The sequence below is a fragment of the Triticum dicoccoides genome, chromosome 2A (genome assembly GCF_002162155.2).
Source record: "Triticum dicoccoides isolate Atlit2015 ecotype Zavitan chromosome 2A, WEW_v2.0, whole genome shotgun sequence".
NCBI lineage: Eukaryota > Viridiplantae > Streptophyta > Magnoliopsida > Poales > Poaceae > Triticum > Triticum dicoccoides.
Genome location: NC_041382.1, coordinates 73,547,836 through 73,603,386, shown reverse-complemented (window position 1 = coordinate 73,603,386; position 55,551 = coordinate 73,547,836). Strand labels below are relative to the sequence as shown.

General features: G+C 46.7%; 2 protein-coding genes across 7 annotated transcripts; both read left to right on the top strand.

Annotated features, from left to right (window-relative positions):
* The first annotated feature begins 9,086 nt into the window (after positions 1 to 9,086).
* Positions 9,087 to 20,523, top strand: LOC119353369. Of its 6 annotated transcripts, XM_037619980.1 has the most exons (5): positions 9,087 to 9,252; positions 9,813 to 9,870; positions 9,992 to 10,036; positions 10,133 to 10,245; positions 20,118 to 20,523. In XM_037619980.1, exons 1-4 carry the CDS (start codon positions 9,178 to 9,180, stop codon positions 10,222 to 10,224), a joined length of 270 nt encoding a protein of 89 aa, XP_037475877.1. In that variant the 5' UTR covers positions 9,087 to 9,177; the 3' UTR covers positions 10,225 to 10,245; positions 20,118 to 20,523. The 6 variants fall into 6 exon arrangements, with proteins under 6 accessions (XP_037475877.1, XP_037475875.1, XP_037475873.1 ...); XM_037619978.1 differs by lacking the exon at positions 10,133 to 10,245 and having other exon boundaries at positions 9,992 to 10,080; positions 20,126 to 20,523; XM_037619976.1 differs by having other exon boundaries at positions 9,992 to 10,245.
* Positions 17,515 to 19,270, top strand: LOC119353368 (probable aspartic protease At2g35615). The gene has a single exon (XM_037619974.1). The coding sequence runs from the start codon at positions 17,843 to 17,845 to the stop codon at positions 19,169 to 19,171; it is 1,329 nt and encodes a 442-aa protein (XP_037475871.1). The 5' UTR covers positions 17,515 to 17,842; the 3' UTR covers positions 19,172 to 19,270.
* Positions 20,524 to 55,551: the final 35,028 nt, after the last annotated feature.

The window sequence follows — 55,551 nt, the reverse complement described above, 5'->3', positions numbered from 1 at the left end:
CAACGCTCACTGTTCATCCAGAGGCAGCATCAACCGGCTTCAGTTAGCAGCAGTAGCGAAGGAATCGCTCGATCGGGTTCAGTTAACAGCCATTGATAGATCGCTCGGGTTCAGTAACGCGTAGCCTGAAGTGAATCGCTCGGGTTCAATTAGAGCCCAACGCCTCGCTCAGGTTCAGTTAGAGCCAACGCCTCGCACACACGCGCGTACGTGTATGAGAGAAACGCGCATCGCTCGGCCCCCGACCTCCCACCGTAACCGGGAACTCCCCGAAATTTTCCTCGCCCTCGCTTCTACCACGGTTTTTTCCGTCATGGACGGCCCAAAGAATGTCATGCAGCTGCGTCTCCGGCCCGCCCAGGACGAAAAGCCCATTTTCTATCATGATTTTTTGTCATAGAAGTAGGAGCCCACCACATCTATGATGATACCGGATTTTGTCACAATTATCGTCATAGAAGTGTCATATGTATGACAGAATTTTTTTTCGTTCGGCCCAAAATGTTATGGATGTGTCTTTTTTTGTAGTGTAACCTATTGACATAGTGCCCAGTGTCAGTTCCTGTTTTTCTCATGTTTTTTACATCGCACGAAATCAATATCAAATGGAGTCCGAATGGCACGAAACTTTACGATGATTTTTTATGGGCCATAAGAAAGGCAATGGGCCCTGGTTGCACCGGGGGGTGCCCCGAGGGGGGCACAACCCACCAGGGCGCGCCAAGAGGCTCTGGCACGCCCAGGTGGGTTGTGCCCACCTCAGGTGCCCCCCGGACCGCCTCTTTGCTCTATAAATACCCAAATATTCCCAAAACCCTAGGGGAGTCGACGAAATATTCATCCAGCTGCCGCAGAGTCCAGAAACACCAGATCCAATCTAAACACCATCATGGAGGGGTTCACCACTTCCATTGGTGCCTCTCCGATAATGCATGAGTAGTTCTTTGTAGACCTTCGGGTCCATAGTTAGTAGCTAGATGGCTTCATCTCTCTCTTGATCCTCGATACAATGGTCTCTAGGAGGTCTATATGATGTAACTGTTGGGAAACGCAATAATTTCAAAAAAATCCTACGCACATGCATGATCCATCTAGGTGATGCATAGGAACGAGAGGGAATAGTGTTGTCCACGTACCCTCGTAGACCGTAAGCGGAAGCGTTATGACAACGTGGTTGATGTAGTCGTACGTCTTCACGATCCGACCGATCCTAACACCGAAGGTACGACACCTCCACGATCTGCACACATTCAGCTCGGTTACGTCCCACGAACTCTACATCCAGCTGAGTGTCGGGGAAGAGCTTTGTCAGCACGACGGCGTGATGACGGTGATGATGAAGTTACCGACGCAGGGCTTCGCCTAAGCACTACAAAAATATGACCGAGGTGGAAATCTGTGGAGGGGGGCACCGCACATGGCTAAGAGATCAACTTGTGTGTCTATGGGGTGCCCCCTCCCCCATATATAAAGGAGTGGAGGAGGGGTGGGCCGGCCCTCTCTATGGCGCACCCTAGGGGGAGTTATACTCCCACCGGGAGTAGGATTCCCCATTTTCCCTAGTTGGAGTTTTAGTCCCTTGCATATTGTAGTTCATCACGAAGCTCTTGTAGCTTGGTGGCGGTGATTGAAGAACTCTAACAATGACACTATCATCAGGAAGATTAACTCCCAGTTGAGTCAAGTGGTTGTGGTACCCAGACATTCTGAGTATATGTTCACTGACAGAACTATTCTCCTCCATTTTGCAGCTGTAGAACTTATTGGAGACTTCATATCTCTCAATCCGGGCATTTGCTTGAAATATTAACTTCAACTCCTGGAACATCTCATATGCTCCATGATGTTTCAAAACGTCGTTGAAGTCCCGGTTCTAAGCCGTAAAGCATGGCACACTGAACTATCGAGTAGTCATCAGCTTTGCTCTGCCAGGTGTTCACAACATCTAGCGTTGCTCCTGCAATGGGTTTGTCACCTAGCGGTGCTTCCAGGATGTAATTCTTCTGTGCAGCAATGAGGATAATCCTAAAGTTACGGACCCAGTCCGTGTAATTTCTACCATCATCTTTCAACTTAGCTTTCTCTAGGAACACATTAAAATTCAACGGAACAACAGCACGGGCCATCTATCTACAACAACATAGACATGCAAAATACTATCAGGTACTAAGTTCATAATTAAATTAAAGTTCAATTAATCAAATTACTTAAGAACTCCCACTTAGATAGACATCCCTCTAATCATCTAAGTGATCACGTGATCCATATAAACTAAACCTTATCCAATCATCACGTGAGATGGAGTAGTTTTCAATGGTGAACATCACTATGTTGATCATATCTACTATATGATTCACACTCGACCTTTGTGTTCCGAGGCCATATCTGCATATGATAGGCTCGTCAAGTTTAACCCGAGTATTCCGCCTGTGCAAAACTGCCTTGCATTCGTTGTATGTGAACATAGAGCTTATCACACCCGATCATCACGTGGTGTCTCGGCACGATGAACTGTAGCAATGATGCATACTCAGGGAGAACACTTATACCTTGAAACTTAGTAAGATATCATCTTATAATGCTACCGTCGAACTAAGCAAAATAAGATGCATAAAGGATAAACATCACATGCAATCAGTATAAGTGATATGATATGGCCGTCATCATCTTGTGCCTTTGATCTCCATCTCCAAAGCATCGTCATGATCACCATCGTCACCGGCTTGACACCTTGATCTTCATCGAAGCATAGTTGTCATCTCGCCAACTATTGCTCTACGACTATCGCTACCGCTTAGTGATAAAGTAAAGCAATTACATGGCGATTGCATTTCATACAATAAAGCAACAACCATATGGCTCCTGCCAGTTGCCGATAACTCTGTTACAAAACATGATCATCTCATACAATAAAATTTAGCATCATGTCTTAACCATATCACATCACAACATGCCCTACAAAAAAAAGTTAGATGTCCTCTACTTTGTTGTTGCAAGTTTTACGTGGTTGCTAGGGGCTGAGCAAGAACCGTTCTTACCTGCGCATCAAAAACCACAACGCGGTATAGTGATTGATTTTTGATCTTTAGAAAGAACCCTGTTCAATGAATCCGATTCAACTAAAGTTGGAGAAACTGACACCCACCATCCACATGTGTGCGAAGCACGTCGGTAGAACGAGTCTCACATAAGCGTACTCGTAATGTCGGTCTGAGCCGCTTCATCCAACAATACCGCTGAATCAAGAATCAACTAGTGACGGTAAGCAATATGTATATACCCACGCCCACAACTCATTTGTGTTCTACTCGTGCATATATATAACATCTACGCATAGACCTGGCTCTGATGCCACTATTGGGAAATGTAGTAATTTCAAAAAAAATCCTACGCACACGCAATATCCATCTAGGTGATGCATAGCAACAAGAGGGGAGAGTGTTGTCCACGTACCCTCGTAGACCGTAAGCGGAAGCGTTATGACAACGCGGTTGATGTAGTCGTACGTCTTCACGATCCGACCAATCCTAGCACCGAAGGTACGGCACCTCCGCGATCTACACACGCTCAGCTCGGTGACGTCCCACGAACTCTAGATCCAGCTGAGTGTCGGGGGAGAGCTTCGTCAGCACGATGGCGTGATGACGGTGATGATGAAGTTACCGACGCAGGGCTTCCCCTAAGCACTACAATGATATGACCGAGGTGGAGGGGGCACCGCACACGGCTAAGAGATCAACTTGTGTGTCTATGGGGTGCCCCTCCCCCGTATATAAAGGGGTGGGGGAGGGGAGGGCCGTCCCTCTCTATGGCGCGCCCTAGGGGGAGTCATACTCCCACGGGGAGTAGGATTCCCCCTTTTCCCTAGTTGTAGTAGGAGAGAAGGAAGGGGGAGAGAGATGGAAGGAAGGGGGGGCGGACCCCCACCCAATTCAGATTGGGCTATGGGGCGCGCCCTCCACCTTTCCATTCCTCTCCTCTATTCCACTAAGGCCCAATAAGGCCCATCTACTCCCCGGGGGGTTCCGGTAACCTCCCGGTACTCTGGTAAATGCCCAAAATCACCTGGAACCATTTCCGATGTCCAAACATAGGCTTCCAATATATTGATCTTTATGTCTCGACCATTCCGAGACTCCTCGTCATGTCTGTGATCATATTCGGGACTCCGAACTACCTTCGGTACATCAAAACACATAAACTCATAATACCGATCGTCACCGAACGTTAAGCGTGCGGACCCTATGGGTTTGAGAACTATGTAGACATGAACGAGACTCATCTCCGGTCAATAACCAATAGCGGAACCTGGATGCTCATATTGGTTCCTACATATTCTACGAAGATCTTTATCGGTCAAACCGCATAACAACATACATTGTTCCCTTTGTCATCGATATGTTACTTGCCCGAGATTCGATCGTCGGTATCTCAATACCTAGTTCAATCTCGTTACCGGCAAGTCTGTTTACTCGTTTCGTAATGCAACATCGAGTAACTAACTCATTAGTCACATTGCTTGCAAGGCTTATAGTGATGTGCATTACCGAGAGGGCCTAGAGATACCTCTCCGATACACGGAGTGACAAATCCTAATCTCGATCTATGCCAACTCAACAAACACCATCGGAGACACCTGTAGAGCATCTTTATAGTCACCCAGTTACGTTGTGCATTTGATAGCACACTAAGTGTTCCTCCGATATTCGGGAGTTGCATAATCTCATAGTCATAGGAACATGTATAAGTTATGGAGAAAGCAATAGCAATAAACTAAACGATCATAGTGCTAAGCTAATGGATGGGTCAAGTCAATCACATCATTATCTAATGATGTGATCCCATTTATCAAATGACAACTCTTTGTCCATGGCTAGGAAACTTAACCATCTTTGATTAATGAGCTAGTTAAGTAGAGGCATACTAGTGACACTCAGTTTGTCTATGTATTCACACATGTACTAAGTTTCTGGTTAATACAATTCTAGCATGAATAATAAACATTTATCATGATATAAGGAAATATAAATAACAACTTTATTATTGCCTCTAGGGCATATTTCCTTCAGTAACTCTTTTGTGGTGTGTTTGTTGGGATCGATGAACTTCGAGTTTATGATCAGATCTATGTTTTTATATCCATGAAAGTATTTGAGTTTTTTTGATATCTTTTATGCATGATCTCTTATAGCCTCGCATTTCTTCTCCGATATTTGGGTTTTGTCTGGCCAACTCGATCTATTTATCTTGCAATGGGAAGAGGTGCCTGGTAGTGGGTTCGATCTTACGGTGCTTGATCCCAGTGACAGAAAGGGAACCGACACGTATGTATCGTTGCTACTAAGGATAAAAATACGAGATCTATATCTACCGCCATATAGATAAACATATCTTGTCTATATCATGTCATCGTTCTTATTTCATTACTCCATTTTTCCATGAACTTAATACACTAGATGCATGCTGGATAGCGGTCGATGTGTGGAGTAATATTAGTAGATGCAGGCAGGAGTCGGTCTACTAATCTTGGATGTGATGCCTATGTAATGATCATTGCCTGGATATCGTCATAATTAGATGTTCTATCAGTTACCCAACAGTAATTTGTTTACCCACCATTTGCTATTTTCCTCGAGAGAAGCCACTAGTGAAACCTAAGGCCCCCGGGTCTTATTCCTCATATATTTGCCTTTGTGATCTACCTTTTATTTTCAGATCTATTAAACAAAAAAAATCCAAAAATACCTTGACGCAATTTATTTTATTTGGCGTTCGATCTATCAATATTTACAACTTTCTCCCGTCACACGCCAATTTCTGGCGCCGTTACCCGAAAGGGATTGACAACCCCTTTAACTCGTCGGGTTGCGAGGTGTTGTTATTTGTGTGCAGGGGCTGTTTATGTTGTGTTGCTTGGTTCTCCTACTGGTTCGATACCTTGGTTTCATAACTGAGGGAAATACTCTACCGTCGCTATGCTACATCATCCCTCCTCTCCGGGGAAATACCGACGTAGTTCCAGCTGCCATCAGCGCTTCACTCCCCGGCAACGGCGCCAGAAAATAGCCTTGACGACCCACAAGTATAGGGGATCAATTGTAGCTCTTTTCGATAAGTAAGAATGTCGAACCCAACGAGGAGCAGAAGGAAATGACAAGTAGTTTTCAGTAAGGTAGTGTCTGCAAGTGCTGAAATTGTAAGTAGCGGAGTAGTTTGATAGCAAGATAATTTGTATTGAGCAAGTAACAATAGTAGTAACAAAAGTGCAGCAAGGTAGCCCAATCCTTTTGAGGCAAAGGACAGGCCAAAACGGTCTCTTATGATAAGCAAAGCGTTCTTGAGGGTACACATGATTTTCATCTAGTCACTTTCATCATGCTGGTTTGATTTGTGTTCGCTACTTTGATAATTTGATATGTGGGTGGACCGGTGCTTAGGTGTTGTTCTTACTTGAACAAACCTCCCACTTATGATTAACCCTCCTGCAAGCATCCGCAACTATGAGAAAAGTATTAAGAATAAATTCTAACCATAGCATTAAACTCTTGGATCCAATCGGTCCCTTAAGGTATAACGCATAAATTGGGATTTAAGCTTCTGTCACTCTCGCAACCCATCATCTAATTGCTACTCCACAATGCATTCCCTTAGGCCCAAAATACGGTGAAGTGTCATGTAGTCGACGTTCACATGACACCACTAAGGGAATCACAACATACATACTATCAAAATATCGAACACATATCAAGTTCACATGATTACTTGCAACATGATTTCTCCCGTGACCTTAAGAACAAAAGTAATTACTCACAAATGATAAACATGCTCATGAACAAAGGAGTATTAAATAGCATATTGGATCTGAACATATAATCTTTCAACAAATAAACCATATAGTAATCAACTACAAGATGTAATCAACAGTACTAGTCACCCGCAAGCACCAATCTATAGTTTTGGTAACAAGATTAAACACAAGAGATGAACTACGGTTTGAGATGAGATGGTGCCGTTGAAGATGTTGATGGAGATTGCCCTCCCCAAGATGGGAGAGTTGTTGGTGATGATGAGGACGATGATTTCCCCCTACGGGAGGGAAGTTCCCCCGTCGGAATCGCTCCGCCGGAGGGAAAAAGTGTTGCTGCCCAAGTTCCGCCTCGAGATGACGGCGCTTCGTCCCGAAATTCCTCTCCTTATTTTTCTAGGTCAAAATGACGTATATACCAGAAGATGTGCACCAGAGGTGGCCCTGGGTGAGCACAACCCACCAGGGCGCGCCTGAGCTCCCTGGTGCGCCCAGGTGGGTTGTGCCTATCTGGTGGGCCCCCTTTGATAGTTATTTGCTCCAATAATTCTTAAATATTCCATAAAAAATCTTCGTGAAGTTTTAGTTTGTTTGGAGTTGTGCAGAATAGGTAGCCTGACGTAGCTTTTTCAGGTCCAGATTTTCAGTTGTCGGAATTCTCCCTCTTGGTGTGTACCTTGCAAATTATTAGAGAAAATACATTAGGATTACTCCAAAAAGCATTATTATGGATAAAAACATCATAAATAACATTAAGAAAATATGATGCAAAATGACCGTATCACGTCTTGACGAGCTAGAACCGCGACCATGGGGATGTTGCGACGTGCGGGCCATGAGATGGAACCATGCCCACGCGGTTTGCCGCAACGGCTACATCGACGAGTTGGAACCATGCCCACGCGGTTTGCCGCAACGGCTACATCGACGAGCTGGAACTGGCGTGGCATGCTGCAATCGACCATGGGTGAGCTGTAACTGTCTGTGCGGCATGCTGCAACCTACGATGAGAAGAGCTACGATGGGCGTGCAACCGATGATATTTTTTTGCTGGAACCATCTTCTTCAAGAGCTGCGATGACTGACTAATTTTTTTTTGCTGGGACAACGAGAAGTGTGTTGCGACAGGCGATCCATTTTGCTAGAACCAGATTTTTTTGCTAGAACCGCGATTGGCAATTGTTGCAACCCGCGGATACGAGGGAAAACTTCCTCGGTGACCATGACGACAGTTCCGCTACAACAGGATGATGCCTGAGCTGGAACCACCAGCTGGTTTGCTGCAACCGACTTTAGTAGCTTTCTATGGCGACGATGGGGCAGAGTCCTGATTGTTGCTACCGGCGCCCCTATTTTTGCTAGAATGGACGCCCTATTTTGTTGGGACCGGTGCCCTGGCTTGCTACGACTTCCGCCTTGGGAGCTGCAAACATGGCGAGTTGGAATCATCATCTCGGTGGCTGCTGGGACCAGTGTCTCTGTCATGCTGGGAATGGGCGTTGCGACATGCTGACTGGGGCGCCGCACCGTGCTAGAATCGGCCAACTTCCACACTGCAACCGTTGGCGAGCACTCATGTTGGGGACGGGGCGATGGACCGGTTCAATGAGGGCGGCGACGACGCGGCAAGCAATGGTGAACCAGCAGTGCTTCGAGAGTCGGTCGGCATGCATCCATGGCAGGGTCAATGGTGCTCGTTGTTGATCTCTTTTTCATGCGGTTGTGCGTGTCGACATGATTTTTTTAGCAAAGCAAAATGATACGAGGGAGGACAAAGCTGGGGCTTATCCAACGGCTAGGGAACGACGCATCGGCTTTCAGTCGTCGATCGCCGCCATAAAAGAGTACTGTTACTTCAGGATAAAAGAGTTATGACACTAACTTACCGAGGCTAGTCGGTCCATGCAGAGTGTCGCTCTAGAAAATTAATACTCACTTCGTCCAAAATTACTTGTTGTAGAAATGGATGCATCTAGATATATTTTAGTTGTAGATATATTTATTTTTTAATTTCTACCACAAGTAATTCGTACCGAGAAGTATTACTTCAGGATAAAAGAGTTGCGACACTAACTTATGCTTCTACACCGAAAATTCTAAACCAACGGACTATTACAGGCCTATTACGGGGGTTTGTTCGTAAACTAATCTTCACCCCCTGATTTTCAAAGGATGTGGGCCCCTCATCATTCTTTCTTCCAATCACAAGGTCCCAGCTAAGCTTCCCCCGTAAAACTCCGTTGTCATCTGTCCGTGTAGCAAAGCTCCTTCTACACCCCGCAAAAAGAAAAACTTTTTCTTCCGCTCTGTCCTGCGTGTTTTCCCGTCCCCCGGCGCTCTTGGCGCAAACCCTTGGGAGGCAGAGTCCAACCATGGCGTGTGCGCTGCTGCCTGCAGGTGTGGCCGCGGCCCTACCGTCTCCTCGCCGGAGCGCCGCCGCCCCCAAGGTAATTCGCCAACTACACCTTCTTCTACCCCCGTTTCATGGAGCAGGCATTCAGTCGAACAAGTTGTGGGCTCCGCCCTAGATGGTTGACATAAACTGATTTGATGCTTGCGAAATTGCAATAGAGTTGGGTAATTGCAGTATTTCAGAGCGTGTTGGTCAGAATTTTGTTTATTGGATTGTATCCATGACTGCCCCAAGCCCCCAAGATTTTCTTAATTTTTTTTTAAACCCCAAGCCCCCAAGATGTTTACCCCTTTCTGTTGTTGAAACCGAAGGTTATAATAATCGTCATTAGTTGCTAGTACATTCTACTTCCCGTTCCCCAAATATTCTCCTTTTGCCAGCTGCAGTGGCTACCTTAAAAACAAGAAGCTGAATGATACATGTGTTCATTTTTCATTACTCTGCATAAGAACTTGATAGATCATTCTTGGCATCTAGTTCAACCAGGTGCTTGAATAATTCACATTATGGTTAACCAATTAAAACTCAATGGGTTGCCGCTACTGCTTTTCTCAACCACCTGAATCTGAACTTCTGAAACATATTTGCTCACAGGGACAGCCGAACCAAGTCGCGTGCACGAACCAGCTTCACTGTAAGCTGCCTTTAAGTGGTGAGTGCTGCATTCATTACAACTTGCAAGAATTCAATGGCAACAGAGAAGTTATAATCCTACATCTGATTTCATTTGGTCTCAGATTTTTGTACTAATAAATATCTGATTGCAACTGCAGAGCCCCACAGATCCTGGAGCCTTGTTGGCTGCTGCACATGTTCAGGTTCGTCGACAGGAGCAGCTATGTCAAGGAGATCTGCAGATGCTGTAAGTTTTCATACCGATGTATCTCTGAGAAACTCTGTGGATGCTGTTCTAGGTGCGCAGATAGTTATCTCTGGCTACTGGATTGGCCCCGATGTGGAAGATGGTAGTGGTCATGTTCAGGCCATTCTGCAAAGAATTCACTGATGATGCGTCATTGTTAACAAGGTGATTTCCCTGGTATTTGAACATAATCTAGGCTGTACCACCCATAGAAATCCGGATTGTAATGTTTCTTTTGGTATGGATTTATCTCTGGCGGTCAAATCTTCCATTTTGTTTGTTCGCGATGCCCCTGAAATAACATGGGGAGGGAAATTAGACTGAATTTTGTCCGCGACTTCTTTTTTCCGAGAGTGAAGTACTCCCTCCGTTCCAAAATAGATGACTCAATTTTGTACAATTTTAGTACAAAGCTAATACAAAGTTGGGTCATCTATTTTGGAACGGAGGGAGTAGGCCTTTGTGATTTTGCTTTTGTAGCAAGCACATAAATTCTCAAAAGATTAGCGGCATCCAAGAATGCATTCACCCATCTGGTGCATGTTCACCCGTGTTCGAAACACATATTTATTTTCTACTCTGCTGGAACTAGAAAATATCTGGATGATGTTTGCATTATTGTAGGAAACACTATAAGTGAACGGAATATGCACCAACAGTTAGCTGACAAGCGACGATGTTGTTGGTACAGCACCAACTTATGTGAGCTCAAAATCTTACCTAGAAATTGTAGGCACTTGTTATGACCGGCCGGACCTATGGTCGTAGGAGGCCCACCGGGCAAGCTTAGCCCACAAGTTATCTTAGTTTTATTTCACATCATGGTTATATAAACAAGTTGTAAGACTATTTTCAGATTTAAGCAATAAGACTATTCTATTGCCCGGCTCCCAGAGAAGCCGGAAACCCTAAACCCTAGCCGCCTCCTGCCTTCGCCGCCACCGCACCTAGCGCAAGGACGGTGCCACGCCGCCGGCCGCCGCGCTCCAGCCCTCGCCCTCCTCCCTCGTTCCCCTACAACCTACGCCCAAGACCGGGGAGAACCCTAGCTCCTATCACCTTGGTATCAGCTAGCTTGGTTTCGACCATGTCATCACCACCACCAAGCCCGTCGCTGCCCCTCGCCACCACCTTCGCCATGCCATCACCGATCCTCTCCACGGCGCCGATGGGTTCCACCGTCGGCGCATCGACCGGCCAGTTGCCGACCCCCTCCACGGGTCTGCCGTCATCACCCTCCACCACGACGTCCTCAATGACTTGGTCGTCGTGGTCCAGGGCATCCGGCTGTTCCTGGCCAGTCCGTACGGGCCGCCAATGCCGCCGGTCGTCTCCTCCGGACCGCCGGCCCTGTCCTGGTACTCGGTACCCGCAGCGACCACCGGGGCCCATCCGTCGCTCCAGCCGCCGCCCGCGTCGGCTCTCGTGGCGCCACCCGCACCTCCTGCGCCCGTCCCAGCGCCGCAGTGGCCCGCGCCGGCCCTAGCCGCGCCACCCGCGCCGCTCGTGCCGGTCCAGCTCCCACCGCCGCCGCCCAGCTCCGGACTGGGCCAATCCACACCAGGAGGCCTTCCGATCCAGCAGGTCCGGTTTCCGTCGTCACCGTCCCCGATCCCGGCCTGGCTAACCGGGACGTCACCACCGCCAATTTACACGGAGGCCGGGGACCCACCGGTACCCACGCTGCAGTGTAGGGCCTCGTCTGGCTTTGCGGGGGCCTACGACGGGTTCCCCACCGTTGACCGGGCGCCGTCATCATCCCTGCTCCGCACCGCCGAGCCGGTCGGCCATGGTGCGCCGACCCAGACGCCGCCAAGATCGACTTCGCCACTTATGACGGCACGGAGGACCCGCTTAACTGGCTCAACCAGTGCGAGCAGTTTTTCCGTGGACAGCGCACGCTCGCGTCGGAGCGCACTTGGCTGGCATCCTACCACCTCCGCGGTGCGGCCCAGACATGGTACTACGCCCTCGAGCAGGACGAGGGCGGCATGCCTCCGTGGGAGCGCTTCCGTGAACTGTGCCTCCTTCATTTTGGGCCGTCGATCCCCGGGAGCCGCTTGGCCGAGTTGGGCCGCCTACCCTTCACCTCCACGGTGCAGGATTTCGCTGACCGCTTCCAGGCCCTGGCGTGTCATGCGCCGGGTGTGACGGCCCTAAAGTGGACCGAACTCTTTGTCGGCGGCCTCCCAGACCACATCCGCGTGGACGTCGAGCTGAAGGGGCCCCAAGACCTCCAGACAGCCATGTACTATGCTCGGGCCTTCGAGCGTCGCGCCCAGGCTTTGCCGCCGACGCCATCAACTCGAGGGGTCCGACACCCCCCACGACCACCCCCGACAGCACCTGCGCCCCGACCGCAGCACCAGCTGCCACCCCGGCTGCGACGCGACCTTTTCGGCGTCTCTCTCAAGCGGAGCAGATCGAGCGACGGCGCTTGGGGCTTTGCTTTAACTGTGATGCGCCCTACGCACCGGGCCATGTCTGCCCGCGCCTCTTCTACTTGGAGACGGCCGACGCTGCCGAGGAGGACACACCCACCGACGGACTCGGCGACCCCGCCGCCGCGGAGCCCACGCTCGCGCCCGCTCTGGCGACGACCCTCGTCGTCTCACTCCATGCGCTGGCCGGCATCCGCGACGAGCGGATGATGCTCTTACCGGTGACGATCCACGGTGAGCGTCTGGTGGCCCTCCTGGATACAGGCTCCACGCATAACTTCCTGCCTGAGGCCACCATGCGACGCCTAGCGCTCCAGCCGACAGGCGGGGAGCAACTTCAGGTCACCATGGCTAACGGCGACCGCCTCCGCTGCCATGGGCTCGCACGGGACGTGCCCATCACTATCGGCGATGAGCACTTCACCATCACGTGCGCCGGCATCGACTTGGGCTGCTTCGACTTCATCCTCGGCGCCGACTTCTTGCGGACTCTCGGTCCCATCCTCTGGGACTTCGACGCTCTGACGATGACCTTCTGGCGTCTCAGCCGCCGCATCCGGTGGGAAAGCATTGGAGCCCCCCGGCACCACCCCAGCTCCAGCTGGCCGCGGCCACCGCCGAGGCGGAGCATCCTCTGTTGGACCACCTCCTGCAGCAGCACTGTGACCTCTTCGGGGAGCCGCAGGGCCTTCCACCGGCCTGGGTCTACGACCACCGTATTCATCTTCTGCCGGGCACGCCACCGGTGGCAGTACGGCCCTATCGGTATCCTCAGCTACAGAAGGCCGAGCTGGAGCGGCAGTGTGCGCTCATGCTCGCCGCGGGCATCATTCGGATCTCCACATCACCATTCATCGCGCCGGTCCTCCTCGTTCGCAAGTCGGACGACATGTGGCGTTTTGCATCGACTAGCGTGCCCTTAATGCTCTCACACTTAAGGACAAGTTTCCTATCCCGATGGTCGATGAGCTCCTGGATGAACTACATGGGGCGCGCTTCTTCACCAAGCTCGATCTCCGGTCGGGGTACCATCAGGTGCGCATGCACCCGGACGATATCACCAAGACGGCGTTTCGGACTCATCACGGCCACTTCGAGTTCTTGGTGATGCCCTTTGGCCTCTCCAACGCCCCGGCGACCTTCCAGGCTCTGATGAACGAAGTCCTCCGGTCCTACTTACGTCGGTTTGTGCTCGTTTTCTTTGATGACATTCTGATCTACAACGCTTCATGGGCAGAGCACCTCCAGCACGTTGCCATCGTCTTCAACGAGCTTCGGGCGCACCATATTCATCTTAAGCACTCAAAGTGCTCGTCCGGGACACCTTCCGTCGCTTACCTCGATCACGTCATCTCGGTCGCGGGGGTGGCCATGGACGCCGACAAGGTGGCGGCCGTCGCCGCGGGCTCTTCGCGGATTTCTGGGCCTTGCGGGGTACTACCATAAATTTATCCGGGAGTTCGGCCTCATCGCGGCCCCGCTCACGCGCCTGCTCCGTCGCGACGCCTTTTCTTGGGATGAGGAGGCAACCACAGCATTCGAGGCCCTCAAGGGGGCCCTCACGACGGGTCCCGTCCTGCAGATGCCTGATTTTGACCACCTGTTCACCGTCGACTGCGACGCCTCCGGTGCGGGGTTCGGTGCGGTCCTTCATCAAGGCGATGGACCCCTCACCTTCTTCAGCAGGCCCTTTGCCGCACGCCATCTTAAGTTGGCTGCCTATGAGCGCGAGCTCATTGGCTTGGTACAGGCGGCGCGTCACTGGCGGCCCTATCTTTGGGGTCGGTCTTTCCGGATCCGTACGGACCACTACAACCTCAAGTTCATGCTGGATCAGAGGCTCTCGACCGTGCCGCAGCACCAGTGGATCAGTAAGCTCTTCGATTTTGACTTCACAGTCGAGTATCGTCCGGGCCGCCTTAGCGCCGTCGTCGACGCCCTGTCTTGGCGTGACGCCGACACCGTCGAGGGTGCTTCTGAGGGGGCGGCGTTCTGCATCCGCTCGGGGCCCTCCTTCGCCCTCTTCACCGACATCCGTCGGGCGATTGCGTCTGCACCAGACGCGCTCCTCCTTCAGCAGCAGCTGGCTGCGGGGGAGCTGGATGAGCCGTGGCGCCTCGCCGACGGATTGCTCCTCCATGGGCGTCGGGTCTTTGTTCCCGCGCACGACGATCTCCGCCATCAGGTGTTGCTGCTCGCTCACTCGGCGGGCCATGAGGGTGTGCAGAAGACGCTCCATCGTCTCCGTGCCGACTTCTACATTCCAGGTGATCGTGCCCTGGTCCGTGACTGGGTGCGGTCTTGTGTGATGTGCCAACGCAACAAGACAGAGACTCTGAGGCCGGCTGGCTTCCTCCAGCCTTTGGAGGTGTCGTCTCAGGTCTGGGCGGGCATTTCCATGGACTTCATCGAGGGCCTTCCCAAGGTGGGCGGCAAGTCCGTCATTCTCACGGTGGTCGATCGCTTCTCCAAGTATGCTCACTTCATCGTGCTCGGGCATCCCTACACGGCGGCGACAGTCGCTCGGGCCTTCTTCGACGGTATTGTCCGTCTCCACGGGTTTCCCACTTCGATCGTCAGTGATCGGGACCCCGTGTTCACGGGGCACGTGTGGCGCGACCTCTTCCGGCTGGCGAGCGTTAAGCTCCGCCTCAGCACGGCCTTCCACCCTCAGACGGACGGCCAATCTGAGGTCGTTAACAAGGTGATTGCCATGTATTTACGTTGTGTCACAGGTGATCGCCCTCGCGCATGGGTGGATTGGCTCTCGTGGGCGGAGTACTGCTACAACACTTCTTATCACTCCGCCCTCCGTGCCACTCCTTTTGAGGTGGCTTATGGCCGGCGGCCCCCGCCGATTCTTCCTGTTGATCCGGCCCTGGCAAGGACCGAGGCGGCCGGTGCTCTTCTGCGGAACCATGACGAGATGCTGGCAGAAGTCCGGCAACGCCTCCTTCAGGCCCAGCAGTTGGCCAAACACTACTACGACGGCAACCATCGCGGGGCGGAGTTCGCGGTGGGTGATTGGGTGTGGCTGCGTCTTCTTCATCGCTTTACGCAGTCACTGGACCCACGGGCGAAGCGGAAGCTGGGTCCTCGCTATGCCGGTCCCTTTGCTATCCTGGAGCGCATTGGGAAGGTGGCTTACCGCCTTCAACTTCCGGCGGGTGCGCGCATCCACTATGTCTTTCATGTGGGGCTGCTCAAGCCTTTCCGTGGAGAGCCACCCGTGGTTCCTCCTGCGCTGCCGCCGATCACCGACGGGCGTCTTCTTCCTGAACCGGAAAAGGCGTTGAGGGCTCATCTGCGTCGCGGCTCCTGGTACGTGTTGATTTAGTGGGCTGGACTTTCAGAGGAGGACGCTACTTGGGAGCAGCGGGAGGAGTTCCGCCAACACTACCCAGACTTTCAGCTCGAGGACGAGCTGTTTGCGCAGGCGGGGAGAGATGTTATGACCGGCCGGACCTATGGCCGTAGGAGGCCCACCGGGCAAGCTTAGCCCACAAGTTATCTTAGTTTTATTTCACGTCATGGTTATATAAACAAGTTACAAAACTATTTTCAGATTTAAGCAATAAGACTATTCTATTGCCCGGCTCCCAGAGGAGCCGGAAACCCTAAACCCTAGCCGCCTCCTGCCTTCGCCGCAGCCGCACCTAGCGCAAGGACGGCGCCACGCCGCCGGCCGCCGCGCTCTAGCCCTCGCCCTCCTCCCTCGTTCCCCTACAACCTACACCCAAGACCGGGGAGAACCCTAGCTCCTATCAGCACTATACTTGTTTGTTTGCACGAATTTGGCTTCTTGGAAGAAAAGCAACAAAATACATCAAATACTCCCTCCATTCCTAAATATAAGTCTTTTTAGAGATTCTAATATGGATTACATCTGAAGCAAAATGAGGGAATCTACACTCTAAAATACGCCTATGTAGTCCATATTCAAATCTCTAAAAAGACTCGTATTCAGAAACTGAGGGAGTAGAACACATATAAATTAACTACTCACTCTGGCTCATAACAACGACAAATTTCAAGACGAATTAGTCCTTGATGCCACTCAAAGATGCCTGTGCGTCAGATGAGATACTCTTGGAGGTACAGGGGCGGGCAAAGGGCACAAGCTTCGAAGTTGTTCAGACGCTTCACCGTCACAACCTCTGGATAAACTCCAATGGAGGATTGATACTTTTTCATGCTCATGACACCGGAAGAGGATCCTCTACCGTTCGGCAGCCTGCCGTTCTACCACTGACATGTGGGCCTGTGGGAAACCTGGCCCACATGTCAGCGGCCCAACGTCACCTAGCGCACGGCAGAGGAGCCGTGTCCCATGAAACCGGGGCAAAAGTACACCACGTTCACGGCCACAGAGGGGAACCTCTCGGTGGAGAGGGACAGGCATGCCCCATCCCCAACAAACACAGCGCGGCATCGGCGGTGTCCTCTTACCTTATGAATTTTTTAAAATTTGCGAGCCTTCTCAAATCCTTGAAAATTTTCAAATTCGTAGACTTTTTTCAAATGGGCGAACATTTTTATAATTCATAAGCTTCTTCCAAATCCATGAACTTTTTTCAAATTCATGAACATATCTTAAATACATGAATATATTTTTGAATTCGTGCGCATTTTTTAAAAAAATTCGCCCATAGCTTGTGGGCTGTGAGCGCCATAGCGACCTTTTGGCGCCTGAAGTGCCTATCCATCTAGAGATACTCCAGAGATGGATTGATTAATTAGCCGCCCACTTCGCTGCACTAAGTAATCGGAGTCACCAATGCATGCATATCCATCTAGAGATACTCCAGAGATGGATTGATTGATTAGCCGCCCTGTATCTTCGCTGCACTAAGTAATCAGAGTCACCAATGCATGCATATCCATCTAGAGATATAGATACTCCAGAGATGGATTCATCTGAGTCTATTCAAGACACGACCTCCAAATGAAGGACGCACGCTCAACCGGATACTCCACTATTTTTAGGGGATCGGTTAGAAATGCCCTAACAAGGTTGTTGGAGGAATCAGTTTAGGGAACATATCATTTCAACCATCGACATATTGAGTTTTCTCCTCACCAATGCATGCATATCCATCTAGAGATACTTCAGAGTGGATTGATTAATTAGCCGCCCTGTATCTCGCTGCACTAAGTAATCAGAGTCACCAATGCATGCATATCCATCTAGAGATAGATACTCCAGAGATGGATTCATCTGAGTCTATTTAAGACACGACCTCTAAATGAAGGACACACTCTCAACCGTCTTTCTGGCTTGATTGATCATAGCCCTAGGATAGAGATCGGAGGCATCAACCATGTCTGTTTTATATGCTTGTAAGCTCTGCTTCCTCCTTGCTCTGCTGAATTCGGCCAGCCACGCCGTCGCCGGCAATGTGGCACCACCGACACTGAGCGCCGGATTCAGTCTGCCTATCGTGTCCAACCACAACACAGCCGGCGGGCTCGGGCAGTTTGACGCGAACCTCACGAGCATAGGTCCGCACATAGCACCCGTGGGGTGGCCCTTGTACGGCGTCCTTGTCGGCGTTGGCTCTGGCCAAACCCGGCACTTTTACAAGCTCGGGCTGGACCTCGTCGGCAATCTGACGTGGATGCAGTGCAAGCCCTGCGTGCCCGAGGTTCGGCAGGAGGGCGCCGTCTTCGACTCTGCTGAGTCCCCTCGCTACAAGCACATGAAGCCCGCAGACCCCAAGTGTACGCCCCCCTACACCCCCTCCGGCCAGAACCGGTGCAGCTTCTACACCACCTCCTGGAACGCCGCCGCGCACGGCTACCTCGGCAGCGACACGTTTGCCTTCGCCGGCAGCCCCGGCGCAGGAGGACACAACAGGGACGTTGACAACCTCATCTTGGGTTGCGCACACACGACGAACGGGTTCGAGCACCTGAACCACAACATTCTCGCCGGGGTCCTGAGCTTGAGCAGGCACCCGACGTCGTTCATGAGCCAGCTCACCGCACGCGGGCTGGCCGACTCACGGTTCTCATATTGTCTCTTCCCTGGACAGAGCCACCCCAACGCCAGGCACGGGTTCCTCCGCTTCGGCCGCGACATCCCGAGGCACGACCACGCGCACAGCACGCCGCTGCTGTTCACTGGATCGGGCTACAGCCAAAGTAGCATGTACTACATCCACGTCTTCAGCATCAGCTTGAACGGGAAAAGGCTTAACGGGGTAAAGACGGCGATGTTTAGGCGGGATCCACAAACCCGTCGCGGGGGGTTCGTCGTCGACCCCGGGACTCCCCTGACCAGGCTGGCTCGCGCGGCGTATGACGTCGTGGAGGCCGAGGTCGCGGCAAACATGCACAAGCAGGGGGCGCGCCGCTCGACGGTGCCGGTGCAGGGGTACCGCCTCTGCTTTGGCTCGTGGGGCCACGCGCACCTCCCGAGCTTGACCGTGACCCTGTACGAAGACGCGACCAGGCTTTTTATCAAGCCGGAACTGTTATTCATGAGGGTGAACCATGAGCACCTGTGCTTCGCCGTCGTGCCGGACGAGGAGATGACGGTGCTCGGCGCGGCGCAGCAGGTGGACACGCGGTTCACATTTGACCTCCCGGGGAATCGTCTCTACTTTGCCCAGGAGCATTGTAGTGCTGACACTCGCCCAACTGTCTAGATCCTAGAGAGTACTATATGTATCTGCGCCAAATGCATTCATCATTAGTTGGTGCATAAACCGATGTGGGAACAATTTAAGAATAATGGGTTACATTCCTAATTATAATGCTGAATTTAATGATGATGATTGGTGCATTCTTACCCTACCCTCTTTGGAAGCATTTTGCAGGATGTTTAAGTATGAAAGATTCGCTGTTTTTTCTTTCCTTTTAGTATTCACTATTTACTATGGTTTACTTTGTAGACTCCCTCCGATGCAAATTATCTGGAGGAAAGCTATGTATGCCAAAATGTGAATTTAGATTATTATTACCCTCCTGGAGATATAATACTAGCAAGTTGGGGAGACTGTTTGATTTCTACTGCTGCTGTACATAGTTTTTGTGCAATATGCCTCAAGTTTCTGCGGCATCAAGTAATAAACATTACTGTGCGCTAGATCAGTTTCTGTGTATATGAATCACGGACCGACTACTTGCTTGCTCGTAGACTGGTTTAGTAATAAATTTCTCGCTAAATGTCAAAACACCCCTGAACTTGGTATGAGTGCTAGCCGATGATTTTCAGTTGTAGGCTATCCAGTGTCAGGCAATAGTTGTTGTTTGCGCTGTTGCACATTTAGTAATTATTTGGTATTAAAAGAAGCAGTGGTGCAATTTTTGTTGAGAAACTGAGCTTTATCTGGTGATTTATGATCAGATGCGTTCTCAGGCCGCTTATAGTGAGCCATTCGGCTTCGGCGCTGGTAATTATAGCCTCCCGTGGGTTGGGGTTAAAGATAGTCTAGACATTTTCTTTGAATCGATTGACGCATGAGCTTGCCTTTTACCAGATCTACAAGTATTTTGTTGCGTGTGCGACTTGTTTTACATATTTTCTTTCTACATTCTAGGGTGTGTGATGTGTCAAGCTGTTGTTGACTTGATGCGTGTGTTGTGTTTCAGTCTTTTAGATGCAGGCATTGTTTGGTGTTGGTGCCATTGAGATTGATGGTGACGATGTTGTTACTCCAAAAGGTCGCAAGATTATCATAAAATGACAAGACGAGCCGGATCATGCAACTTGTGCTTTGCTTGCTGGCTGGCGAGTGAACTGGCGTTGAAATTGATGCCAATTACTCCTTGTTTATGTGTTTCCGCCAACTGTGGACTTTTTTTTTTGCAGAAAGTAGGGAGATTTCATAACTCAAGGTGGCTTTTCAGTGGTACACAAATTTACAACTTCGTCTGTGCCCGTACCAAACCAAATGGCAGTATGGGGTATACTACGCCCATAGGCTGCGAGGCTATGACTAACTTTATTTTGAGTGCACCTAATATGCGTAATAAAAATCTTCCGTGGGTCCTCTAACATCTGGATGTCTCGCACAAGTGTACTGTATCTCGAGCGGTCCTCATGACTCGCGTTTAACATTGAGACTGCCCGAGCACAGTCCAACTCAATGGCAATGGGTAAGATAGTGCGGTGAAGAGCAAGATCAAGGCCTTCCTTACACGCCATAAGCTCTGCCTCTAGTCCATCATCGCATATGGTGATTTGTCTGCATGCAGTAAAAATAATAGCACCGGTATCATCTCGAAGCACCATTCCACCACGAGCCGCCCTCGTTTCCTTGATATAACTTCAATTTCGTCCATCCATGGGCAGGCAGTGACCAGGAAATCTCCTTTTGCTGGTTTCCTGCATGTTGCATGTCGTAGCTGCTCTGGCTAGCTAGTACGTGCACCACCACTTTGCCTTTCTCAATGTTCCCCGATGAGTGTTGTTGAATGCACATGAAAGAGCTTATATACCCCAGGAAGCGTCGCAATGCTTCTGTTGGAGGGGCTAGCTTCCCATGCGTGAGTTCATTTTGAACGTACCACACACGCCACATGGGCATCAGGAGATGACCACCATGCGAATATTTTCCGTGAGCGGCACGAGCAGGGTAAAAAGCCACTTTGGTCCGGTGTTGCGAACAACATCAATGTCTGGCAATGGCCAGTACGAGGCCATGGCACGCCAGATAGAGGTTCTTTGCAAGGGGGCACCTACACATTGCATGGAAACCGTCTTCCCGTTCCACACCATAAATGGGGCACACGTCAGTATGTTTCAGGTGGCGAGAAAATTTATTTTTTCAAGTAGCCAGAGAATTGGACACAAGCCTCCATGCAAAGTCACGTACCTTCGGGGGAGCAGGGCACCCCCATATGATCTTTCAGATAGCGCGACGAGCATCCGGTGCCCTGCTCGTGGCGGGTGCCGATGGACGCTCGCGCTCGTCCATGGCTAAGCGATAGGCGCCAACTGTGGACTTCAATGCAATGGAATCTTTCAACGAAAGTAACATGGTAAAGATGACTTTCTTGTGTTGCCCATTGTCTATGTATGTTTAATTTCCTGGTTGGTTCATTTCGGAAACGTTGGGTTTTTACTGCCACAAGCATCCTTTTGTTCAACCATCAATGGTTGCACCGGGCCCCTGAAGTTCATTATAATTTTTTGCGTGCCCACCCTGAGCAGAGTTTTAGATTTGGTTTATGTTGATGATTGGCACTCCTTATAACTAGTGTCAAAATTGACGTCAATTACTCCTTTGGAATCCTTCAACGAAATGAATTTAATGAACCACTAGTTATATTATATGATTTCAACCAGAAAATTTGGTTGACTCACCTTCTTAGTAGAATTAATGATTTAACACAGATGAAATATAAATCTCTGATTTCTCACGAAAAGCATGCTTGAACATACACATGTGACGTGTGTGTATGAGTTGCGCTTAGGACCAAGCAAGTAAAATTCATGAAAATATTTCTATGGAAAGAAAAACTCATTTTGGTAGAAAATGAGGGGAAAACTGATTCCTATTTGATTTTCTATCTTTTTTTAGGATTAATTATACTAATTTCGAGATTTTTCCTAGATTGACCACTGAAGAAACTTTGTAGTAAGAACAATACATCACACATCACATGTTTCCAAGTTTCTTAAAAGCTTCAGATTTTCCAAACTTATCTAGAAATTTATATTCTTTTTTTTTTCAATTTTATATTTTTCTACGCAGGTTATTAATATAGCAATGGTGGTCACATGTACTTCCTCCGTCCCAAAATAAGTGACTCAACTTTGTACTAACTTCCAAAATAAGTGACTCAACTTTGTACTAGCTTTAGCACAAAGCTAGTACAAAGTTAAGTCACTTATTTTGAGATGGAGTGACATAAGTTATGCCAAGTGTGGTCTCATAAAATGTATGACTTACTCTACTGTGTTGTCACACGTGCAAGTGTGCATACCCATTTGTGTACTCGATGTTTAGTATATTGCCGTGCCAACAAACCTTTTGAATCCTGCCAAGGCAAAGGCCCAACCAAGCCCACAAGTTGACCAAGGCACTAGCCAAGTATTAGGCATACGGAGCCACGCATGTCTAGCTTCTACCTAAAAATGACCCAGATTTAGGTAAAAAATGACTAAGCTCAGAATCCGTCAATTTAGGCGACAATCAGGTAGTTTGCTTTTAGGCAAGGTCCGGTACGTGCCTCCTAGTGCCTACCCAAACCTTTCAGCCTCCATGTATGTATGGGCCAACCATAGTGGCCCAACAACCTTAGCGTCTTCTGTTATTTTCACAAGGTACGTGGGAAGTCTGCTCATTCAACTGGATAGGATAATAGGATGAGCATCTCGAATACTGGTGTTTGAAGGTCTTGTGGACGAAGTTGTGCTCCAATCTCCTCAGATTGGATGCGTTTGGTTTAGTGGAGTTGTGGATATCTGAATTCTGGACGTAGTGTTCAAATCCCAAGGACGGTGCTGGGGACGTAGTTCCTGTACGTGTACTGCTGTCCTCCCTAGTCAGTCGGCTAAGCAGAAACAAGAATAGAAAGAAACCAAGGACAGAGGAGGAAGGGAACATAAGCACAACTGCTAGGCTTAATGAAAATATTGTCGTGGAACTGCCATGGTTTGGGTAACGCTGCAGCAATTCGTGCCCTGCTGGAAGTCCAGCGCTCTTGTAACCCCGAGGTAATGTTCCTGTCGGAGACACACCTTGACGATTATCCGGCTGAGTGTTTAAGGAGGAAATTGCAGATGGATGTGAAGGTTGTTTCGGTCAGTGATGGCCGGAAAGGTGGACTAGCAATGTTCTGGAAGAGGGACTCGGGTGTCCAACTAATCTATGCATCACCAAACTATATTGATGTTAAAATTGAGGACTCAAGTGGCGAAGAATGGAGGTTTACTGGGATGTACGGAGAATTTAAGTGGCAAGAAAAATATAGGACTTGGAACCGTATGAGGATGTTGAAGCAGCAGAATAATCTCCCATGGGTGATTGCGGGATACCTGAATGAAATTTTGCAACTATCTGAAAAAGAAGGAGGTAATCCGAGGCCAATGCAATATATGGATGCATTTAGAGATGCACTCACTGACTGCAATCTTGAGGATATTGGTTTTGTAGGTGACAAATTCACATGGAGGAGAGGACGTCTTCGGGAAAGACTAGACCGAGCTGCTGCTAACTCGGGATGGCCCCAGATGCACCCTCTTGCTGCGCTGATAAATATGGAGTTTAACCACTCAGGATCATCGCCCTATACTGCTAGATACTGAATACTATCGCCAAGATAACCCTCCAAACAGCAGGGGGCGGAAGTGCTTCGAAGCACGTTGGCTGAAAGAACCTTCGTTTGGAGAAGTTGTGCAAAAGGCATGGGACGAGGCGAGTGGGCATGCCACGGGAGATGTACTTGCTAAATTAAAAGTAATGCATGCATGCTTCCATGTTTGGGACAGTAGGGTCCTAAAGAAGCCTAGAAAACGTCTTAAGAAATGCCAGCAAGAACTGGAGAATATTATGAGAGATGCTATGACAGATGAGAATGAAAAGAGGAGGAAAGATATAGCAGCAGAAATTGAGATGCTGCTAGAACAACAGGAAATATATTGGCTACAGAGAGCCCGACTAACTTGGCTGTTAAGTGGTGACAAGAATACAAATTTTTTCCATTTGTTCGCGTCAACAAGGAAGAAACGTAACCTAATTAAAAAACTGAAAAATGCACATGGGGATTGGCTGGAAGGTACGAATGTGTTGAATCCGTTCATTAGAGATTATTTTGCTAACCTGTTTTCATCCGAGGTGAATGCAACAGATCCAGATTTCCTAGCGAAGATTCAGCAGCGTGTCACGGCAGCGATGAATGAACAATTATTAGCTCCATTTACTGAAGAGGATGTCAAATGGGCTGTGTTTAGCATCGGGGATTTGAAAGCCCCGGGGCCGGATGGGTTGCAAGCTATATTCTATAAGAAATATTGGCACATAGTAGGCCAGGAAATTACGCAGGAGGTGCTGAAGGCTATAAACACCAAACATATACCTGCTGGGTGGAATGATACTACCGTGGTTTTAATACCGAAGGTGGACTGTCCTGAAACTATTGCTCAATATCGCCCCATTAGCCTCTGTAATGTGATTTATAAAATCATTTCCAAGATGCTTTCAAAGAGATTGAAAGTGATCCTTCCAGAAATAATTGCTCCAACTCAAAGCGCTTTTGTTCCTGGTAGGCTGATTACAGATAATGTCTTAATTGCGTATGAATGTGTACACAAAATTAAGAATCAGAGGAATGGAACAGAAGGTATTTGTGCTGTAAAATTGGATATGCACAAGGCCTATGATAGGGTGGAGTGAGTCTTTTTGAGAAATATGATGTTAAAGATGGGATTTCATGAGGATTGGGTCAACACGATGATGGAATGTGTTTCCTTAGTTCAGTATAATATAAGGTTCAATTCACAGAAAACTGACAATATTGTGCCTACTCGAGGGTTAAGACAGGGAGACCCCTTGTCACCCTATTTGTTCTTGTTGTGTGCAGAGGGTCTTTCAAGTGTACTAATGCATGAAGAAGAAGTTGGTGGCATTGATGGGGTTAGGGTGTGCAGGAATGCACCGTTGGTCTCTCACTTGTTATTTGCCGATGATTCCCTTTTTCTCATGAAAGCAAATAGGTCTAATGCAACTTCCTTGCAAGGTGCTCTTCAAGCCTACTGAAACAATTCTGGACAACTAGTCAGCGTGGGCAAGTCAAGTATTTTTTTTCCACCCCAAATACACCCGTGGAGACAAAGGCAGAGGTATGCAACATACTTAATATAAATACAGAGGCCATATCAGATACATACTTCAATCAGATGCCGAGCTACCCTGATTTATGTATTCACGATGTTGTGCTTACTGCGTGTTGGTATATATGGTGGATGCGCCGTCAGGTAACACATGAAGGTGCGGTCCCTCCGGTGAACAAGTGTGCACTCTCTATTCTAGCAATTACTTCAAATTATTCTAAAAGTTCTGCGAAGGTGACCAGTGTTGTAAAGGAGAAATGGGTAAAACCAGCCGGGGGATGTTTGAAATTAAATGTTGATGCCTCTTATCATGCGGAGGATGGAACTGGGGCGACAGGTGCTGTTCTCCGAGACTCCTCAGGTACCTTCCTAGCTGGACGTTCTCGGTTCATTCCCTATGCCGCTTCTGCCCAAACTATGGAGGCGATGACCCTTCAAGATGATTTACTGCTAGCAAATGAGGTTGGCTATAATCGCCTTCAAGCAGAGTCTGATTGCATGGGTGTTATAGATGCATTATCTGGAACAAGTCAGTGGTATGACCAAGCAGGTCCGATTTATGCATCGTGCACGAAAGATATTGGTTTGGTTAATTTTATGCATTGTCATAGGGAAGCTAATGTAGTGGCGCACGAAGTAACTAGGTTTTGTTTTTCACAAAAAGTTGATTGTATTTGGCACGATGAGGCCCCTAGCTTTATTCTGCAGTTTTTGTTGAACGGTGTAAACTTTTTTTGAAGTAATAAAATGCGCCATGATGGTTTTCCCTCAAAAAAAGTTTTAACTTTCTAATAATTTTTTAAGGGATCCCATACCTTTATTAATTTGGTTATTGCTCCAAATTAACTTTAACATTTGACCTCTCGGGGAATCGTCTCTACTTTGCCCAGGAGCATTGTAGTGATGACACTCGCGCAACTGTCTAGATCCTAGAGAGTACTATATGTATCTGCGCCGAATGCATTCATCATTTGTTGGTGCATAAATGTGTGGGAACAAATATAAGAATAATGTGTTGCATTTCTAATTACACTAGTAGAAAAAGGGTCAAATGTTCAGCTCATTAGTCCCGGTTTGTAATTGAGTCGGCACTAATTTGACCATTAGTGCCGGTTCCAACGGCTAGCTGGGCCGCTACCATTAGTACCGGTTCGTGGCGAATCTTTAGCACCGGTTCGTGCCACGAACCGGTACTAAAGAGAGTGGTGGCAGAATGTTGTCAGTCTAGGACCCCTCCAGCACCTTTAGTACCGGTTCATGGCACGAACCGGTGCTAAAGGTCATCCTATATAAACCCTTCGTCCACCAGCGAGCGAGCTCTATCTGTTTTTCCCTTTTCCCCTCTCCTCTCTGTTCTTCCCCCTCTACCTCGAGCTCATCTCACATTTTGCCCAAATTTTGTCAAGATTTGAAGGCCCCCATCCATTCAAGTGATCACAAAGGTAAGCAACTTTGTCCTTTCATCTCTTATTGCTAGATTAGCTTTTGCAATGCTTTATATAGTCATTAATTTATGGGTTTTAGTAATTTGGGAGGAATTATATGTCGTAGTTTATATGATTTATATGCAATTTGAGCTCAAAATAACTCTTAGTTTGCATATGTAGGTGTGGTTTACTTAGTGCCTTCCCGTCTCCGTCCTAACCATCGTCGATCGTCCGCACCGTCTTGTGGCCGGCACCACCTTGTGGGGTGAGCCCTCTTGTTCGTATATTTTTTATAAAAAAATCATGTTTGTGTGATTTAGATATATAGTTACTTGTACAATTATCTTACCCGTACGTTGTTTGTTATTCATAGTGCCATGGTTTTGATATCCGTCCCCGCCGGCCCTCGTCCGGGTTATGATTCAGATGTGGTATATTTTTTTTAAAACTATTTTGTTGCATTTCGTGTTTATGACAAATTATGCCGATCAAATTGACATAGATATTTTTATCTAGAAGGTATGTGAACCGGAAATTCCAACCGACCCTATTGTCGAGAGTTTAAATTTAGTTGAAAGAGAAAACAAGTATTTGAAAGAAAAATTGAAAAGAATTAAGGGGGAGAAGATGGAATTGGAGTTGCATGTTGCCGATGTCGTCGATGATCACAAGATCAAGATGGAGAAAATGCGCTTGAAGATTAGAAAGATTAGAAAATATGCCATTCATAGTGAGGCTTGGTATCATTATGCTGTTGGAATTGTTACCTTAGTTGCGATCTTGATCGCATTTGTTGTTGTATTTAAATTCTTTATCTAGAGAGCTATTTATATGTTTGCTTTATGAGAATAAGTATTGTATGAACTTTATGTATGAACTTGTATTAATTTGGTCTATTCGGTGTTGTGTAATGAAGATGAGCCGGCAATGGATGTAAGATGACCGATGCTCTCCCCAGTTCATTGAGGGCGTGCATACTTTTCTGATTGCGGCTCAGGAAAACAAGCGGGCAGATGGTTTTATGCCTTGTCCATGTGCTGGCTGTAAGAATGATCACAATTACTCTAACGCAAGAACCATTCACATCCACCTGTTTGAGTCCGGTTTCATGCCCCACTATTGTTTGGACCAAGCACGGAGAAAGAGGGATTATGATGGAAGAAAATGAAGAAGAAGAGGACGACGATAGCTATCATGGTCATGGGTTCCCTGAATACGATGATACAACAATGGAGGAAGAAGTTGAGCTGGCAATGCGGGAAGAAGCTGAACAAGAGGCATCAGATGAGCCAACTGATGATTTAGGTCGGGCCATTGCCGATGCAGAGAGAAACTGCACAAGTGCAATGGAGAAGAAGAAGTTGCAGCGCATGTTAGAGGATCACAAGAAATTGTTGTACCCGAATTGCGAAACTGACAATAAAAAGCTGGGCACCACACTGGAATTACTGCAATGGAAGACAGAGAATGGTGTATCTGACAAGGCATTTGGAAAGTTGTTGTAAAGTTAAAGAAGATGCTTACAAAGGACAACGAATTGCCCGAGAGTACGTACGAAGCAAAGAAGGTTGTCTGCCCTCTAGGGTTAGAGGTGCAGAAGATACATGCATGCCCTAATGACTACATCCTCTACCGCGGCGAGTACGCGGATTTGAACGCGTGCCCGGTATGCAGTGCATTGCACTATAAGATCAGCCGCGATGATCCTGGTGATGTCGAGGGCGAGCGCCCCAGGAAGAAGATTCCTGCCAAGGTGATGTGGTATGCTCCTATAGTACCACGGTTGAAACGTTTGTTCCTAAACAAAGAGCATGCGAAGGTTATGCGATGGCACATAGAATACCATAAGAAAGGCGGAAAGTTGAGATTACCCGCTGACATGTCGCAGTGGAGAAAAATCGAGAGAAAGTACAGGGAGGAGTTTGCAGGTGACACAAGGAACGTATGGTTTGGTCTAAGCGCAGATGGCATTAATCCTTTTGGGGAGTAGAGCAGCAACCATAGCACCTGGCATGTGACTCTATGTATATATAACCTTCCTCCTTGGTTGTGCATGAAGCAGAAGTTCATTATGATGCCAGTGCTCATCCAAGGACCTAAGCAACCCGACAATGACATCACTACTAGGGAAAAGCCTATACACATAATTTTATCAGTAGCGCTGTACAAAATCAAGCGCTGCTGCTACTTAGTAGCAGCGCGTGTAAATAAACCGCGCTACTGCTATGACTTTAGCAGTAGCGCGTACTAGCAAAAAGCGCTGCTGCTACATTTGAACTGGGCGCACATGGCTAGCCCAACCTAGCAGTAGCGTGTATAATGGCCCAGCGCTAGTGCTAATCTCCTTAGCTGCAGCGCGCTTACGTGTAAAGCGCTGCTGCTAACGGAAATAAAATAAAGTGAAAAACAAGTAAAAAATTAAATGAAAATGAAAGAAATAGAAAAAGGAGAAAGGGAAAAAAATAAAATGTAAAGAAAAATAAAAGAAAAAGGGAAAAAAGGAGAAAGGAATAGCAGTAGCGGGTTTCAGTAAACGCGCTATAGATAACTTAGCTATATCGCGTTTCCGGAAACGCGCGGCCGTTACGTTTCACTTAAACAGCGGTTTCCCCCCACCCCGCCCCCCGGCCACCAATTCTTCCCAAAATCGTCCCTCGCCCTCGCCGCCGTCTCCTCACCGCCGCCACCCGAGGCCGCCCTCAGCCTCACCGCCGCCGCCCGAGGCCGCCCTCAGCCTCACCGCCGTCGCCCGAGGCCGCCCTCAGCCTCACAGCCGCCGCCCAAGGCCGCCCTCCACGTCACCGTCGGCGCCCTCCACCTCACCGCCGCCTGAGCCCGCCCAGGACCGCCCTTGCCCGTGCCCGAGCCCGCCCTCTCCGCCCCTGCCTCCGTCACCGAGCACCTCCCCGCCACCGTCTCTCCCCTCTTTGTAAGTCCCCACCCCTCCCCCTCACTCATCTCTCTCTGTATTTTAGAGAAAAAAATTAGATGTTAATTAGATGTTTTTCAGTTAGGGCACTAGAGTTTTGCTAGGTTAATTAGGTTAGTAGTGCTGCTAGTAGTATTGGTACAGTAGGTTAATTAGGTGATGTTAAATGAATAACCTAAATGAATGAAATTAGTAGTTAACTGATTTTTTTCCTTTCATCATTATAGAGCACTAAAGTTAACTGAATTTTGTTCTATTAGTAGTTAAATGAATTTTCTTCTACACTGTTTGCACATGTGGTTGCTCGTGTATATTTGGACACTGTTTGCAGGGAATGATGCTTAGTGGCCTATGTTTTGCCGGAATGTTGATTCATTTCTTTTCCGGCAAATTTCAGGTTCTCGATTTGTCCACTTTTTAGCAAAGCTCATGCCAAAAAATTTCGTGAATTTCGGCATGACTTGTGCTACAAACTAGGACATATCGAGTGCCCGTGATTTGCCATACCAGGAAGGAGTCAACATTCCTACAAAACAATAGGCCTTTTTTATGTCATTATTCATTTTATTAGGTCTAGAATTAATTGACTAGATTTAATCATAGGAAACATGGCTAACAATGATGAAGGACAGGGTTCTGGTGATTGCGACGATGCCTACCGGGCGGCAGACGAATTTTTTAGCCTTACCGATGATCAACCGATGTTATTGCTGGGCCCACCGGTGGCATCGGGGACTGAGACCGACACGCAGACCGGTGCTGAGACTGAGACCGGCGCTCAGACTCAGACCGGCATCGAGACCGGCGCTGAGACTGAGACCGGCGCTGCCTCGGGGAGCGGAGCCAATGTAGAACCGAAAGCAAAGAGGCAACGGGTTCCTAACAAACTCAAGACTACTAGAGTGGTGGTCACGGAGGTGGACGACGGAAATTTTGAGCCAACGGCGCCCGAGGAAGCACGTCGATGCTACGGCAATCAAATAGGCTGCATCGTACGGACAACCGCCACCATCAACGATGAGAAACTACAGAAGATAGAAAATATGAGGAGCTCCCTCCTAAAGAAGTTCACCAGATATTCTTGTTCCCGGGACGGAATGAGAAGGATTATAAAGATCCAGATGAGGACCCGACAATGAAGAAGATAAAAAAACACGCCATGACCAAGTTTAGCGACGCGTTGGCCGCCTGGAAAAATCGAGTGAAAGCAAGGATCATCGACAAGAAGGAACCCTACTCCGAGATTGTAAAGGATAATCCGACAATCACGGAAGAGCAGTTTCAAATATTCAAGGAGGCTCGCGAGGCCGAAGATGCCAAAAAAAAGTCTAAGTACATGAAGGGGCTTCAAGAGAGGAACATTGGGAGCCACCACCTCGGAAGCCGTGGTTACAGCGGAAAGAGGTCCAAATGGGCCAAGGAGGACGCGGAAGCCACGAGTCTGGGCATCCCAAACCCCTTGGCGGAGTTCACCGTCCCGCAGGAGCGTGATGTCCTCAGGGCCCGACACCGTTGGGACCCAGTGAAAAAGGTTTACGAGACAACACCGGTCATTAGGGAGTTCATGAGACTGCTGGTAATTTTAGTTTCCGATCAATTCGACTGCACACGTTAGTCATATTTGTAAACGATCATTGTGCCTTTTGCAGAGAGAGCAGCATAGGATTGCGGCCGAAAGCGACTCGCCGTCTGAGGCATTGGCGAGGCCCAAGTGGGACACTCCATTCAACCGGGCGTTGAACATATTGAAACAACAACCGGTGGATACTCGACCATCGTATGGACGCGTGCACGGTGTCAGAGACGGCGCCACGTGGAAGAAGTACTACCGTGAGACCACGGAGGAGAGAAAGGAAAGATGGAGGTTCAATGAAGAAAACATCGACAAGAGGGTTGAGATCGCGGTTGAGAAGAAATCAACTGAGATAGTCGCAACAGCGGTAGCTGCCGCAAAACAGGTGGCTTTAGATATTTCTACTACCTTGGTTCCGACCGTTTTCAATTGGACCAGGAAAAATCCAAAAAAGATGCAGCGGACTTTCCCCTTGCTGACTTCTTGGCGGGGAGCAGCTCGACTAGCGTTGCACCAGCACTTGCAGCTGCACCTGCTCCCGCACCGGCTCCCGCACCGGCTCCCGCACCGGACGTGCTAGGCGGTGCTTCGTCTTTGGCTGAGCTCAACGCCCTCATGGTATCTGTCACACCGGCCCCCTTCAATATAAATGTATAATCTCCCGTTTTCGTTGCCTTTCGGATGTCTCACGTCGCAGACTTTTCTTTGCAGGCCGACGAAACCCCGTGCACCATATTGTACACCATCGGCGACCAGAAGGTGGAAGTGGGGAAGGCGACGATAATGGAACCAAAGGAACCATTGTTCCACAGCCGGCCGATCCCCCCGAACATCTTCAAGGTTTCCGTGGCCAGTGTCAAACCGGACCACGAGAATTTGCCTCCTCCAGTACTGCTGGGGGATGACGACGAGACACCGCGGTGGCTTGGTGATTGTTGCAATGCTGGGTGGGTCCTGTTGTGGCCAAAGAGTCTGCTTCGTCTGGAGGCGGCCGGGAGCACACCCACGAGCACGCAGCCTCAGCAAGGTATGAACATCAACACCCCACCTACCCAATTATCATCGGGTGTCGGGTTGGTTGATAGCGGACGGGGTAAGGAGGAGGCTCCATTAGTCGCTGATGACGTCGCCATGGATGAGGATGAGGACGACGATGGCGCTGCTGAACAGTATGTCTATACTGGCGCCTCCTCAGGGTTTGAGCGTCATGAGTCGGTGCCTGAATTGCCGTCTCAACATATTATGGACGACCTTCCGGTAGTAAAGAAGTTTAGGAAGAGAGCGAGGAAAGGCAAAAAAGCTGTTTCTATGATCCAGCTGCCTCAGCAGCCTCGGCTTCAGGACCGTATAGATATCCCCGATGCGGATAAATGGCATATCGCCGGTCAACCAATCCTACCTGCAACAGCGCTATGGGCCAGATTCGGCAATCTAAAGAGACTTCATGACGATGTGCTGCGGGTAGAGAAAGACCTCATCGCCTCGAAAGATCCAGGATACCCACTCTACGTGGTTAACGTTCCGCGGCAAATGTCGTACATCGACAGCTTCCCCGTGGATAAGTTCTTCCTCTGATTCGATTACATATTCGACATGTTTCACGTGAAGAAGCTGGATTTTACGTTTGTCCGCCTTTATGCCTTGCACATGAACTACATCATGGGGGTTGAGCAGATATCTCATATCTGTGTCACTGACCCGTACTACATGCACGAGGGCTTCTTGGGAGTCTGCGCAAATCACCGTGAATACGCGAGGGATTACATCGTCAGTTTCATGCTCACCAATAAGGACAAGGGGGCGATTCTCGTGCCTTATCATCCCGTGTAAGTCATCCGCGCTGCTATCCTTCCTTCGGTTTCAACCATTCATTTGCACGGTGGAGGCTAATTAATTTGAGGACTTATTTTGCGCAGCGGCGGGCGCGCCGTCCTCATCATCCTCTACCCCCGATTCTCCCACGCTCTTTACTTGGACATGTCGAAGAACATTCACAAAAAGGATTACACCCACATCAAGGATGTTCTCGACAGTGCTATGTATCACTACCAATCACTGGGTGGAGAGGTCAGGGACAAGAAGATGAGGGGCGGCAGGGTCGCCTTTGGCCATAAGACCAACTTCTGCTGCATCCAGCAACCGGACGATTCTCTTAATGATGGATTCTATGTCCTACACCACATGCTGGAGTACAGACGGGATCACCAGAACCTTCGCATGGCACCTTCTTCCGGCGATGCCCATATTCTGCAATGGGCAAAGGACATAGGAGATATAGAGGATCATCGACTTCGAGCTGAGTTCTATAACATCCAGCGCGAACTTGCCCAAATCATCATGAAGGAGGTCGTCAGAAAAACAGGGATGTTCTACGGAGAAGGACAAATGTCGCGGGCAGACGTCCAAACATGGATAGCCTCTCAGCGTCTCGACCTGAAGCCTTTCACTAGGCTCGGGGACTATCTCCCTGACTTGGATGGATGGAACGACATGTTGGAGTGATTGTCGATATATGACAATGTGTCCGTTTAGTCCATACTTTCTGTATGACAAAACCTTGAGTTATGCACGGTGAAACTTTATTTGTGATGTAGTTAAACTGTCCTCCTCCTCAACTAGCGAAAATCACTCTAGTTAGGGCATTTTGGGGTACGATGAACTTTGTTATTTATGCTTATGATATGTTGTTTTTATTTTTGCCAAGTCTATCTCTTTTTGTTGCTCAACTATATATGTTGCATATCATCGACTCATGTGATGATGCAGGTGCATAGATCATAGATGGCGAAGAAGTGCTATGCCAGGAGTATATATACGACAAGGATACGAACTCATGTTCTCAAAGTGATAGCTCTTCTCGCGTATATCATTGTTTAGATGGATGACGATGTATTTGCATATCATTCGAGACTTGTATCGCTATTTTCGAGATGATGACGAGAGACCACTTTGTGTTGGATGATGATTATGATGATGACATGATTTGATGAGACTAATTGTATGTATATGCTATGATTACATTTGTATGTGTATGATATGCTAAAGATTATTGTATAAATCCTATTCAAATACAAAACAAATATGCAGGAAAAAAACTAATAAATAAACTAGTAGTAGCGAGGGGGGAAATTCAGCAGTAGCGCCGCATTGTCAGTAGCGCGTCCCAGCAAACAGCGCTGCAGATAATATCAGTAGCGCCCTTTCCCAAAGAGCGCTACAGCTATTCATGTATAGCAGTAGCGTGGGACAACCGGCGCTACTGCTATACGTTAGCTGTAGCGCCTTATTAGTAGCGCCGGTGCCCGCGCTACTGAGAGGCCCAAAACCCTCACTGCTGGTAGGCTTTTCCCTAGTAGGGCATTCATGTGTACCTAAGGCCATTAGTTGAAGAACTCTTACAGTTGTGGAATGGAACATGTGTGTATGGGAAGACAAAAGATACACCGGAAGCACGGGAGGACCAGCAACGTATGCACGGAAAAGACGACATACATCAGGGTCATGCCGCTACACTCTTACCAAAGAAGAGAAGGAAATCTTCTTTGAATGCCTGCTCAGTATGAATGTACCGTCTGGCTTCTCGTCGAATATAAAGGGAATAATAAATATGGTAGAGAAAAAGTTCCAGAACCTAAAGTCTCATGACTGCCACGTGATTATGACACAACTGCTTCCGGTTGCATTGAGGGGGCTTCTACCGGAAAACGTTCGATTAGCCATTGTGAAGCTATGTGCATTTCTCAATGCAATCTCTCAGAAGGTAATCGATCCAGAAATCATACCAAGGTTAGAAAATGATTTGGTGCAATGTCTTGTTAGTTTCGAGTTGGTGTTCCCACCATCCTTCTTCAACATCATGACACACGTCCTAGTTCACCTATGCGGAGAGATTAACGTTCTTGGTCCTTTATTTCTACACAATATGTTCCCCTTTGAGAGGTTCATGGGAGTCTTAAAGAAATATGTTCATAACTGTGCTAGGCCAGAAGGAAGCATCTCCAAGGGCCATGAAAATGAGGAGGTCATTGAGTTTTGTATTGACTTTATTCCTGACCTTAAGCCGATTGGTGTTCCTGAATCGCGGCATAAGGGCAGACTAGATGAAAAAGGCACGCTAGGAGGGGATCAAATAATATGTATGGACGGGCATTCTCTCACTCAAGCACACTACGCAGTTCTACAGAATTCCGCCTTGGTGGCTCCGTATATGGACGAACACAAGAATTTTCTATGCTCCAAACACCCGAAACAGTCTGACGACTGGATTACACGTGAACAAGCGGGGGCTTCCGCCGGCTGGTTGCAGTCACATGCCATGCATGACGCCGCTATTGAAGATGACATGTACTTGTTGTCCCAGTTACCATCTTCGAATGTAATGACTTTCAAAGGGTACGAGATAAATGGGAATACATGTTACACGATCGCACAAGATAAGAAGAGCACCAACCAAAACAGTGGTGTCCGCTTTGATGCAGCAACCAATACGAGAAAGGAAACATATTATGGTTACATAGAGGACACATGGGAACTTGACTATGGACGTGGTTTGAAGGTCCCTTTGTTTCGTTGCAAATGGGTGAATATGACACGAGGCGAGGTAACGGAATACCCGCAGTACGGAATGACAACAGTGGATCTCAACAATCTTGCGTATGCAGACGAACCATTCGTCCTAGCCAATGATGTGGCACATATTTTCTATGTGAAGGACATGTCCACCAAGCTGAGAAAAAGAAAATATAAGGTAGCGAATGCATCATACGATGAGCCAAAGCTCCATATAGTTCTTTCTGGGAAAAGAAACATCGTGGGAGTGGATGACAAGACAGACATGTCAGAAGATTATGAAAAGTTTCATGAAATTGCTCCATTCACAGTGAATATTGACCCGAGCATCCAGTTAAATGATGAAGATTGTCCATGGTTACGGCGCAAAGAGTCACAGGCGAAGAAAAAATTTCACACGGCCCAAAGATCCCACTCTGGGATGTGATCGGCTTCTCACTGTCATCACTTTCTTCTCTAGTGAGTTTCCGGACTTATATATCTGGAAAGTCCCGCTTCGAACAAACCGGAGGGAATCTTTGTAATAGTTAGGGTACTTATGTGTTATGGCATTTGAAACGCGAAGAAATTTTATGTGCAAACAAATTCTTTCATGTATGTACTGATTTTTTCAGCTAAATGACCCTCAAATTGAAAAACACTTCAAATGAATTCTGAAAAGGTTGAAAGTTGGCATGCTATCATAATTTCACCCACATAGCATGTGCAAAAAAGTAGAGAGGGTTACGGCAAAAACTGGATGCACTTCGTGTACAGAATGTACAATCTCTTTCGAAGTATCACGGTTTCGGACAAGAACTCATCTGTTACAAAGGCATTTCATTTTTTAAATAACCTAACTATTACCAAATTGAATATAATGATAAAACACACTAATATTAAACATAAGAAAAAAGAATCACTGAAAAATCTATTTTTAAGGTTAAGTTAGTCACAAACTAGTGATCCACATAAGTTTCAAATAATTCAAATTTAAACTATTCAAATTTGAAAACTACCAGCACTAACAGATAGTTTGTAATTTTTTGTAACTAAAGCAAAAATATTCACAAAGAAACTCTAAATACAGCAAAAAACAACTCAAAAATAAATTAAAAAAATAAATAAAGCAAAAAAGAAAAAGAAGAAAAAACAAAACTAAATAAAAAGCCAGCCTACTGGGCACAGCGGCCTGCATACGACTAGAAACCCAACCTCTAGTTGGGCCAGGATGCAAGCCCGCTAGCCCAGTAGGCCCAACAGGGCATCGCAGAAGAGGTAGGCCCAGAAGGCCTGCTTGAGAGAGGAGCTCGAGACAGCAGCGGCGGCGAGGCTTATAAGCAGGTGCGGGCGCCCCTCGGCTAGCGAGGTGGGACTAAACTTTTGCGCCTCTCGCCTAGCAGCGCACCATCTTTAGTACCGGGTGGTGGCTCCAACCGGTACTAAGGGGGGGGGGGGTCTTTAGTACCAGTTGGAGCCACGACCCGGTACTAAAGGGGTGTCGTTCCTGCCGCTTGGCCTGGCCAAATTTGACCTTTAGTACCGGTTGGTGGCTACAACCGGTACTAAAGGTCCCTCCTATATAAACAACACTTGAAAAAAAATTCATTCTCCCTCTGTTTCTCCATCGACGACGCACTGCCTGCCCCGCTCGATCGACGCCGTCGCTTCCCCCGACGCGCGCCGTTTCCGTCGCCGCCCCCGTCTCCATCGCCGCCCTCGGCCCGTCCCCGCGTCGCCACCCCCGTTGCCCCCCGGCACGTCGCTGCCCCCCGTCTCCACCCCCGTCGTCTCGCCTCGCCATTGTCGTCGCCCCGCTGTGAGCTCTCCTCCCTCTCCCTTGCCCCCGGCCACCATGGCCGCCCCTCCCCGAGCCCACACACACACATGCATGATGAACACACACACATACACATTTTCTTAAGTTAATTAGTATATATGTATTTTTGTATGTTTAATTAGTTTAGATGTTTTAGATTATTATTTTTTCACTAGTATATATATGTATGAATGCATGTTAGATGGATATAATTAGTGTTTAATTAGTATGGAGTTTTTGTATATAATGTTGTTTTTCTATTTTTAATGGATATATAGAAGTTGCTTTTCTGTTTTTAGTGTTAGATGCTTAATTAGTTTTTCTGTTGCATATCCTAGTATAGAAAAAAATTGCACATAAAAAAGTTGCATAGGAAAAAGTTGACCATATATATATATATTTGTTAGACGAAGGACTAGGAGAAGTTGCATAGGAAAAAGTTGCTCAAAATTTCCTAATAAAATGACATTGCATATATAGGAATTTTTTTCATAAGAATTTGCTATCGACGTCAATGATGCTCGGCCCGCATCCTCTCCGTCAACCCGTTCGCGACGACGTCCTGGTTTAGAGGACCCATGTCCGGGACTGGGCTCTGCCAGGCTGGCACTGGGAGGTGCTACCTTCAGGGGCTCGCCGCATGGTGAGGAACCCAGCCCCGGGTCCCGTCGTCGACCCTGAGCTCCTTTGGTGACGTTCGCGTGGGCCACGTTCGGTGTAGAGGGAGCCGGCCCTGCCGGAGGTGGTGCGTCGCCAAGTCAGGGAGGAGGACGAGCACGTCCATCGCTACATGGCTGCTATGGACGTCAGGTTCTCCACTGCCTGGCAGGTTCTTTGGGGAGATGATCGGAGCTATGATCTTGTGATGGTTCTTTCTCTTTGGATGTCCACCGCCCGCGCCTCAGGAACCGCGAGTGGCCTAGATTCTTCTGTAGTATTCGATCTTTATTAGCTAGCTAGCTAGTGATGTATTTGATATATAATATTCAAGATGATGTATTCGAGATTATATATATTATTCGAGACAATGTACAAGATTATGTACTATGATTCAGTTTTTACTTATTGATTGCATGCATGCATTGTAATTTAGATACTAAATTGTTTTATATTTCTTCTGGATTAGTTAAATAAAAGCTATGGCGGACAATACCGGCAGAGAGGGAGAAGAGGTCCTGTTCGAGATCATACGCTCCCCTCGTGGGCCAGATGATCAGAATGAAGATGATGACGGCTCCCAATATCTGAACAACACCGGGGAGGGTGATGATATGATATTCAATCGCGACGACCGAATTGATGAAGTCATTAACTATGATGATGATGACGCCGAAAATGATGATCTTGAAATAACAGAGACCGCCGAGCTATATTTATATAAGCAGGCATATGGTGATCATCACATGTTTTTAATGATTTGAAGATATATTAACGAATCGATCTTTCTTCTTTTAGCCCTCCGGGTCGAGCAAATCTTCTATAGGTAGCAGGACAGTGCGAGGCCCAGGCAAAAAGTTGAAGGAGGGCGTAAAGTACAACACCGATTCCATCAAAGCTAATGGCGAACCTAGCGCACCTAAGAACATTGCGAACACGTTCATTCGTCAGTGCGGAGTTCTTGTGAGGGACCAACTCCTGATCTCCATTCAAGAATGGAAAGAGCCAACAAAGAAACGTCCAGATCTTATTTGGGTCAACGACAGAGCAAAATCAACGCTTTGGGAATCTCTCATGGAACATTTCACCCTACTAGACCATTTCACTGATGCAGATGTGGAGAAAGTCAAGGACGCTGCTCTTAGGAAGATGGCAATTGCATTCAACACCCACAAGAAAAAAATATGGACCAAGTACGTCGAAGTTGGAAAGAAGACTCCAGAATTCATGGGAACACTGGAGAAGCAAAGAGAACACTGGCCCGCTTTCATGAAATTCAAGGAATCAGAATTTTCTAAGGAACGGTCGAGAAAAAACAAGGCAAATGCCGCAAAAAGGAGCAGTTCCATAGGCTGGGGCCAGGTGGCTACACGGTGACAATGCCTAAGTGGGATAAGTCTGAGCAAGAGATTCTGGATGCAGAGGTCACTCCAGTTACTAAGAGCTGCCCCCCAGGTGCAGAACTTGGTTCTATGCGCATGAGCGGGGGGGGGGGGGCGTTGGACCTGAAGACATGCCAGGTTTCAAAGAAGACAAGTCTTAAAGGAGCCGAAGATAAGTTACTTCCAGCAATAGAATATGCTCGAAAGAGGGTCACTAAAAAATACACTTCTGTGATGATACGTGTTTGTCACAGTAGGTCACGTTTTCTGTCATGCATGTACATCCATGACAAATTTATGACAGAATCAAGATAGTCATGCCTGTGCCATCGTAGAAGTGTTCCATGACATTACCAAAATTATCATCACGGAAGTGTCCACTTCCATGACGATAAATCGCGCGTCACAGAAGTGCTTTCGTCAAGGGTGACCGACACGTGGCATCCACCATAACAGAACGCCGTTAAGCTACCGGGTCGGGTTTTGGATCCGATAACCTGTTAACAGCCTCGACCAATGGGGATTTTCCACGTGTAAAATCATCATTGGCTAGAGGAAACACGTGTCGGCTCATCGCTGGGACAGATGTCATCCACTCATTGGACAGAAGGCGCCTATGATACGTCGACACATGGCACGACCCAACAAAGGCCCATTCCTGTGAAAAGAATAGCCAGTTTGACTTGGTCAAAAGGTGGCGGGCCAGCCCATGGAAAGCCTGTTAACGGCCTATTCGCATATAGCCCATTTACAGCCCGCTAACCCAAGGCCCGTTACGCCGTATTCGAATTAGGCCTAGTAGCGTCATCTGGGCCATCCAATATGATTCCAGCCTGTTTTTGAAGGAAATATGCCCTAGAGGCAATAATAAAGTTATTATTTATTTCCTTATTTCATGATAAATGTTTATTATTCATGCTAGAATTGTATTAACCGGAAACATAATACATGTGTGAATACATAGACAAACATAGTGTCACTAGTATGCCTCTACTTGACTAGCTCGTTCATCAAAGATGGTTAAGTTCCCTAACCATAGACATGAGTTGTCATTTGATTAACGAGATCACATCATTAGGAGAATGATGTGATTAACTTGACCCATTCTGTTAGCTTAGCACTTGATCGTTTAGTTTGTTGCTATTGCTTTCTTCATGACTTATACATGTTCCTATGACTATGAGATTATGCAACTCCCGTTTACCGGAGGAACACTTTGTGTGCTACCAAATGTCACAACGTAACTGGGTGATTATAAAGGTGCTCTACAGGTGTCTCCGAAGGTACTTGTTGGGTTGGCGTATTTCGAGATTAGGATTTGTCACTCCAATTGTCGGAGAGGTATCTCTGGGCCCACTCGGTAATGCACATCACTATAAGCCTTGCAAGCATTGTAACTAATGAGTTAGTTGCAGGATGATGTATTACAGAACGAGTAAAGAGACTTGCAGGTAACGAGATTGAACTGGGTATTGAGATACCGACGATCGAATCTCGGGCAAGTAACATACCGATGACAAAGGGAACAAATCTATGTTGTTATGCGGTTTGACCGATAAAAATCTTCGTAGAATATGTAGGAGCCAATATGGGCATCCAGGTTCCGCTATTTGTTATTGACCAGAGAAGTGTCTCGGTCATGTCTACATAGTTCTCGAACCTGTAGGGTCCGCACGCTTAATGTTCGTTGATGATATAGTACTTATGAGTTATGTATGTTGGTGACCGAATGTTGTTCAGAGTCCCGGATGAGATCACGGACATGACGAGGAGCTCCGGAATGATCCGGAGGTAAAGGCCCACGGGGCTATAAGTTAGGCCAAGGGGTCAGGCCCATGGGGCTATAAGTTGGTGCAAAAGGAGTTTTGCGGAGGCCAGGGGGACAAACGTCGGAGACCCTGGCGTCTGGCCCTGGGCCAGACGCCGAGGCCCATGGCGTCTGGGCCAGGCGCCAAGGATTGTGGCGTTTGGTCCTGGAGTCCGAGTGGGACTCTTGCCTTTCAGGCAAAACCGACTTTGAGGAGGCTTTTGCTCCAAGTTTCGACCCCGGGGCTCAACATATAAATAGAGGGGCACAGGGCTAGCACCAAAGACACATCAAGAAACTCCAAGACGTGTGCCGGTAACCTCGTCCCCTCTAGTTTATCCTCCGTCATAGTATTCGTAGTGCTTAGGCGAAGCCGTGCGGAGATTGTTCTTCACGAACACCATCACCACGCGATCGTGCTACCAGAACTTATCTACTACTTTGCCCCTCTTGCTGGATCGAGAAGGCGAGGACGTCACCGAGCCGAACATGTGCAGAACTCGGAGGTGTCATGCTTTCGATACTTGGATCGGTCGGATCGTGAAGACGTACGACTACATCAACCGCATTGATATAACGCTTCCGCGAACGGTCTATAAGGGTACGTAGACAACACTCTCCCCTCTCGTTGCTATGCAACACCATGATCCTGCATGTGCGTAGGAATTTTTTTGAAATTACTACGTTCCCCAACAATGGCATCTGAGCCAGGTTTTATGCGTAGATGTTATATGCATGAGTAGAGCACAAGTGAGTTGTGGGCGATACAAGTCATACTGCTTACCAGCATGTCACACTTTGGTTCGGCGGTATTGTTGGATGAAGCGGCCCGGACCGACATTACGCGTACGCTTACGCGAGACTAGTTCTACTGATGTGCTTTGCACATAGGTGGCTGGCTGGTGTCAGTTTCTCCAACTTTAGTTGAACCAAGTGTGGCTACACCCTGTCCTTGAGAAGGTTAAAACAACACTAACTTGACAAACTATCGTTGTGGTTTTGATGCGTACGTAAGAATGGTTCTTGCTCAGCCCGTAGAAGCCACGTAAAACTTGCAACAACAAAGTAGATGACGTCTAACTTGTTTTGCAGGGCATGTTGTGATGTGATATGGTCAAGGCATGATGCTAAATTTTATTGTATGAGATGATCATGTTTTGTAACCGAGTTATCGGCAACTGGCAGGAGCCATATGGTTGTCGCTTTATTGTATGCAATGCAAATGCCCTGTAATGCTTTACTTTATCACTAAGCGGTAGCGATAGTCGTAGAAGCATAAGTTGGCGATACGACAACGATGCTACGATGGAGATCAAGGTGTTGCGCCGGTGACGATGGTGATCATGACAGTGCTTCGGAGATGGAGACACAAGCACAAGATGATGATGGCCATATCATATCACTTATATTGATTGCATGTGATGTTTATCTTTTATGCATCTTATCTTGCTTTGATTGACGGTAGCATTATAAGATGATCTCTCACTAAATTATCAAGGTATAAGTGTTCTCCCTGAGTATGCACCGTTGTGAAAGTTCTTCGTGCTGAGACACCACGTGATGATTGGGTGTGATACGCTCTACGTTCAAATACAACGGGGGCAAAACAGTTGCACACGCAGAATACTCAGGTTAAACTTGACGAGCCTAGCATATAACAGATATGGCCTCGGAACACTGAGACTGAAAGGTCGAGCATGAATCATATAGTAGATATGATCAACATAGTGATGTTCACAATTGAAACTACTCCATCTCACGTGATGATCGGACATGGTTTAGTTGATATGGATCACGTGATCACTTAGAGGATTAGAGAGATGTCTATCTAAGTGGGAGTTCTTAAGTAATATGATTAATTGAACTTAAATTTATCATGAACTTAGTCCTGGTAGTATTAGCATATCTATGTTGTAGATCAATAGCTCGCATTTAGCTCCCCTATTTTATTTTTGATATGTTCCTAGAGAAAACTAAGTTGAAAGATGTTAGAGGCAATGATGCGGATTGGATCCGTGATCTGAGGTTTATCCTCATTGCTGCATAGAAGAATTGTGTCCTTGATGCACTGCTAGGTCACAAACCTATTGCAAGAGCAGATGCAGACGTTATGAACGTTTTGACAAAAACTCGGTATGATGACTACTTGATAGTTAAGTGCACCATGCTTTACGGCTTAGAACCGGGACTTCAAAAATGTTTTGAACGCCACGGAGCATATAAGATGTTCCAAGAGTTGAAATTGGTATTTCATACTCATGCCCGTGTCGAGAGGTATGAGACCTCTGACAGTACTTTGCCTACAATATGGAGGAGAATAGCTCAACCAGTGAGCATGTGTTCAGATTGTTTGGGTACTACAATTGCTTGAATCAAGTGGGAGTTAATCTTCTAGATAAGATAGTAATTGATAGAATTCTCTAGTCACTATCACCAAGTTACTAGAACTTCGTGATGAACTATAATATGCAAGGGATGACGAAAGTAATTCCTGAGCTCTTCATGATGCTGAAATCGACGAAAGTAGAAATCAAGAAAGAGCACCAAGTGTTGATGTTTAACAAGACCACTAGTTTCAAGTAAAAGGACAAAGGGAAGAAAGGGGAACTTCAAGAAGAACGACAAGCAAGTTGCTGCTCAAGAAGAAGCCCAAGTCTGGACCTAAGCCTGAAACTAAGTGCTTCTACTACAAAGGGACTGGTCACTGGAAGCGGAACTACCCCAAGTATTTGGTGGATAAGAAGGATGGCAAAGCGAACAAAGCTATATTCGATATACATGTTATTGATGTGTACTTTACTAGTGTTTATAACAACCCCTCAGTATTTGATACTGGTTCAGTTGCTAAGAATAGTAACTCGAAACGGGAGTTGCAGAATGAACATAGACTAGTTAAGGGTGAAGTGACATTGTGTATTGGAAATGGTTCCAAGATTGATATGATCATCATCGCACACTCGCTATACTTTCGGGATTAGTGTTAAACCTAAAATAAATGTTATTTAGTGTTTGCGTTGAGCATGAATATGATTGGATCATGTTTATTGCAATACGGTTATTCATGTAAGTTAGAGAATAATTGTTGTTCTGTTTGCATGAATAAAACCTTCTATGGCCATACACCCAATGAAAATGGTTTGTTGGATCTCAATCATGGTAATACACATTTTCATAATATTGAAACCAAAAGATGCAAAGTTAATAATGATAGTGCAACTTATTTGTGGCACTACCGTTTAGGTCATATTGGTGTAAAGCGCATGAAGAAAATCCATGCTGATGGGCTTTTGGAATCACTTGATTATGAATCAGTTGATGCTTGCGAACCATGCCTCATGGGCAAGATGACTAAGACTCTGTTCTCCGGAACAATGGAGCGAGCAACAGATTTGTTGGAAATCATACATACTGATGTATGTGGTCCGATGAATATTGAGGCTCGCGGCAGGTACCATTATTTTCTGATCTTCACAGATGATTTGAGCAGATATGAGTATATCTACTTGATAAAACACAAGTCTGAAACATTTGAAAAGTTCAAAGAATTTCAGAGTGAAGTGGAGAATCATCATAACAAAAATAAAAGTTTCTACGATATGATCGCAGAAGTAAAATATTTGAGTTATGAGTTTGGCCTTCAGTTAAAACAATGTGAAATAGTTTCACTACTCACGCCACATGAAACACCACAGTGTAATGGTGTGTCCGAACGTCGTAACCATACTTTATTAGATATGGTGCGATCTATGATGTCTCTTATCGATTTACCACTATCGTTTTGGGGTTATGCATTAGAGACAGCTACATTCACGTTAAATAGGGCACCATCTAAATCCGTTGAGACGACACCGTATGAAGTATGGTTTGGCAAGAAACCTAAGCTGTCGTTTCTTAAAGTTTGAGGTTGCAATGCTTATGTGAAAAAGTTTCAACCTGATAAGCTCAAACCCAAATCGGAGAAGTGCGTCTTCATAGGATACCCAAAAGAAAATGTTGGGTACACCTTCTATCATAGATCCGAAGGCAAGATATTCATTGCTGAGAATGGATCCTTTATAGAGAAGGAGTTTCTCTCGAAAGAAGTGAGTGAGAGGAAAGTAGAACTTGATGAGGTAACTGTACCTGCTCCCTTATTGGAAAGTAGTTCATCACATAAATCTGTTCCTGTGACTACTACACCAATTAGTGAGGAAGCTAATGATGATGATCATGTAACTTCAGATCAAGTTACTACCGAACCTTGTAGGTAAACCAAAGTGAGATCTGCACCAGAGTGGTACGGTAATCCTGTTCTGGAGGTCATGTTACTTGACCATGACGAACCTACGAACTATGAGGAAGCGATGATGAGCCCAGATTCCGCGAAATGGCTTGAGGCCATGAAATCTGAGATGACATCCATGTATGAGAACAAAGTATGGACCTTGATTGACTTTCCCATTGATTGGCGAGCCATTGAGATTAAATGGATCTTCAAGAGGAAGACCGACGCTGATAGTAGTGTTACTATCTACACAGCTAGAATTGTCATAAAAGGTTTTCGACAAGTTCAAGGTGTTGACTATGATGGGAGTTTCTCACTCGTATCTATGCTTAAGTCTGTCCGAATCATGTTAGCAATTGCCGCATTTTATGAAATCTGGCAAATGGATAAACAAAACTGCATTCCTTAATGGATTTATTAAAGAAGAGTTGTATATGATGCAACCAGAAGGTTTTGTCAATCCTAAAGGTGCTAACAAAATATGCAAGCTCCAGCGATCCATCTATGGACTGGTGCAAGCATCTCAGAGTTGGAATATACGCTTTGATAAGTTGATCAAAGCATATAGTTTTATACAGACTTGCGGTGAAGCCTGTATTTACAAGAAAGTGAGTGGAAGCACTACAACATTTATGATAAGTATATGTGAATGACATATTGTTGATCGGAGATAATGTAGAATTATTCTGCAAAGCATAAAGGAGTGTTTGAAAGGAGTTTTTTCAAAGAAAGACCTCGGTGAAGTTGTTTACATATTGAGCATCAAGATCTATAGAGATAGATCAAGACGCTTGATAAGTTTTTCAATGAGTACATACCTTGACAAGATTTTGAAGTAGTTCAAAATGGAACAGTCAAAGAAAGAGTTCTTGCCTGTGTTACAAGGTGTGAAACTGAGTAAGACTCAAATCCCGACCACGATAGAAGATAGAAAGAGAATGAAAGTAATTCCCTATGCCTTGGCCATAGGTTCTATAAAATATGCCATGCTATGTACTAGATCGATTGTATACCCTACACTGCTTTTGGCAAGGGAGTACAATAGTGATCTAGGAGTAGATCACTGGACAATTGTCAAAATTATCCTTAGTTGAATAAGGATATGTTTCTCGATTATGGAGGTGACAAAAAGGTTCGTCGTAAAGGCTTACATCGATGCAAATTTTGACACTGATCGAGATGACTCTAAGTCTCAATCTGGATACATATTGAAAGTGGGAGCAATTAGCTAGAGTAGCTCCGTGCAGAGCATTGTTGACATAGAAATTTGCAAAATACATACAGATCTAAATGTGGCAGACCCATAAACTAAACTTCTCTCACAAGCAAAACATGATCACACCTTAGTACTCTTTGGGTGTTAATCACATAGCGATGTGAACTAGATTATTGACTCTAGTAAACCCTTTGGGTGTTGGTCACATGACGATGTGAACTATGGGTGTTAATCACATGGTGATGTGAACTAGATTATTGACTCTAGTGCAAGTGGGAGACTGAAGGAAATATGCCCTAGAGGCAATAATAAAGTTATTATTTATTTCCTTATTTCATGATAAATGTTTATTATTCATGCTAGAATTGTATTAACGGGAAACATAATACATGTGTGAATACATAGACAAACATAGTGTCACTAGTATGCCTCTACTTGACTAGCTCGTTCATCAAAGATGGTTAAGTTTCCTAACCATAGACATGAGTTGTCATTTGATTAACGAGATCACATCATTAGGAGAATGATGTGATTGACTTGACCCATTCCGTTAGCTTAGCACTTGATCGTTTAGTTTGTTGCTATTGCTTTCTTCATGACTTATACATGTTCCTATGACTATGAGATTATGCAACTCCCGTTTACCGGAGGAACACTTTGTGTGCTACCAAACATCACAACGTAACTGGGTGATTATAAAGGTGCTCTATAGGTGTCTCCGAAGGTACTTGTTGGGTTGGCGTATTTCAAGATTAGGATTTGTCACTCCAATTGTCGGAGAGGTATCTCTGGGCCCACTCGGTAATGCACATCACTATAAGCCTTGCAAGCATTGTAACTAATGAGTTAGTTGCGGGATGATGTATTATGGAACGAGTAAAGAGACTTGCCGGTAACGAGATTGAACTAGGTATTGAGATACCGACGATCGAATCTAACATACTGATGACAAAGGGAACAAATCTATGTTGTTATGCGGTTTGACCGATAAAAATCTTTGTCGAAATATGTAGGAGCCAATATGGGTATCCAGGTTCCACTATTGGTTATTGACGAGAGAAGTGTCTCGGTCATGTCTACATAGTTCTCGAACCCGTAGGGTCCGCACGCTTAACGTTCTTTGATGATATAATACTTATGAGTTATGTATGTTGGTGACCGAATGTTGTTCGGAATCCCGGATGAGATCATGGACATGACGAGGAGCTCCGGAATGATCCGGGGGTAAAGATTCATATATTGGATGATATGGTTAGGCGAAGGGGTCAGGCCCATGGGGCTATAAGTTCGTGCAAAAGGAGTTTTGCGGAGGCCAGGGGGCCAAACGCCGGAGACCCTGGCGTCTGGCCCTGGGCCAGACGCCGAGGCCCATGGCGTCTGGGCCAGACGCCAAGGATTGTGGCGTTTGGTCCTGGAGTCCGAGTGGGACTCTGGCCTTTCGGGCAAAACCGACTGAGGAGGCTTTTGCTCCAAGTTTCGACCCCGGGGCTCAACATATAAATAGAGGGGCAGAGGGCTAGCACCAAAGACACATCAAGAAACACCAAGCCGTGTGCCGGCAACCCCGTCCCCTCTAGTTTATCCTCCGTCATAGTATTCGTAGTGCTTAGACAAAGCCCTGCGGAGATTGTTCTTCACTAACACCGTCACCACGCCATCGTGCTGCCAGAACTCATCTACTACTTCGCCCCTCTTGCTGGATCGAGAAGGCGAGGACATCACCGAGCCGAACGTGTGCAGAACTCGGAGGTGTCGTGCTTTCGGTACTTGGATCGGTCGGATCGTGAAGACGTACGACTACATCAACCGCGTTGATATAACGCTTGCATGAACGGTCTACGAGGGTACGTAGACAACACTCTCCCCTCTCGTTGCTATGCATCACCATGATCCTGCGTGTGCGTAGGAATTTTTTTGAAATTACTACGTTCCCCAATAGTTTTCACTTCTGGCCCATGTATGGCCCATGACGTCTTTTGGCCCATATGAGGCCCTATGTAACTCTTGGCCTATTAACGGCCCGTGGTGAAACTGGCCCATAATGAACAGTGTATCACTTTACACCCATTAACGGCCCGTGGTGAAACTGGCCCGTAAAGAACAGTGTATCACTTTATACCCATTAACGGCCCGTTATTCCATTGGGCCGTTTCCAGCCCATGTTATCTTTCAGCCTTATGAGAGCCCATTTATTCTTGGGCTATTTTCTAGCATTCTTTTACTTACGGCCCATTACTGTCATTTTCTGCTTATGGGCCAAATTCAGCCCGTGGTTACAGTCGGCCCGTTTGTGGTCCGTTAATACGTTGGGCCATTTTCATAGCGTCATCAAATACGGCCTATTAACGATGGCCCGTTATGGTCAGCCCATGAACGGACGATTCCAACTCTAGCCCGTTTACGGCCAGAATGTGGGCTATTTGGCCCATGTTTGGCCAATCGATCATACAGCCCGTGATGATACGGCCCGTAGAAGGCCCATCGTTTCTACGGCCCGTAGAAGGCCCACTGTTTCTATGGCCCGTAGAAGGCCCAGTGTCACTACAGTAAATATTAGCCCATGGTTATTTTGGCATAGTTTTAAAAAATAGGTTATTGCAGCCACTAGCAAACCACAGAAAAAGAACTGCACTGACTACAAGCAAACAAATAAACAAGACAACAAGGAAATAAATAAGCAAGCAACTTACACTAGGCTATCACGGCTATTACACATATTACATCCACTGGGCATCAAACTTCGCCACCAGTGCAAATATAGGGAACACAACAGCATATAAACGCCGCAGCAAAACAAGTCCAGAACTGAAACCACTTCAGAAGAGCTCAAGAAACAATATCCTGGGTACCCATAATGCTGGCAAGATGCATAGCAAGCTTATTAACTTTCTTTTGTTTCACTCTTAAGTCCTCCAGCGCTTGCTGTTGCACCAGAAAGTATGCATCTGAATTCTGCAGGGACTTCCTCAGTCCTTCGGCTTCCTGAACATCTGATTGATGTCTTTCAACTTGAAGTTGAGACTCAAGAAGCCGAACTGATTCAGGCAACGAGTTCGAAGAGCTGGTGCTAGCAGTGGTAGCTAGTAACTCGAACACTACATCAAGACAGGACTTTGGGGTTGTCTCAGTGTCTTCAATATAGTTTTTATCAGCTTTCTTGGAGACCAACAGGGATGTCTCACTATCTTGAACCTTATCTGCATTACTTCCTTTACCATTGCATAACAAGGTACTCTTCTCCAATATTTTATCCGCGTTCTAAAAGAGAAACAAACAAACACATCTCAGGTTTACAATGTAGTATATGAAACTCATTTTGGTAAACCAGTTCAGTAGTAAGGTGGACAGGATAACAACATGAAACAAACATATATCTATGTAGTATGGTCACTGTATGGTCTATATCATTCTAGTTTATGTTGCCAAATCAAGATAGATACAGTTCGAATCATACCTATTTAAGACAAAGCAGCATAGACATAATATAAGTGTGGGAAACTACATAGCAATAACAACACTTGTAATGTGCATGGCATGAGAACATAACTGTTTATTCAATTGAAACCGAAATCAATATAGAGCAAGTTACAATAGCAAACAGCCAAACACGTTGAAGAAACAAGTTTAAAACATACCTGTTGCGCCATTGGAGTTTTAATTGCATCCTTCAAATTTGAAATTAGTTGGTATCAGTAAATACAGTGATGCAAGAGCAAAGTAGTATGAACCATAGCTACGGAACCTGACCTCAGAACAATTCTTCTTCTACTTTAAGCGTTGACTTCGGGTCCGGAGTGGTGGTCCTCGTGATTTGGGCACTACAGTTGCCTTGCTAACTGCTCGTGTTTGGGTGCTCTGTGGTGGAGACGGTGCTGTGTCAATGGGAACTAGGTGTCTATCTGCTGGGGTTGGGGTTAGAAGGGTGTAGCTGGTTCTCTGTCCAACTGGGTAGGGGTACAATCTGCATGAGTGTGGGTTATGTGTGGTGGGGCTGGTTCTTGGGCAAGTACAACCGTGGTTCTATCTGCATCGATAGGTAGCACGATCTTTTCTGAAGACCGTGTTTTTACTCCCACAGATACTGCCATCACTCCCTCCAATTTAAATGGCTGATAAACAAGAAAAGTAATTGAATGTACAGACATTGTAAGATAGACAGGTGCAACGGATAGTAGGGAAGAAAACAGGGCATGAAATAATTCACATTTATGTTGTCTAGGCAAACAGAATAGCAGGACATAATTTCACATATATGATGGCTAATTAAACAGGATAGCATGACACAATTTCACATGTGATGGCTAACTAAACAGGATAGAATGACATACTTCAAAATATGATGGCTATGTAAACAGGGTGACATGATATAACTATATGATGTGTCTATTAAAGTGGTTGGCATGCCATAAATCACAAACATGCCGTCGATGGAAACATGATGGCATGATATAATTCATGGATAGAATGACATAATTTAAATTATGATGACTATGTAAACATGATGAGATGATATAACTATATTATGTCTTTAGAAAATGGGTTGGCATGCCATAATTCAGATACATGCTGTCTATGTAAACATCACGGCATGACATAATTCATATATATGATTTATATACTAAGGAAGTGAGCAGAGGGCAATCACATATATGATATGTCAACTAAGGAGATGGCATTCAATATTGTGTATATGATGTAAAAACTAAGCATTGCAATACAACATATGCATTATATGAGTAATATAACCCTGCCAAGTTTGAGCATACACCTCAGGGGGATAATAGGACTGGTCATCTGCCTCTGAATCCTCCTCTGAAGAGTTATCTGTAACCAGCAAGGTATCTGCTTTAGCAGGTAGCATTGTCTTCTCTGAAGACCTTGTTTTCACTCCAGATTTCTCCATCACCAATTCAAATGGCTGATGCATAGGAAGAGCAGTTGAATATACAAACATTGTCGACAAAAGCAATGAGAAATACAAAAAAGGACGGCATGCTATAATTCACATATATGACGCTTGCCTAAACAGCATGGCATTGCATAATTCACATACATAGTGCCTTGCAACAAGATAACATTGCATAATTCACATATATAATGTCTTGCAACAAGACGACATTGCATAATTCACATATATGGTAATTAGACACTAAACAGGTGGCATTCACACAAAGCATGTCTAAACTAAGCAAATGACATAGCAATGCAAGATACCATACGCACGATATGAGCAACATAACCCTGCCAAGTTAGGGCATGCACCTCGGGGGGAAATATGACTGGTCATCTGTCTCTGAAACTTCCTCTGAGGAGCTATCGGTAACCAGCAAGACATGCGCTTCGTCAGATCGCATTGTCTGCTCTGAAGACCTTGTTTCCACTCCAGATTTTTCCATGACCGTGCCGAATGGCTGATGCACAGGAAGAGTAATTGAATGTACTAAAATTGTTGACAAATTTAACACGTAATAAAAAATGATGGCATGATATAATTCACATATAAGATGACTGGCTAACTAGGGTGGCATTGCAAAATTCACATATATGATGCCTGGCTAGACAAGATGGCATTGCATGATTCACATATACGATAAAGAAACTAAACAGATGGCATTGACACAAAGCATGTCTAAACTAAGCAGATGACATCTTTAATGTATACAGTAAGCAATGCAAGGCACCATATGCATGATATTACCAACATCAGCATGCCAAGTTAGAGCGAAGACCTCATGGGGTAAATAGGAGTGGTCTTCTCCTTCTGAATCCCCCTCAGAACAGTTATCTTCCTCTTGATTACGATCTGAAATGGGTGGAGGGGGGCTGCCTTTGCGCCCACCATGGAACGACGTCTGCATGAAATTTTATTGACACGCAAGGCTCGTCTCTTTTGCTCTACATGATAAGTTCCATTGTGTACAATAACTGGCATGCATAGGAATAAAACATAGTGAGATTATGTAAGGAGTGTATGCACAAATCCAGAGTGATGGTAGCAAACTGTGGATAGACCCAAAACCAATGATAGTAGGCAGATAATAGCTTTAGTTAAAAAATACAGATAATGGCTCCTTTAATGTTTGTTTGCACCCAACATGAAACTCATAGTAGACACCGAAGATTAACCAGATAGTAGACAGATAGTACTGATTGCTGCCCCAATATGTACCCCACAACCATTTAAAAACTCAAGTTTCAGCATTAGTTTGGACCTGACTCGGAGTCTAATAGGTGAACACGACGATAATGTAGCATGTCATCATATTAAGCGACACATAATGTAAGCAGACACGAAAGAGTGCGACCTCTCTTGCGGACCCGTGTAGTCCTCAAGGTCATCTGCTCAGTTGATGATGGTAATGCAGTTGCCATGGCTGCCGGCGGCGGGGAAGAAGATCTGAGGCGGCGAAAGACAGTTTGGAGAGCGGATCCCTGCTGTGGTGAACCCTTCCATCGTTGGAGCAGCTGAGCTGGGGTGGAACACAGCACCGCAGGAGCAGGACAAACCACACAAGGTTTTATTTGACACATATCTGTAACAGAAGTAATTGAGTAAGGGCTTGTTTGAATTTGAGGATTCTAACAATGCAGGGATAGGAAATAGACAGGAATAGGATAGGAATGCATGTGCAAAACATAGAATTTAAAAACACAGGATTTCTGCCAATCTGGTTGTTTGATTCACAACAATTGGAAGATCACAGGATGCAAAAAAGCATGGTGAGATTAAGTCAAACCACAAGAAAATGTACGGTTATAATGCTATTATGCTACTATCTCTTAGTCTTGTGCTTGATGAATAGGAATATGAAAAGGAGGAGAAGTGGAAATTAGAATTCCTATGGTTTTTCTTTCAAGGAGACACTAAAGGAACAAATCCTACAGTTTTCCTTTGCTCCATTCCTTTGCACCAAATTCATGAAAAGTAGTACCATAGGAAACTTTCCAATTCCTATGTTTTCATTCACTTTTCCTTTCAAGCACTGGCGATTCTAGTAGGCAGGCTTGAGCAAGGAAAATCCTACACTAAAAAAATGTTTTTGTGCTTCTTCTATTACTTTGGACCCAGGCCACTGCCATACTAGCTCAACTCCCAGGCCCATCGGAAAATGCACAGCTCAAACGCGCAGAGATAAATAATGATGGCGTTCAAGAGAGTCCATCACGGATAGCTAAGTTGCCTAGTACCTCACTGCTTGTCAAGATGGGAATGGGTCGACCCGGACCTGGCCTTGGACCTGGCCCTCTGGCCCCAAGGTCAGTATGTGAGACCATGGGTCGACCCATTTCACCAAAAAACTATGGCCTCGCTGACCCGTTGGGTATATGAGGCCAACCCGAAATTAAGATGAGAAAATCCATGAATTCAGTTGGCACAGTCTGAAGACCGGGAAGGCCACCGGGACGGCAAGATGGGAAAGTTGAGAAGGAAGAGGAAGGCGACCAGGATGAAGAGCTCGACGGCGGGACGAACACCGGCGGCAGCAGAGATGCTCGGGGGCGCCGTTCACATAAAAATCAATCCACCTGCCTGCTTGTGTGTACAGGGGCATCTCCAATAATCGATCCAGTTTGGTCAGCTTCTTATGTGCGTGTCTTCCGGTCAAGTAATCCATCTGCACATGAGCACATCGTCGATTTCATCAAAAAGTACACGACGAGTTGAGGCCAACAGGGGGCAGCCAGCGGCAGCAGAGATGGTCGGGGGACTGAGTCGACCCATCTGACCCATCGGGCCGCACGGTGCTGACTCCACGGACCCATATATCAATTGAGGCCAACCCACTTGGCCCATTGGCCCTGACATTTTGGGCCGGGTCAGCGACCTAGCGGGTCGACCCGGCCCATTCCCATCTTGAACTGCTTGTCATATAGTAGGATAAAATAATCGTATTTCCCATTACTACGAGTGCTCAGTGGACAATATATATAACATGTAGAGTAAAAAAGAGATGCAACAAGTGTACAACCTCTTTGGCGAAGCCATGTCGATCTCAGCATGATTGGGTTGGCCGGTGAGGATGCTCCAGCTGACTTGGCTGTCGGAGGAGGGGAAGAAGATCTTAGGCGTCTGGAGATGGAGCCCGAGGTACTGCTCCGCTGTGATGGAGGGTTTCGTTGTTGGAGCAGCTCCGGTGAGTTGTACGACGCCGAGGCTGAAGCAGGACAAGAGAGACAACGAACAACGTTAACCTGAGTGGAATTCTAATAACATCTCCAATATATGACGTAAAATACATAACCACAAAGTGCTAGATGTAAAATACATCAGCAGCTCATCTCTGAACTTAACTGTCGAAACTGAATTTTGCTGTCGAAATTGAATTTTGCTGTCGAAACTGAACGCACTAGCAAGGTGAGGCTACACCTCGGTCGACTGACTTTTTCATCTCTGGTCAGTCGATTTTGCAACCGTTGGATATGAAATGAAGGGCCTGCGGTTCATCTTCAACCTCCACCCCCCTGAGCCGTCAGCCACCACCGGCCAAACAGCAGCCCCCCGCCGCCCGCGGCCGGCAGTGTGCCGCCCCGCCCGCCCCGAAAACACTCCCCGCCCCCGGTCCGCCACCGCCCCGGCCATCCCTCTAGGCGCCCCCCCCCCCGTGACGAGCTTTTTCTTCGGC

What these genes read in the sequence shown, in the direction of transcription:
- LOC119353369 (XM_037619976.1), top strand. Translation starts at nt 9,178, where the DNA reads ATGGCGTGTGCGCTGCTGCCTGCAGGTGTGGCCGCGGCCCTACCGTCT. An exon ending in GGAGCGCCGCCGCCCCCAAG is followed by an intron (nt 9,253 to 9,812) that starts GTAATTCGCCAA and finishes ATTTGCTCACAG; the next exon opens with GGACAGCCGAACCAAGTCGC. An exon ending in CTGTAAGCTGCCTTTAAGTG is followed by an intron (nt 9,871 to 9,991) that starts GTGAGTGCTGCA and finishes TTGCAACTGCAG; the next exon opens with AGCCCCACAGATCCTGGAGC.
- LOC119353368 (XM_037619974.1), top strand. Translation starts at nt 17,843, where the DNA reads ATGTCTGTTTTATATGCTTGTAAGCTCTGCTTCCTCCTTGCTCTGCTG.